We start from the raw sequence: 72,089 nt of genomic DNA, 5'->3' as shown, positions 1-72,089 counted from the left end.
CCGTAAAGACATCACTTCTCAACCATGTAAGACAGAGCAGAGTGGCGCAGTGGAAGCGTGCTGGGCCCATAACCCAGAGGTCCGTGGATCGAAAACACGCTCTGCTAGAACTCATAGTACTTCAATATAACTGTAGATTTGAAGTACGTTTAACACAAGTTTTGAATGAGTTTCCACAATTTTTTTTTCTTTTTTTTTGTGGGCAAAGACTACCTTTTTGAAAATAAAATAAAATAAGATAATCCTAGCAGAGCGTGGTTTCGATCCACGGACCTCTGGGTTATGGGCCCAGCACGCTTCCACTGCGCCACTCTGCTCTGTCTCTCATAGACGAAAAGTAATGTCTTTAGCTGTTGCTGTTTGTGATTTTTTTTATTTTTTTATTATTTTTTTTTTATTGGGGGGAGGGGGGAGAAGCTTTGGTAAATAACTATTATACACATACATATATACATGCATATATATATTTGTAAGTTGTATATATAAATATATATGTTGTGTATATATATGTATATATAAATATATATGTTGTATATATATGTATATATATAGTATACATGTATATGAATATATATGTATATGTATAAATATCTATATATGCATGTATCTATGCATGTACGTATGTTTTGAATCAGCAGAATACATATATGCACGCACGCACGCACACGTACACACATACACACATTTATATATATATATATAAACGTGTATGTATATATAATATGTATATAATTGACATATAAATATATATATAATCTATTCACATATCGTAGTTATTTATTTTCTCTCACACATACATACTCAGATGTTTGTGTGCGTAATTATAATCGTTAACTACCAAACTCCCCCCCCCAAAAAAAAAAAAAAAAAAAAAAAAAAAAATCACATTTCTTCTCAACCATGAAAGACAGCAGAGTGGCGCAGTGGAAGCGTGCTGGGCCCATAACCCAGAGGTCCGTGGATCGAAACCACGCTCTGCTAGAACTAGTATTCCTGTACAGCTGTGATGTACGTTTAACATTTCCCTATTTATCGAGGCACATCCAATACAAAATGTGACGGCTGTAGAAAATAAACACACTAAGTACAAATAAATTAATGATAGTCTAATTTTAATAAATATAGGAATCACAAAGACAGGCACATTAGGCAGGGACACAATAAAGATGATAATAAAAATTAACACCTAGTACTTCCACGCAAGAAAACAGTGAACCAAGGGAACACGTGGTCACAATATCGTATTACATGTTATAAAAGAGATGTCATAAAAAAAAGAATGTATTTTATTTATTTACGTTTTTTTTATTATTATTTTTTTATTTAATTTATTTATTTTGTTTTACCAAACTCGAGAAGGCTTAATCCGCTTAGCAAACTGAGTTATTTAAATGTTTTGTTTCAGTTTGATTAGAAAATACGTTTTTTAAAACATTCTATTCATATTTTCTTTATTCATTTGTTAATTTCCCAAATTTCAAAGAGTAAATACAAATTTGCCGCTTTTCAGGAACATTCCTCGTATTGAAGCAGTATTTCCTTCTCCACATTTACATGAGTTTTGAGTGAGTTTCCACTTAGTAGTCCTGTGGGAAAGGTTGCCTTTTTTAAATGAAAAAAAATATTAATAAAATTTCTAGCAGAGCGTGGTTTCGATCCACGGACCTCTGGGTTATGGGCCCAGCACGCTTCCACTGCGCCACTCTGCTCTGTCTATTATGATGTAATTGAGAAGTAATGTGGTAACCTGTTACTGTTAGGATTTTTTAAGGGGCAGTGATATATTATAATGAAAATTATGGCATAATAATGAAAAAATATCGATGGATTCATAATGACACAAACCTTATTGATAAACAGCTAGGTAAATTAATAACAGCAAACATATATTCTTATCTTTCTTTATCTATAAGAGTTGTGGTAAACAACCATTACAAACACACACACGTGTGTTTGTGTATATATATACATATATTTCACACATGTATTTTTTTATATTTTTTTTTAACAGCCATTCAGTCCATTGCAGGACATAGGCCTCTCTCGTTCACAATTGATATGTTATTTGGCGATTCCAACCTTGCCTGATTGGGTCTGCGTGCTAACGTAACACCTGTGCCACGGCGGCGACTTCCCCTACGACACTTGCGTTTGACCTCAAGGCGATATGTCGTTTTCTCGACGTGAGATCAACCTCGAGCCAGCAGTCGGAGTGCAGGCATTTTACGACTGCTGCGACTGGGAATTGAACTCCCAGTCGCTGGACCATCGCGGCAGTCACACACATGTATATATATATTTGTATATATATAACATATTTATATATGAATATATAGTAATATATATATGTATATATATTACACTTATACATGTATGTGTATATATATATTTATGTATGAATATATTTGTATATATATGATGTTGTATTGATATATATATGTATGTATGTGTAGTTATGTCTGTTATATAATATTCAGTCATGAAACTTGATGAAAATAAAATCAACATATAAAATTACGTTATATCTTAATGAATCAAATATTGTCAATCAAAATGGCGATCATTATATAAGCAATTAATTATCTAACATGTCAAGGTTGATCAATGAATTAGATATTACTCAAAAGAATTACGATTACCAGAGAAGCAAATAGTTGAAGTGAAGTAAACATGCTCAGTGAGTTAAATATTATACTAAAAGAATAATCATAAGAAAAACAAATAGTTAATTATAACAAACCCAAATTAAGTTGTATTTCTATGTGGATAAATGAATCAAACACCAAGCAAGTAAAAGTAATAATCATGATAAAAGCAAATACTTGACGGACAAAAAAATCAGTCTTACGCTCCGTCGAAAAACAACACGACTCATTACTGGTTACACACTTCCGCTGAGCTATCAATCTTAGAAAACCTAAATATCTAATTACACTTATAAACTAACCAATCTGTTTTTATTAACTGCTATGGAAAATATATATCTAACACAATATTGATGTCTAGGACATTTATGTGTTTTAACCATTAACACAATAGTGCCAGAACAATATCACTTTATTTATTGATTTATTTATTTTTTTACTTGCCACCCGAGCTGATTTATTGTTCCCAGACTGATACACTACGATCTTTATTGCGATCGATTAGAACCGCCTGGCGTTTCGCACTCGAGATTTCTTTTCTGCTTCCGTTGGTCCATCACGTGGTGTCAACCTCTGCCACATGATGTCACCACTTTGAGTCATCGTGCGCTTCTGTGTTTTTGTATCAACGTCTTGTCCTGTAGAACATATTATTTTGTATGGAATCCGCTTCGAATCCTCGCGATCTTATTTTGCTTGTTTAGTTCAGCCATTCATATAGCATCCGCTTCGCCCTCGTGTTGTTCGCGTAATGATGACTAAGCCTTCGAGTGTCTACGACACGCCCGCACACATATTTATACATATAAATTTATATATATATACATATATATGTACACATGTATATGTATATATATGTTTATATCTAATCGACATGTATTATACGTATCTCTCAGTTGCTGTGTGTGTGTGTGTGTGTGTGTGTGTGTGTGTGTGTGTGTGTGTGTGTGTGTGTGTGTGTGTGTGTGTGTGTGTTAATTATCAAAACTTCTTCCCCCCCTCCCCCCGAAAAAAATACAGCAACAGGTAAAGACATTTTTTCGCAGTTACTTAATAGACGACAGAGCAGAGTGGCGCAGAGGAAGCGTGCTGGGCCCATAACCCAGAGGTCCGTGGATCGAAACCACGCTCTGCTAGAATTTGACATGCGGTAATCAGATCCCCATTTTTCGAGGCACATTGTGAATTTACACGCTTCGTAAGAGTTATCCTCTTACACTAATCAGGGATGATACAGAATCTGACAGCTCTAGCACATAAACACTATAAGTTAAAAATATGATAATATTCTAATACTGATTAATACAGGTATCATAAAGACAGGTAAATTAGGTAGGGAAACAATAACGGTGATGGTAAATTAAAAAAATCACACTTAGCACTTTCACGCAAGAACACATAGAATCATGGTAAAACACAGGAACTGCGATCGCAATGTACGTATTTTTTTTTATGAAACTCGAGCTTAATGCACTAAGGTAACTAATGTAACAAATTAATAAACAGATAGGTATACATCCGAGCAGGAGACTAGACTAGTTACAGTGTTCTAGCCAAAAGTGTTATGACTAGCCCCCCCCCCCCCTTAAAAAATAAAAATAAAGAATATGAAATAAAAAGATGAATATGGTGGTAAAAAATAATAAGAAAAAACAAGGGCATGCAAAAGGAATATTCCACTGTTCTATGTCTTTCTGAACTATAAATGCCTGTAATTTCAGATTGTAAGATTTACTATTTATTCGAGGTCAGTGATTTTGGTACCATTTGAAGCCAATTCAAAGTTCAATAAATTATTTTCATTAGAAAATATTTTAGCTGTTTTGTCGATAAAATTGTTTCCAAAATAGCCGCTTAGCTTTTCACTTTACCTTATCCAAAAAATATTGTCGGTAAAGATTGCCTCCTTGAAATAAAAATATAATAAAATAAAATTTCTAGCAGAGCGTGCTTTCGATCCACGGACCTCTGGGTTATGGGCCCAGCACGCTTCCACTGCGCCACTCTGCTCAGTCTTGTATAGTTGAGAAGTAATGTCTTTACCTGTTGCTGTTTGTTATTTTATTAATAATATTATTATCATTATTATTATTTTTTTTTTTTTTTTTGGGGGGGGGGGAAACTTCGGTAAATAACGATTACACACACACACCCATATGAATGTGTATATATAGATATATATGTTGTGTACATATGTATATATATAAATATGTATACGTATACATATATATGTATATATGTATATAAGCGTGTATCTGTATGTATTGAATCAGCAGAATACATATATATGCACACACACAAACACACAAACACACGCGCGCGCGCGCGCGTAAACACATGTGTACACACACACACACACGCGCGCGCGTAAACACATGTACACACACACACACACACACACACACACGCGCGCGCGTAAATACATGTACACACACACACATACACACACACACACACACACGTAAAAACACGCGTAAACACATGCACACACACACACACACACACACAAACATGCGTACACACATGCGTACACACATGCGTACACACGTGGGTACACATACACACACGCGCACACACATACACACACACCCATAAACATATATTTATAAATTACGTATACATACAAACATGTATGTATATACACACACACACACTCAAGTACACACACACACACACAAGTACATATACACATGTACACATATACACACGTACACATACACACACGCGTACACATACACACACGCGTACACATACACACACGCGTACACATACACATACGTACACATACACACAAACGTACACATACACGCGCGCGATACATAGACACATTTATACATATGTATTTATATATATATGTACTTAGTCATATATATGATATATATATAATATATAATCGACATGTATCATCTACTTCTCTTTGCTGCTTACCTTCTCCCTCACATTGTGTGTGTATGTAAACGTCAATTACCAAAGCCCCCCCCCCCCCCCCCCCCTAGAAAAAAGCAATACTTCATAATTGCATTATATAAAATAATAAAAGACAGCAGAGTGGCGCAGCGGGAGCGTGCTGGGCCCATAACCCAGAGGTCCATGGATCGAAACCACGCTCTGCTAAAACCTATATTACTCCTGTACATCTGTATAAATTTGAGGACGGTTATCAAATCCCTATTTTTTCGAGGCACATCCTGAATTTATAGGTTTCTTTAAAGTTATCATCGTACACACTGTAACCAGGGATAATATAAAATCTGACCGCTATAGAACATAAGCACACTAATTAAAAGTATAATAATTGTGTAATACTGATCAATTTGGGCATCATAAAAAGACTCAGATTATGTGAGGAAACAAAAAAAGTGATGGTAAATGAAAACACGGGTACTATATCCTCCCATTCTTCCATATGATATAAATGTTCTTTCTGTCCCATCACCTCTACGGTGTTTGTCCAACTACTTGGCGCCATTTTTTTACGTTTTCGAGCTTTGTCCCAGAAGCATCAGTTTGTATGTATAATGAAATTATCAAGGAATGATTTTCTCGGGCTACCTCGAGCATGCTTGCCTTCAATTTTACCACTTAGTCTAAGGTTTTCTAATGTGCCTTTACGGAATGCATGTCCGAGGAATTTGAGTTGTACTCAATTTCAGAAGCTCTCTTCATTGGACACTCAGTCGGTGTAAAGGGTTCACAGCACTTTTCTGCTTCCCTGTCAGCATCAAAAAGATTTTGGAGTTCATTTATAGATGTTATGAGAACTGTATCATTTGCATAAAGAAGGTTTTTGATCATGCAATCATTGATAACGATTCCCTCCTGACGATCTTCAATCTCCTTCAATCTTATCAGAAACTTCGCTTGATGGAGAGCCAGTTAGTTTTTTCCATCGGATAGGCAGACTACTGCAAGTTGATCTTGGCAGACTGATTGAAATCCTTGTCATCTATCCGGATATTTGCGAGGATTTTGAACAATTCTAAGTGCAAGACCTTATCAAAACCTTTTTGATAGTCAATGAAAACCAGGTAGATGTTTTGCTGGTGTTCTATTGGTCTCTCGGCAAACATTTTCATGACAAAGCTAGCATTCCTAGTACCTTTATCCCTCATAAACCCAAACTTGGTCTCTTATTTTGGGTTGTCATCTTTTGACCCGCATTAAATTGATCTTCAGTAAGATTTTAGAAATATACATTACATCAAGTGAGTATTGTGAGCACTCAAGTGCACCCGGGACCCTTGTAGGGCTATGAATACTGATTTCATAATTTTCATAAATCTCATTTAGGATGTTCCAGTTGAGATCAATACCTTTCTCTCTTAAGTTCCTGAGCATTTTGATGTATACACCATTAGGATTTAATTTGCTGTAGAGACCAACGCACTTATAAATTGGATCTTCTGGCTTTGTTTATCGTCAAAAAGTTCTTGAACATACTCTTCCCAGCGAGAATTGACATCCTCGGTCTCGTGGAGAATGTGGCCGTCTGATGCTTTGATGCAATTTTAAAAGAAAAAGGATCGTTGACCAGTGGTCTTTTTTATCCTTTAAAATGTCTCTTTGAGATTACATTTCTCTTAAAGCTACTTTTCTTTGGCTTTCTTATATTTTTGCAAAGATTGTTTACTGTCACGGTGTTTAGTTACGTGTTCAGTGTTTGAGCTCTGGGTGGAACCGGCCTGATGATGGCTTCTTTTAGTCAGGATTGTCTTAGCAGCGTCTTGTCCTGTAGACCGTATTTAGTGTATGGAATCCGCTTCGAATCCTCGCGGTGTTTTATTTTTAGCGTTTTGTCCCAGCTTGTTTCACCCATTCATATAGCATCCGCTTCGCCCTCGTGTTGTTCGTGTAATGATGACTGAGCCTTCGAGTGTCTACGACACATACGCACTCACAAATATATATATACATGTACATATACATTTATATATGTACATACATGTAAATAGATATATATTGCATTTATTTGTATATATATGAATAATCGACATATATATTATCTGCTTATGTATCTATCTTTCAGTTATTTTCTCTCTGTCACAGATACATCCACAGGTGAGTGTGTGTATGTATCATCGTTAATTACCAAAGTTTCCTCCCCCTCCCCCCTTAAAAAAAAAAAAAAAAAAAAAAAATCCTCACAAACAGTAACAACAGAGCAGAGTGGCGCTGTGGAAGCGTGCTGGGCCCATAACCCAGAGGTCCGTGGATCGAAACCACGCTCTGCTAGAACTTATTAGTCCTATACAGCTGTGTAGATTAGAAATACGGATAACAAATTTATATTTTTCGAGGCATATCCTAAACAGATTTCTTTATAGTTATCATCGGACACACTGTAATCAGGGACGATACAAAATCTGACGGGTATAGAACATAAACTCACCAAGTAATATATTAATAATAATCTAATACTAATCAACATAGGTATCATGAAGACAGACAAATTAGGTAGGGAAACAATAAAGATGATGGTAAATGAAGAATTCACTCCTAGCAATAACACAGTGAACCAGGGAAAAACATGATCTCAATATTATTGCATGTCACATTAATAATACATCCCATGTGCTTATCTTTGCTTGAAAATCTCGGAATGTACACTTTTTTAATCAAACTCGAGAAAGCTTAATGCACAAACGTAAGTAATGTAGCAAATAGATAAATAGGTATACATCCTCCCCCATAAAAAAAAATAAAAAAAATATGCCCATGAAGATGAATACGGTAGTAAAAAAAAAAAAGGGGGGGGGGGGAACTGTTCCACTGTCCTGGATCTTTCTGAACTATAAAAGGCCATAACTTCAGATTGCAAGTTTTACTATCTATGCGAGGTCGGTGATTTCGGTGCCATTTTGAAGCCAATTAAATGTTCTGTATGTTTTCTTTGAGTTTCTTATGAAAATATTTTAGGTAATTTGTCTGTTTTCAAAAAAACTTCATCTTGTGGGCAAAGATTGCCTTCTTAAAATAATAAAATAATAAAAGTCCTAGCAGAGCGTGGTTTCGATCCACGGACCTCTGGGTTATGGGCCCAGCACGCTTCCACTGCGCCACTCTGCTCTATCTTCAATCTTCTATGAAGTAAATGATAAGTTATGTCTTTACCTGTTGCTGTTAGTTTTGTTTTTCTATTTTATATGTATGTTTATAAATGTATATATGTGTGGTTATATGTATGTATATGTTATGTAATTATGTATGTATGTGTATGTATGTATGTATGTTTGTTTTGAATCAGCAGAATACATATATGCACACACATACACAGTGACAAACACACGTACGCACGCACGCCCTCGCACACGCACGTACGCACGTCGCACGCCCTCGCACACGCACGTACGCACGCCCTCGCACACGCACGCGCACGTGTAAGCGCACACACTCGAACGCACACGCACACACACTGACATATTTATATATACACAAATGCATATATACATACATATATATATATATTTACATACGTACCTATCCTTCAGTTGCTTTCTCTCTAACCCACAGGTGTAGGTGTGTATGTGTTCGTTATCCCAACTGCCCTGGATTTGTGTTCTGTCCCTTGTATTTTTTTTGTTTATGAGTTTTGTTACAGATTGCTTCAACAAGTGCTCAACCAGCAAGGATTCTATCAGTAGCCTTAGTGACCGATCCTGATTTCCCCATTCCTTAAATTGGCGGGAAAATGTTTTTTTCTTTTTAATACAGTTGACATCGATACAGTTGTTATTGTTATTGATGTTATGATTGTTAAATTGTTATCAAAATCTCGATAACATTTAATCCTATGAAATAATGCAAAGGACCCTTTCCAAAAGTCGAGGAAAAGGGTAAACAGGTGAGATAGGTAAGATTAATAACTGACTCCTTGGTGACTAAGCACTTGGACGAATGAGAGGATATCACAGTGCCCGTGTTTTCCCATGCTTTAATGTGTTATTGCGTGTGAAGTGTGAACTTTTCATACACCACCATCTTTATGATGCCTGTATTGATCAGTATTAGACTATTATTAATATATATTTTATATTTCAAAGAAACCTATAAAATCAGGATAGGGATTTGTTAACCGCACTTCATATCTACACAACTGTATAGGATTAATATGAGTTCTAGCAGAGCGTGGTTTCGCTTCACGCACCTCTGGGTTATGGGGCCAGCACGCTTCCACTGCGCCACTCTGCTCTGTCTTTCAAGATTGAGAAGTAATGTCTTTTCCTGGTGCTGTTTGTGAAGATTTTCTCTCCTTTTTTTATATGTATATATATGTGGTTTATTTGTATGTATATATATACCTTATGTATGTATGTATATGTATGTATTGAATCAACAGAAAACGTATATGCACACAGACATACACGCACGCACAGACACACGCACACTTACGCGCACGCACGCAAAATTACGCACACTCACACTTACGCACGCAAGCGCGAGCACACACACACAATGACATATTTATACGTATTCATTTATATATACATGTAGACATGCGTTTCCATATATACATACATATTTACATATATAGTATATATAATCTAAATATATGTATCTACATACGTACCTATCTCTCAGGTGCTTACTTTCTCTCTTTCTCATACATAGCCACAGGTTTGGGTGTGTGTAACCGCCCCGGATTTTTATTCTGTACCCTGTAGTTTTCTTTGTGAATTTTGTTTCATTTGGCTTCACTTGCTCAGCAAGCAAGGCGACTATCAGTATATATTTTATATTTCAAAGAAACCTGTAAATTCAGGATAGGGATTTATTGTTATTGCTTCCCTACCTAATTTGCCTGTATTGATCAGTATTAGGCTATTATTAATATATATTTTATATTTCAAAGAAACCTGTAAAATAGGAATTTGTTAACCGTACTTGAAATCTACACAGCTGTATAGGATTAATAGGAGTTCTAGCAGAGCGTGGTTTCGATCCACGGACCTCTGGGTTATGGGCCCAGCACGCTTCCACTGCGCCACTCAGCTCTGTCTTCTATAATGTAGATGAGAAGTAATGTCTTTACCTGGTGATGTTTTTGAAAATATATTTTTTTTATGGGGGGGGGGGGGGCGTTGGTAATTAACAATTATACATACACAATGTCTTTACTGGCTGCTGTTTGAGGGTTTATTTCTTTCTTTTTATATGTACATATATATGTGGTTTTACATGTGTATGTATTTGTATATTATGTAATTATGTATGTTTGTATATGCGTATACATTTATATATACACACATGCATATATACATATATAAACATATACATATATATATAGTATATATAATCGAAATATATATATCTACATACGTACCTATATTTCAGTTGCTTGTTTTCTCTCTCACATATATACACCCACAGGTGTGGGTGTGTATGTGTAATCGTTAACCCAACCGCACCGGATTTCTTTTCTGCCCCCTACCGTGTTTTTTTGTGAATTTTGCTACCTATGGATGGGTTCACATGTGCTCAACCAGTAAGGAGTCTATCAGTAGGCTCTAGTGACCGAGCCTGATATCCCAATTCCTTGAATTGGCGAGAAAATGTTTTTCTTTTTAATACAGTTGGCATCAATACTGTTATTATTGTTATTGATGTTATGATTATTAAATAGTTATTAAAATCTCGATAACATTTAAGACAATAAAATAATGCAAAGGACCCTTTCAAAAAAGGCGAGAAAAATGGTAAACAGGTGAGATAGGTAAGACTAATAACTGACTACTTGGTGACTAAGCACTTGGACGAATGAGAGGAGATCACAGTGCCCGTGTTTTCGAATGATTGAATGTGTTATTGCGTGTGAAGTGTGAATTTTTTATATACCATCATCTTGTTTCCCTACCTAATTTACCTTTCTTTATGATGCTTGTATTGATCAGTAATAGACTATTATTAACATATATTTTATATTTCAACGAAAGCTGTAAAATCAGGATAGGGATTTGTTAACCGTACTTGATATCTACACAGCTGTATAGGATTAATATGAGTTCTAGCAGAGCGTGGTTTCGATCCACGGACCTCTGGGTTATGGGCCCAGCACGCTTCCACTGCGCCACTCTGCTGTCTTCTATAATGTAAATGAGAAGTAATGTCTTTTACATACACACAATGTCATTACCCGCTGCTGTTTGAGATAATTTTCTTCCCTTTTTTATATGTTTATATATGTGGTTATATGTATATATATGGTTACATGTATGTATATATATGTGGTTATATGTATGTATATATATATGTGGTTATATGTATGTATATATATGCTATGTAATTATGTTTGCATGTATGTATATGTATGTATTGAATCAACAGAAAACATACCCACACGCACACACACACACACACGGGCACACACACGCACGCACAGACGCACACACACGCGCATACATACACACAATGTCTCTACCCGCTGCTGTTTTAGAGATTTTTCTCCCTTTTTTATATGTATATATGTGGTTATATGTATGTTAATATGTGGTTATATGTATGTATATATATGTGGTTATATGTATGTATATATGTGGTTATATGTATGTATATATATGTGGTTATATATGTATATATGTGGTTATACGTATGTATATATATGTGGTTATATGTATGTATATATATGTTATGCAATTATCTATGTATAAATGTTATGCAATTATGTATGCATGTATGTATATATACGTTATGCAATTATGTATGCATGTATGTATATGTATGTATTGAATCAACAAAAAACATATACACACACGCACGCACAGACGCATACGCACGCACAGACGCACACGCACGCACAGACGTACGCACATGCGCACACACAGACGCACGCATACTTACGCGCACGCACACACGCATGCGCGAGCTCACACACATAATGACATTTATACATATACGTATTACATTTATATATACATGTAGACATGCATATTCATATATATACATACATATACATAGTATATATAACCGAAGTGCTTTCTCCCTTTCTCACATATACCCATAAGTGTGGGTGTGTGTGTAATCGTTAACCCAACCGCCCCTGATTTGTATTCTGTCCCCTGTAGTTTTCTTTGTGAATTTTGTTACATACAGATGGCTTCATATGTGCTCAACCAGCAAGGAGTCTGTCAGCATATATTTTAGATACTATCAGTATATATTCTATATTTCAAAGAAACCTGTAAAATCGGGATAGAGATATGTTAACCGTATTTGAAATCTACACAGCTGTATAGGATTAATATGAGTTCTAGCAGAGCGTGGTTTCGATCCACGGACCTCTGGGTTATGGGCCCAGCACGCTTCCACTGCGCCACTCTGCTCTGTCTTCCATATTGCAGTCTTTACATGGTGCTGTTGTGATTTTTTTTTTTTTTTTTTTTTTAGGGGGGGGGGGGGGTTGTAATTAACAATTATACATACACACGATGTCTTTACATGCTGCTGTTTGAGTTTTTTTTTCTTTCCTTTTTTATATGTACATATATATGTGGTTTTATATATGTATATATTTATATGTTATTTACTTATGTATGTATATATATGTACTTATGTATGTATATATATGTACGTATGTATTTACGTATACATTTATATGTACATATATATAGTATATATAATCGAAATATATATATATATATATATTTACATACGTACCTATCTCTCAGTTGCTTGCTTTCTCTCTCACATATACACACCCACAGGTGTGGGTGTGTATGTGTAATCGTTAACCCAACCGCCCCGGATTTCTGTTCTGTCCCCTGTAGTTGTTGTGAATTTTGTTACATATAGAGGGATTCACATGTGCTCAACCAGCAAGGAGTCTATCAGTATATATTTTATAATTCAAAGAAATCAGGATAGGGGGTGAGGGGTTTGGTAATTAACAATCATACATATAATTAGTGAATTATAATTAAACTTTCCATATGTGGCCATGCTCTCGTTAAGAGAATAACAAAGATAATTAGAGATATTACTCTCCTTTTCCAAGGGCTCGCACCCCCTTTGGTTAAGAACCACTTCTTTAGTGTGTTTATAGCCGTCAGATTTTGTATTGCCCCAGAATACAATGTGTATGAGCATAAATGTAAAGAAACCTGTAAATTTAGGATATGCCTCGAAAAAATAAGAATTTGTTAACAAATTTACACGGCTGGATAGGAGTTTCAGCAGAATGTGGTTGCGATCCACGGAAATAATGTCTGCCTGTTGCTGTTTTTTAGAAATATTTAAGGGGACACACACATATATATATATATATATATATATATATATTTTATATACACATATGTATTCATACCCACATATACATACAAATATCTGTATATTTATATGTGAATATATATATATATATATATATATATATATATGGATATATATGTATATGAATATACATGAATATATATGAATACATCTAATGCATGTAAATATATATGAATGTGTGTATATACATATAAGTATATGTATAGAATATATATGTGTACATAGACAAGTATATGTATAGAACATATATGTTTACATATATAAATGTATGTATAAAATATATGTGTACATATATGTATATGTAATTTAGTAATATCATTTAATATGTTATATTTAATATATATGTGCTTGTATATGTGTGTATATGTATGTATTGAATCTGTAAAATACATATATATGCACACATATACACAAGTACACATATTTATACATATACATTTATATATACAGACATGTATAATATAAATATATATATTATCGACATATGTATTATACTTACGTATGTATCTTTCAGTTGCTTACTTTCTTATACACAAATAGAGCCACAGGTGTATGTGTATGTATAATCGTTAATTACCAAACCTTCCCCCCCAAAAAAAAAAAGAAAAAAAAAAAAAAAAAAAAAATCCTCACAAACATTAACAGGTTAAAGACATAACTACTCTATTACATTATGGAAGTCAGAGCAGAGTGGCGCAGTGGAAGCGTGCTGGGCCCATAACCCAGAGGTCCGTGGATCATATGGAAGTCAGAGCAGAGTGGCGCAGTGGAAGCGTGCTGGGCCCATAACCCAGAGGTCCGTGGATCGAAACCACGCTCTGCTAGAACACATATTATTCCTAAACAGCTGTATATATTACAAATACAGTAATCAAATCCCAAATTTTCGAGGCACATCATCGTACACACTGGAATCAGGGACCATACAAAATCTGACGGCTATAGAACTTAAACAAACTGAATGAAAATTTATTAATACTCTACTACTGATCAAAAAAGGCATCATTAAGACAAGCAAATTAGGTAAGGAAACAATAAAAAATTCACACCTAGCACATTCATGCAATAACACAGTGAATCATGGGAAAACAGGGGCAATATGTTATCCTCTCATTCTTGGCACCTTGCTTTACATTGTCGAGCTTTGTCCCAGATGCATCGAAGTGTTTATATATTGAACTTGTCAAGGAATGTTTTTTTATCGGTCTACCTCAAGCTTGCTTGACTTCACTTTTACCGATTAGGCTAATCCTTTCTACTGTGCCCGTGTTTCCCTATGATTGGACGTGTTATTGCGTGAAGTGTGATTTTTTCATATACCATCATCTTTATTGTTTCCCTACCTAATTCGCCTACGTACCCATCTCTCAGGTACTTACTTTCTCTCTTCCTCACACATACCCACAGGTGTGGGTGTGTTTGTATGTAATCGTTAACCCAACCGCCCCTGATTTGTATTCTGTCCCCTGTAGTTTTCTTTGTGAATTTTGTTACATACAGATGGCTTCATATGTGCTCAACCAGCAAGGAGTCTGTCAGTATATATTTTATATACTATCAGTATATATTCTATATTTCAAAGAAACCTGTAAAATCGGCATAGGGATATGCTAACCGTACTTGAAATCTAGACAGTTGTATAGGATCAATATGAGTTCTAGCAGAGCGTGGTTTCGATTCACGGACCTCTGGGTTATGGGCCCAGAGCCATTGGAAAAGGAGAGTAATATCTTTAACTATCTTTGTTATTCTATTAACGGGAGCATGGTCACATAATGGAAAGTTTAATTATAATGCCACTAATACATACTCATTAAAAAGACTCGCAAAACATACAATTTTCTTACAGATGCAAGAGAGACGTGGAGGGAAGGACAAATTCCTAAAAGGGGGTGTGGTAGTTTAAATAAAAAAATATTAATAGTCTTATCCTTATCACTCTAGGCATCATAAAGACGAAGGTGAAGGTAAATGAAAAATTCACACCTGCACCTGCATACAATAACACAGTGAACCAAGGGAAAAATAGTTGCTATGTCCTACTTGTAGTCCATCCCAAAAAAGGACATACATATGAAGATGGATACAGTAGTAAAAACAATAAAAATAAAAAATAAAAAATAATAATAGCAAAGGACTGCAAATGGGACTTTTCCACTCCCCCGGATCTTGCTTGAATATAAATGCCCATTGCCCAATTACAAGCTTTACTATCCATGCGGGATCAGTGATTTTGATGCCATTTTGAATGAAGCCTGAAAACTAACTGTTTTGTTTCAGTTTTATTAGAAATGATGTTAATAGTTTTCACAGATTAGCATATTTATTCACATTGAGTTTCCACTAAGTAGTTTCGTGGATAAAGATTGCCTTTTTGAAATAAAAATACAATAAGATAAAAGCTCTCGCAGAATGTGATTTCGTTCCATGGATCTCTGGATTATGGGCCCAGCACGCTTCCACTGAGCAACTCTGCTTTGTCTCCTATAATGTAATTGTGAAGTAATGTCTTACCTGTTGCTGAATATTTGGTAAATAACGATTATACACATAAATCATATACACATATGCATATAACCATATATATACAAATATATATGTTTATATATGAATATCTATGTATATATGAATATATGTGTATATATGTAATGTATCTATGTAAGTATATATATGTATATGTATATATGTATATGTATATATGTATATATGTATGTGTATATATTATATATATTATATATATTAGTTGTATAATGAAATATATGTATGTATGTACGGAATCAGCAGAATACATATATATGTACACATACACACACTCGCACGCACACATATTTATACATAGACATTTCTATATATAGATATATACATATATATTGTCTATTTACGTATCTGTCAGTTGCTCACTCTCTTTCTCTCATACACAATTACACCCGAAAGAAAATCCTCACAAACAGCACCAGGTAAAGAAATTACTTCTCAATTATATAATAGAAGACAACAGAGTGGGTCAGTGAAAGCGTGCTGGGCCCATAACCCAGAGGTCCGTGGATCGAAACCACGCTCTGATAGAACTCAGATTAAGCTGTGTAGATTTCAAGCACGGTTAACAAATCCCTATTCTGATTTTACAGGTTTCTTTGAAACATAAGTATATTAATGGTCTAATAATGATCAATACAGGCATCACAAATAAAGGTAAATTAGGTAGGGAAACAATAATGATGGTATATGAAAAATTCACACTTCACGCAATAACACGGGCACTACGATATCCTCTCATTCGTCCAAGTGCTTAATCACCAAGGAGTCAGTTATTAGTCTTACCAATCTCACCTGTTTACCTTTTCCCTCGACTTTTGGAAAGGGTCCTTTGCATAATATCATTGTCTTAAATGTTATCCAGATGTTAATAACAATTAAATAAATCATAACATCAATAACAATAATGCCATCTATATATAACAAAATTAACAAAAAACTTCAGGGGACAGGACAGAAATCCAGGGCGGTTGGGTTAACGATTAAACACATACCCAAAGTTGCGGGTGTGTATGTGTGAGAGAAAGTAAGCAACTGAGAGATAGATATGTATGTAGATATATATTCGACTATATGTACTATATGATATATGTGTATTTGCATGTGTATACATAATTGTATACGTATATGCATGTGTATACATAATTGTATACGTATATGCATACATATTTAATTACATAACATATATACATACATATATAAAACCACACATATATACGTGCATATAAAAAAAAAAAAACAGCAGCAGGTAAAGACACTGTGTATGTATAATTGTTAATTACCCCCCCCCCCCCCCAAGAAAATCTTCACAAACCAGGTAAAGACATTACTTTTCATATACATTATAGAAGACAGAGCAGAGTGGCGCAGTGGAAGCGTGCTGGGCCCATAACCCAGAGGTCCGTGGATCGAAACCACGCTCTGCTAGAACTCATATTAATCCTATACAGCTGTGTAGATATGAAGTGCGGTTAACAAATCCCTATCCTGATTTTACAGGTTTCTTTGAAATATGAAATCTTCAGCGTTCAGTTTTTCACATACCATCATCTTTATTGTTTCCCTACCTAATTTACCTGTCTTTATGATGCCTGTATTGATCAGTATTAGACTATTACTAATATCTGGCCTCTGGGTTATGGGCCCAGCACGCTTCCACTGCGCCACTCTGCTTTGTCTTCTATAACGTATATGAAATGGAGTGTCTTTACCAGGTGCTGTTTGTGAAGATTTTCTTGTGTGTGGGTGTGGTTAGTAATTAACAATCACACACACACACCTCTGGGTGTGTTTGTGTATGAGAGAAAGAGCGTAAGCAACTTACAGATGCGTAAATAGATAATATATATATGTCGTATATATGTATACATATAAATATATATATATATATATATATATATAAATATGTGTGTACATACATATATTCTGCTGATTCAGTACATACATATTAAATTATACAACCAATATATATACATATATACATATATACACATTTATATATATACATATATATACATATATAGTTAGATACATTACATATACACATATTCATATATACATAGATATTCGTAAATAAATTCCTCCACGCCTGTCTTGCATCTGTAAAGAAAATACCCTCCCAGATTTTAAAGAACATTGTATGTTTTGTTGTCTTTTTCATGAGTATGTATTAGTGGCATTATAATTAAACTTTCCATTATGTGATATTTCTCTCCTTATCCAATGGCTCGTGCCCCCATTGGTTAGGAACCACTGCTTTAGTGTGTTTATGTTCTATAGCCGTCAGATTTTGTATTGCCCCAGAATACAGTGTGTATGATCATAAAAGTAAAGAAACCTTTAAATTTAGGATTTGTCTCGAAAAATTGGAAGTTGTTAACAAATATACACGGCTACATATGAGTTTTAGCAGAACGTGGTTTCGATCCACGGAAATAATGTCTTTCTGTTGCCGTTTGTGAGAAATATTTAAGGGGACACACACATATATTATATATACGCATATATGTATTCATACCCATATATATATACAAATATCTGGATATATGTATCTATATATATGTATATGAATATACATGATTATATATGAATATATATGTATATGAATATACATGAATATATATGTATACATCTAATGCATGTAAATATATATGAATGTGTATATATAAGTATATGTATAGAACATATATGTGTACATATATAAATATGTGTGTACATATGTATATATGTATATTAGTTATATTTGATATATATGTGCTTGTATATGTGTATATTTATGTATTGAATCAGCAAAATACACATATATAAATGCACAAACATACACAAGTACTAATAAACATATACATTTATATGTTATTTGTATATGTATATGTATATATATTATCGACATATATATTATACTTACGTATGTATCTTTCAGTTGTTTACTTTCTTATACACAAACACACCCACAGTTGTATATGTATGTATAATCATTAATCACCAAACCTCCCCCCCCCCCCCCCCCCCCCCCGAAAAAATCCTCACAAAATTAGGAGGTAAAGTCATAACCACTCTATTACATTATAGAAGACAGAGCAGAGTGGCGCAGTGGAAGCGTGCTGGGCCCATAACCCAGAGGTCCGTGGATCGAAACCACGCTCTGCTAGAACTCATATTATTCCTAAACAGCTGTATAGATTTCAAATACAGTAATCAAATCCCAAATTTTCGAGGCACATCATCGTACACACTGGAATCAGGGACGATACAAAATCTGACGGCTATAGAACAAACTGAATGAGATTATATTCATAATACTCTACTATTGATCAATATAGGTATCATAAAGACAAGCAAATTAGGTAAGGAAACAATAAAAAAAATATACACCTAGCACATTCTTGCAATAACACAGTGAATCATGGGAAAACACGGGCACTATGATATCCTCTAATTCTTGCATATGATAAAAGAGATATTCTTTACATTGTCGAGCTTTGCCCCAGAGGCATCGAAGTGTTTATATATTGAACTTGACAAGGAATGTTTTTTTCGGTCTACCTCAAGCTTGCTTGCCTTCACTTTTACCGCTCAGGCTAATGCTTTATAATGTGCCCGTGTTCCTCCATGATTGAACGTGTTATTGCGGAAAGTGTGATTTTTTTTATATACCATCATCTTTATTATTTCCCTACCTAATTTGCCTGTATTGATCAGCAATAGACTATTATTACTATATATTTTATATTTCTAAAAAAAAAATGTAAAATCAGGATGGGTTTGTTAGCCGTACTTGAAATCTATACAGCTGTATAGGATTAATATGAATTCTAGCAGAGCGTGGTTTCGATCCACGGACCTCTGGGTTATGGGCCCAGCACGCTTCCGCTGCGCCACTCTGTTATGTCTTCTATAACGTATATGAAAAGTACTTGGTGCTGTTTGTGAGATTTTTTTTTTTGGGTGGGGAGGGTTGGTAATTAACAATTATACATACACACAATGTCCTTACTTGCTGCTGTTTGAGTTTTTTTCTTTCCTTTTTTATATATTCATAAATATGTGGTATTATATATGTATGTATATATATGTTATGTAATTAAGTTTGTATATACGTATACATTTATATATACACATGCATATATACATATATATACATATATAGTACATATAATCGAAATATATATATATATCTACATACGTACCTATCTCTCAGTTGCTTGCTTTCTCTCTCACATATTCCCACAGGTGTGGATGTGTATGTGTAATCGTTAACCCAACCGCCCCGGATTTCTGTTCTGTCCCTTGTAGTTGTGAATTTTGTTACATATAGATGGCTTCACATGTGCTCAACCAGTAAGGAGTCTATCAGTAGGCCCTAGTGACCGATCCTGATTTCCCAATTCCTTGAATTGGCGAGAATTGTTTGTTATTTCTAATATGGTTGACATCAATACTGTTAATATTGATGTTACTGTTATGATTGTTAAATTGTTATTGAAATCTCGATAATATTTAAGACAATGAAATAATGCAGATGACCCTTTCCAAAAGTCGAGGAAAAGGGTAAACAGGTGAGATAGGTAAGACTAATAACTGACCCCTTGGTGATTAAGCACTTGGACGAATGAGAGGAGATCACAGTGACCGTGTTTTCGAATGATTGAATGTGTTATTGCGTGTGAAGTGTGAATTTTTCATATACCTCATCTTTATTGTTTCCCTACCTAATTTACCTGTATCTATGATGACTGTATTGATCAGTATTATACTATTATTAATACATTTTATATTTCAACGAAACCTGTAAAATCAGGATAAGGATTTGTTAACCGTACTTGAAATCTACACAGCTGTATAGGATTAATATGAGTTCTAGCAGAGCGTGGTTTCTATCCACGGACCTCTGGGTTATGGGCCCAGCACGCTTCCACTGCGCCACTCTGCTCTGTCTTATATAATGTAAATGAGAAGTCATTTCTTTACCTGTTGCTGTTTGTGAGGATTTTTTGGGGGGTGGGGGGTTTGGTAATTAACAATCATACATACACACATCTCTGTGTGTATTTGTGTATGAGAGAAAGAACGTGAGCAACTGACAGATGCGTAAATAGGTAATTTATATATGTCGTATATATCTATATATATATATATAAATATATGTATAAATGTATGTACATATATATATATATATATATATATATATATATTCTGCTGATTGAGTACATACATACATATTTAATTATACAACTAATATATATGATATATATACATATATACATTTACACAAATTTATTTATATACATATATATACATATATAGTTAGATACATTACATATATACACATTATTCACATAGATATTCATAAATAAATTCCCTCCACGCCTATCTTGCATCTGTAAATAAAATTCCCTCCCAGATTTTAAAGAACATTGTATATTTTGTTAGTCTTTTTAGTGAGTCTGAATTAGTGTATTGTAATTAAAATTTCCATGGGCCCAGCAGTGGAAGCGTGCTGGGCCCATAATCCAGAGATCCATGGATCGAAATCACATTCTTCGAGAGCATTTATCTTATTGTATTTTTATTTCAAAAAGGCAATCTTTATCAACAAAACTACTTAGTGGAAACGCAATATGAGGAACGTTCCTATAAATATGGTAATGTTTATTTACTCTTTGAAAACTATTAACATAATAATAAATCTGAAACAAAACATAGTATTTAGGCTTCAAAAAGGCACCAAAATCACTGATCCCGCATGGATAGTAAAACTTGTATTTGGGCAATGGGCATTTACATTCTAGGAAAATCCGGGAAATCCTTTGCTATGTGTATATCCTTTTTTGGATGGGCTACAAATAGTACATAGCAACTATGTTTTTCATTGGTTCACTGTGTTATTGCATGCAGGTGCAAGTGTGAATTTTTCATTTACCTTCATCTTTATTGTTTCCCTACCTAATTTGTTTGTCTTTCTGATGCCTAGAGTGATAAGGATAAGACTATTAATATATTTTTATTTTAACTACCACACACCCTTTTAGGAATTTGTCCTTCCCTCCACGCCTCTCTTGCATCTGTAAATAAAATTCCCTTCCAGATTTTAAAGAAAATTGTATGTTTTGCTAGTCTTTTTAATGAATATGTATTAGTGGCATTATAATTAAACTTTCCATTATGTGACCATGCTCTCGTTAAGAGAATAACAAAGATAATTAGAGATATTACTCTCCTTTTCTAATGGCTCGTGCCCCCTTTGGTTAGGAACCACTGCTTTAGTGTGTTTATGTTCTATAGCCGTCAGATTTTGTATTGCCCCTGATGCAGTGTATATGAGCATAAATGTAAAGAAACCTGTAAACGTTTGCATAGGAGTTTTAGCAGAACGTGGTTTCGATCCACGGAAATAATGTCTATCTGTTGCAATTTGTGAGAATAATTTAAGGGACACAGACACAGATATATATATATACACGTATATATATTCATACCCATATACATACACATATCTGGATATATATGTATATGAATATACATGAATATATGTATATATCTAATGCATGTAAATATATATGAATGTGTATATATATAAGTATATGTATAGAACATATATATGTACATATATGAATATATGTATAGAATACATGTGTACATATGTATAAAATTATATTAGTTTTATTATTTAATATATATTAGTATTATTTAATATATATATGCTTGTTTATGTGTGTATATGTATGTATGTGTATATATACATACACATATACAGAAGTACACATATACATATACATTTATATATACAGACATATATGTATAATATAAATATATATATTCAGTTGCTTATTTTCTTAAACACAAACACAACCATAGGTGTATGTGTATGTATAATCGTTAATTACCAAACATTTTCTCTCCCCCCCCCCCCACCCCGAAACAATCCTCACAAACATTAACAGGTAAAGACATTACTACTCTATTACATTATAGAAGTCAGAGCAGAGTGGCGCAGTGGAAGCGTGCTGGGCCCATAACCCAGAGGTCCGTGGATCGAAACCACGCTCTGCTAGAACTCATATTATTCCTAAACAGCTGTATATATTTCAAATACAGTAATCGGATCCCAAATTTTCGAGGCACATCATCGTACACACTGGAATCAGGGACGATACAAAATCTGACGGCTATAGAACTTAAACAAACTGAATGAGAATATATTAATAATACTCTACTACTGATCAATATAGGCATCATAAAGATTAGCAAATAAGGTAAGAAAACAATAAAAAAATTCACACGTAGCACATACATGCAATAACACAGTGAATCATAGGAAAACACGGGCACTATGATATCCTCTCATTCTTGCATATGATAAAAGATATGTTCTTTCTGTGCCATCACCTATGCGGTGTTTGTGGAACTATCTGATACTTTAACATTGTCGAGCTTTGTCATAGAGGCATCGAAGTGTTTATATATTGAACTTGTCAAGGAATGTTTTTTTCTCGGTCTACCTCAAGCTTGCTTGCCTTCACTTTTACCGCTCAGGCTAATGTTTTCTTATGTGCCCGTGTTTCCCCATGATTGAACGTGTTATTGCGTGAAGTGTGAATTTTTCATAAACCATCATCTTTATTATTTTTCTACCTAATTTGCCTGTATTGATCAGTATTAGACTACCATTACTATATATTTTACATTTCAAAGATTTGTTAACTATACTTGAAATCTATACAGCTGTATAGGATTAATATGAATTCTAGCAGAGCGTGGTTTCGACCCACGGACCTCTGGGTTATGGGCCCAGCACGCTTCCACTGAGCCACTCGGCTCTGTCTTCTATAACGTAGATGAGAAGTAATGTCTTTACTTTGCTACTTGTGAAAATTTTCTTCGAGGTGTGTGTGGGGGGGTGGAGGGGAGGTTTGGTAATTAACAATTATACATACACACAATGTCTTTACCTGCTGCTGTTTGATTTTTTTTTCCTTTTTTATATGTACATATATATGTATTTATATGTATATATATACGTATACATTTATGTACTCACATGCATATATACATATATATATATAGTATATATAATCGAAATATATATATATCTACATACGTACCTATCTCTCACTTGCTTACTTTATCTCTCACACTTACACACCCACAACTGTGGGTGTGTATGTGTGTAATCGTTAACCCAACCGCCTCGGATTTCTGTTCTGTCCCCTGTAGTTTTTTTGTGAATTTTGTTACATATAGATGGCTTCACATGTGCTCAACCAGTAAGGAGTCTATCAGTAGGCTGTAGTGACCGATCCTGATTTCCCAATTCCTTGAATTGGCGAGAAAATGTTTTTCTTTTTAATACAGTTGACATCAATACTGTTATTGTTATTGATGTTATGATTAATATTTTTTTATTGAAATGATAACATTTAAGACAATTAAATAATTCAAAGGACCCTTTTCAAAAGTCGATGAAAAGGGTAAACAGGTGAGATAGGTAAGACTAATAACTGCCTCCTTGGTGATTAAGCACTTGGACGAAAGAGAGGATATCACAGTGCCCGTGTTTTCCAATGATTGGATGTGTTATTGCGTGTGAAGTGTGATTTTTCATATACCATCATCTACATTGTTTCCCTACCCAATTTACCTGTCTTTATGTTGAATGTATTGATCAGTATTAGACATATTTTGTTTTACATTTCAACGAAACCTATAAAATCAGGATATGGATTTGTTAACTGTACTTGAAATCTACACAGCTGTATAGGATTAATATGAGTTCTAGCAGAGCGTGGTTTCGATCCACGGACCTCTGTGTCATGGGCCCAGCACACACAATGTCTTTACCCGCTGCTGTTTGAGAGATTTTTCTCTCCTTTTTTATATGTATATATATGTGGTTATATGTATGTATACGTATACATTTATATATACATGTTGACATGCATATCCATATATATACTTAAATATATACATATATATAATATATATAATCGAAGTATATATATCTCCATACATACCTTTGTCTCAGGTGCTTACATTCTTTCTCACATATACCCACAGGTGTGGGTGTGTAGGTGTGTAATCGTTAACCCAATCGCCCCGGATTTGTATTTTGTCCCCTGTAGTTTTCTTTGTGAATTTTGTTACATTTGGCTTCACATGTGCTCAACCAGCCAGGAGTGTATCAGTATATATTTTATATACTATCAGTATATATTTTATATTTCAAAGAAACCTGTAAAATCAGGATAGGGATATGTTAACCGTACTTGAAATCTACACAGCTGTATATGATTACTATGAGTTCTAGCAGAGCGTGGTTTCGATCCACGGACCTCTGGGTTATGGGTCCAATACGCTTCCACTGCGCCACTCTGCTCTGTCTTATATTATGTAAATAAGAAGTTATTTCTTTACCTGTTGCTGAAAATGAGGACTTTTTTGGGGGGTGGGGGGGGTTTGGTAATTAACAATCATACATGTTTCTGTATGAGAGAAAGAGCGTGAGCAACTGACAGATGCGTAAATAGATAATATATATGTCGTATATATGTATGTATATATCTATATATATAAATATATGTATAAATATGTATACATATATATTCTGCTGATTCAGTGCACATACATATTTAATTATACAACTAATATATATAAAATATATACATATATATATATATATATTTACACACATTTATAAATATATAGTTAGATACATTACATATATACACATATATTCATATATACAGATATTCATAAATAAATTCCCTCCACGCCTATCTTACATCTGTAAATAAATTCCCTCTCAGATTTTAAAGAACATTGTAAGTATGTTTTGTTAGTCTTTTTAATGAGTATGAATTAGTGCATTATAATTAAACTTTCCATTATGTGACCATGCTCTCGTTAAGAGAATAACAAAAATAATTAGAAATATTTTTCTCCTTTTCCAATGGCTCGTGCCTCCTTTGGTTAGGAACCACTGCTTTAGTGTGTTTATGTTCTATAGCCGTCAGATTTTGTATTGCCCCAGAATACAGTGTGTATGATCATAATAGTAAAGAAACCTTTAAATTTAGGATTTGCCTCGAAAAATAGGAATTTGTTAACAAATCTACACGGCTACATAGGAGTTTTAACAGAACGTTGTTTCGATCCACGGAAATAATGTATATCTGTTGCCGTTTGTGAGAAATATTTAAGGGGACACAGACACACACACATATATATATATATTATATATACGCATATATATATTCATACCCATATATATACACAAATATCTGGATATATATGGATATATATGTATATGAATATACATGAATATATATGTATACATATAATGCATGTAAATATATATGAATGTGTATATATATAGGTATATGTATAGAACATATATGTGAACATATATAAATATATGTATATAATACATATGTGTGCACATACGTATATATGTATTAGTTATATTTGATATATATATATACTTGTATATGTATGTATATGTATGTATTGAATCAGAAAAATACATATATATATGCACACTCATATACACAAGTACACATATAAAAATACATTCATATACGCAGACATATATGTATATGTATATATATATTATCGACATGTATATTATACTTACGTATGCATTTTTCAATTGCTTATTTTCTTATACACAAACACACCCACAGTTGTATGTGTATGTATAATCGTTAATTACCAAACCTCCCCCCCCCCCGAAAAAAAATCCTCACCAACATTAACAGGTAAAGACATTACTACTTTATTACATTATAGAAGACAGCAGAGTGGCGCAGTTGAAGCGTGCTGGGCCCATAACCCAGAGGTCCGTGGATCGAAACCACGCTCTGCTAGAACTCATATTATTCCTAAACAGCTGTATAGATTTCAAATACAGTAATCAAATCCCAAATTTTCGAGGCACATCATCTTACACACTGGAATCAGGGACGATACAAAATCTGACGGCTATAGAACTTAAACTGAATGAGAATATAGTAATAATATTTTACTACTGATCTTTATAGGCATCATAAAGACAAGCAAATTAGGTAGGGAAACAATAAAAAATTCACACCTAGCACATTCATACAATAACACAGTGAATCATTGGAAAACACGGTCACTATGATATCCTCCCATTCTTGCATATGATGAAAGAGATGTTCTTTCTGTGCCATCACCTATGCGGTGTTTGTCGAACTACTTGGCACCTTTACATTGCCGAGCTTTGTCCCCGAGGCTTGCTTGCCTTCACTTTTACCGCTGAGGCTGTTTTCTAATGTGCCCGTGTTTCCGCATGATTGAACGTGTTATTGCGGGAAGTGTGATTTTTTCATATACTATCATCTTTATTGTTTCCCTCCCTAATTTGGCTGTATTGATCAGTATTAAACTATTATTACTATATATTTTACATTTCAAAGAAACCTGTAAAATCAGGATAGGGATTTGTTAACCGTACTTGAAATCTACACAGCTGTATAGGATTAATATGAATTCTAGCAGAGCGTGGTTTCGATCCACGGACCTCTGGGTTATGGGCCCAGCACGCTTCCGCTGCGCCAATCTGCTCTGTCTTCTATAACATATTTGAGAAGTAATGTCTTTACTTGGTGCTGTTTTTTTTTTTTTTTTTTTTTTTTTTTTTTTTTTTTTTTTTTAGAAGGTGAGGTTTTTAAATTACTAATTATACATACACAATGTCTTTACTTGCTGCTGTTTGAATTTTTTTCTTTCCTTTTTTTCTTTCCTTTTTTATATGTACATATATATGTGGTTTTATATATGTATGTATATATGCAATGTAATTATGTATGTATGTATGTATATACGTATACATTTATATATACACATGCATATATACATATATAGTACATATATATCACATATAATCGAAATATATATATCTACATACGTACCTATCTCTCAGTTGTTTGTTTTCTCACATATACACACCGACAGGTGTGGAAGTGTATGTGTAATCATTAACCCGGATTTCTGTTCTGTCCCCTGTAGTTTTTGTGAATTTTGTTACATATATTTGGCTTCACATGTGCTCAATCAGTAGGCCCTAGTAACCGATCCTGATTTCCCAATTCCTTGAATCGGCGAGGTTTTTTATTTTTAATATGGTTGACATCAATAGTTATTATTGTTATTGATGTTATGATTGTTAATTGTCATTGGAATCTCAATAATATTTAAGACAATGAAATAATGCAGATGACCCTTTCCAAAAGTCGAGGAAAAGGGTAAACAGGTGAGATAGATAATAACTGACTACTTGGTGATTAAGCCCTTGGACGAATGAGAGGAGATCACAGCGCCCGTGTTTTCGAATGATTGAACGTGTTATTGCGTTTGAAGTGTGAATTTTTCATATACCATCATCTTTATTGTTTCCCAACCTAATTTACTTGTCTTTATGATGCCTGTATTGATCAGTATTAGACATATTTTGTTTTACGTTTCAACGAAACCTGTAAACCCGGATAAGGATTTGTTAACCGTACTTGAAGTCTACACAACTGTATAGGATTAATATGAGTTCTAGCAGAGCGTGGTTTCGATCCACGGACCTCTGGGTTATGGGCCCAGCACGCTTCCACTGCGCCACTCTGCTCTGTCTTTTATTATGTAAATGAGAAGTAATGTCTTTACCTGTTGCTGTTTATGAAGATTTTCGGGGGGGGGGGGGGGGCTGAGGCCTAGTAATTAACTATTAAACACACATAATGTCTTTACCCCCTGCTGCTTTTGAGATTTTTCTCCTTTTTTTATATGTATATATGTGGTTATATGTATGTATATATATTTGTTATGGAATTATGTATGCATGTATGTATTTGTACGTATTGAATCAACAGAAAACATATGCACACACACACACACACACACACACACACACACACACACACACACACACACACACACACACACACACGCGCATGCACTGACGCACACGCACCTTTAGACGCACACTCACGCTCAGACGCACACGCACGCAGAGACTTACGCACACTTACGCGCATGCACAGACGCACACGAACGCAGAGACGTACGCACACTTACGCACGCATGCACGAGCACACACATACACACACAATGTCATATATCTATACATATACGTATACATTTATATATACGTGTAGACATGCATATCCATATATATACATACATATGTACATATATATATAATATATATATATATATATATATATATATATATATATATATATATATATATATATATATATATATATATATATATATATATATATATATATATATATATATATATATATATATATATATATATATATATATATATATATATATATATATATATATATATATATATATATATATATATATATATATATATATATATATATATATATATATATATATATATATATATATATATATATATATATATATATATATATATATATATATATATATATATATATATATATATATATATATATATATATATATATATATATATATATATATATATATATATATATATATATATATATATATATATATATATATATATATATATATATATATATATATATATATATATATATATATATATATATATATATATATATATATATATATATATATATATATATATATATATATATATATATATATATATATATATATATATATATATATATATATATATATATATATATATATATATATATATATATATATATATATATATATATATATATATATATATATATATATATATATATATATATATATATATATATATATATATATATATATATATATATATATATATATATATATATATATATATATATATATATATATATATATATATATATATATATATATATATATATATATATATATATATATATATATATATATATATATATATATATATATATATATATATATATATATATATATATATATATATATATATATATATATATATATATATATATATATATATATATATATATATATATATATATATATATATATATATATATATATATATATATATATATATATATATATATATATATATATATATATATATATATATATATATATATATATATATATATATATATATATATATATATATATATATATATATATATATATATATATATATATATATATATATATATATATATATATATATATATATATATATATATATATATATATATATATATATATATATATATATATATATATATATATATATCGTATATATGTATTTATTTTTATATTTTTATTTTTACCACTGCATCCATCTTCATGTGTATATCCTTTTTTGGATGGGCTACAAATAGTACATAGCTACTATGTTTTCCATTGGTTCACTGTGTTATTGTATGCAAGTGCAGGTGTGAATTTTTAATTTACCTTCATATTTATTGTTTCCCTACCTAATTTGTTTGTCTTTCTGATGCCTAGAGTGATAAGGATAAGACTATTAATATATTTCTATTTTTACTACCACACACCCTTTTAGGAATTTGTCCTTCCCTCCAAGCCTCTCTTGCATCTGTAAATAAAATTTCCTTCCAGATTTTAAAGAAAATTGTCAGTATGTTTTGCTAGTCTTTTTAATGAGTATGAATTAGTGCATTATAATTAAAATTTTCATTATGTGACCAAATACGTTATAGACCATGAGATATTACTCTCCTTTTCCAATGGCTCGTGCCCCCTTTGGTTAGGAACCACTGCTTTAGTGTGTTTATGTTATATAGCCGTCCGATTATGTATTGGCCCTGACAACAGTGTGTATGAGCATAAATGTAAAGAAACCTTTAAATTTAGGATGTGACTCGAAAAATAGGAATTTGTTAATAAATCTACACGGCTGCATAGGAGTTTTAGCAGTTTCGATCCACGGAAATAATGTCTCTCTGTTGCCGTTTGTGAGAATTATTTAAGGGGACAGACAGACATATATATTATATATACGCAAATATATATATATTCATACCCATATATATACAAATATCTGGATATATATGGATATATAGGTATATGAATATACATGAATATATATGTATACATGTAATTCATGTAAATATATATGAATGTGTATATATATATAAGTATATGTATAGAACATATATGTGTACATATATAAATATATGTATAGAATATGTATGTGTGTTCATATGTATGTATGTATATTAGTTATATAATTTAATATATACTAGTTATATTTAATATATATATATGTGCTTTTATATGTGTTTATATGTATGTATTGAATCAGCAAAATACACACACATATATATGCACACACACATACACAAGTACACATACATATACATATACTTTTATATATACAGACATATATGTATAATATAAATATATAGATATTATCGACATATATATTATACTTAGGTATGTATCTTTCAGTTGCTTACTTTCTTATACACAAACACAGTCAGTGGTGTATGTGTATGAATAATCGTTGATTACCAAACTCCCCCCCCCCCCGAAAAAAATCCTCACAAACATTAACAGGTAAAGACATCACTACTTTATTACATTAGAGAAGACAGAGCAGAGTGGCGCAGTGGAAGCGTGCTGGGCCCATAACCCAGAGGTCCGTGGATCGAAACCACGCTCTGCTAGAACTCATATTATTCCTAATCAGCTGTATAGATTTCAAATACAGTATTGATCAGTATTAGACTATTATTAATATATATTTTATATTTCAAAGAAACATGTAAAATCAGGATTGGGATTTGTTAACCGCAATTCATATCTACACAGCTGTATAGGATTAATGAGTTCTAGCAGAGCTTGGTTTCGATCCACGGACCTCTAGGTTATGGGCCCAGCACGCTTCCACTGCGCCACTCTGCTCTGTATTCTATAATGTAGATGGGAAGTAATGACTTTACCTGCTGCTGTTTGAGTGTTTTCATTCCTTGTTTTATATGTATATATATATGTGATTTTATATATGTATGTATATATGTATACATTTATTTTTTAACATGTACATATGCATATATAGTACATTTAATCGAAATATGTATATAAATGTACCTATTTCTCAGTTGCTTACTTTCTCTCACATACACACCCACAGGTGTGGCTGTGTATGTGTGTAATCGTTAACCCAACCGCCCCAGATTTATGTTCTGTAGTTGTTTTTTTTAGAATTTTGTTACATGTAGATGGCTTCACATGTGCTCAACCAGTAAGGAGTCTATCAGTAGGCCCTAGTGACCGATCCTGATTTCCCCCATTCCTTGAATAGACGGGAAACGTTTTTCTTTTTAATACAGATGACATCGATACAGTTATTGTTGTTATTGATGTTATGATTATACAATTGTTATTAAAATCTCGATAACATTTAAGACGATAAAATAATAATAAGGACCCTTTCCAAACGTCAAGGAAAAAGGTAAACAGGTGAGATAGGTAGGACTAATAACTGACTCCTTGGTGATTAAGCACTTGGACGAGTGAGTGGATATCACAGTGCCCTTGTTTTCCCATGATTGAACGTGTTATTGCGTGTGAAGTGTGAATTTTTCATATACCATCATCTTTATTGTTTCCCTACCTAATTTACCTGTCTTTGTGATGCCTGTATTGATCAGTATTAAACTATTATTAATATATATTTTATATTTCAAAGAAAGCTATAAAATCAGAATAGGGATTTGTTAACCGTACTTTAAATCTACACAGCTGTTTAGGATTAATATGAGTTCTAGCAGAGCGTGGTTTCGATTTCGGACCTCTGGGTTATGGGGCCAGCACGCTTCCACTGCGCCACTCTGCTCTGTCTTCTATAATGCAGATGAGAAGTAATGTCTTTACCTGGTACTGTTTGTGAACATTTTCTTGGGGGGGGGGGGTAGTAATTAACAATAATACACAATGTCATTATCTGCTGCTGTTTGAGAGATTATCTCTCCTTTTTTATATGTATATATGTGGTTATATGTATATATATATGGATATGCATGTCTACATGTATATATAAATATATACGTATAAATATGTCATTGTGTGTTTGTGTATGTGTGCTCACGCATGTGTGTAAGTTTGCGTGCGTCTGTGCGTGCGTGCGCGTAAGTGTGCGTGTGGATGCGTGTGCTTGTGTGTGTGTCTTTGTGTGCATATACGTTTTCTGTTGGTTCAATACATACATATACATATATGCATACATAATTGCATAACATATATACACATACATATAACCACATATATAAATTTTAAAAAGGAGAGAAAAAATTTTCCCAAAAAGCCGCCGGTAAAGGGGCCCCTGTGTAAGTTTTTATTGTTAAATTTCCTCCCCCCCTCCCCCCCCAAAAAAGGAAAAAAAAAAAGTTCACAAACCCGCACCAGGTAAAGACAAATTTTTCTTACTTTCATTATATAAGACAGAGCAGAAAATGGCGCAGGGAAAGGCCGGGGCTGGGGCCCCTAACCCCCGAGGTCCCCTGGATCGAAAAACCCCCTCTGCTTTGAACTCAATTTTTTAAAATCCTAAAACAGCTGTGTAATTTCAATTTTAAAATATGGATATCAAGTCTACATGTAAAAATATAAATTTATAAAAGTATAGTATAAAAATATGCCATTGGGGTGTGGTTTTATGTTTGTGCCGCGGGGATGCGTACGTAAGTGTGCGTGTTCGTAGGGGGTGGGGGGGTGGCGTGGGGTGCGGGCGTGTGTCATGCGCCGGGGTTTCGTGTGCGTGGTGGGAAGGGGCGTGTGTCTGTGGATGCGCGCAAGTGTGCGTGTGTCTGTGGATGCGCGCAAGTGTGCGTGTGTCTGTGGATGCGCGCAAGTGTGCGTGTGTCTGTGGATGCGCGCAAGTGTGCGTGTGTCTGTGGATGCGCGCAAGTGTGCGTGTGTCTGTGGATGCGCGCAAGTGTGCGTGTGTCTGTGGATGCGCGCAAGTGTGCGTGTGTCTGTGGATGCGCGCAAGTGTGCGTGTGTCTGTGGATGCGCGCAAGTGTGCGTGTGTCTGTGGATGCGCGCAAGTGTGCGTGTGTCTGTGGATGCGCGCAAGTGTGCGTGTGTCTGTGGATGCGCGCAAGTGTGCGTGTGTCTGTGGATGCGCGCAAGTGTGCGTGTGTCTGTGGATGCGCGCAAGTGTGCGTGTGTCTGTGGATGCGCGCAAGTGTGCGTGTGTCTGTGGATGCGCGCAAGTGTGCGTGTGTCTGTGGATGCGCGCAAGTGTGCGTGTGTCTGTGGATGCGCGCAAGTGTGCGTGTGTCTGTGGATGCGCGCAAGTGTGCGTGTGTCTGTGGATGCGCGCAAGTGTGCGTGTGTCTGTGGATGCGCGCAAGTGTGCGTGTGTCTGTGGATGCGCGCAAGTGTGCGTGTGTCTGTGGATGCGCGCAAGTGTGCGTGTGTCTGTGGATGCGCGCAAGTGTGCGTGTGTCTGTGGATGCGCGCAAGTGTGCGTGTGTCTGTGGATGCGCGCAAGTGTGCGTGTGTCTGTGGATGCGCGCAAGTGTGCGTGTGTCTGTGGATGCGCGCAAGTGTGCGTGTGTCTGTGGATGCGCGCAAGTGTGCGTGTGTCTGTGGATGCGCGCAAGTGTGCGTGTGTCTGTGGATGCGCGCAAGTGTGCGTGTGTCTGTGGATGCGCGCAAGTGTGCGTGTGTCTGTGGATGCGCGCAAGTGTGCGTGTGTCTGTGGATGCGCGCAAGTGTGCGTGTGTCTGTGGATGCGCGCAAGTGTGCGTGTGTCTGTGGATGCGCGCAAGTGTGCGTGTGTCTGTGGATGCGCGCAAGTGTGCGTGTGTCTGTGGATGCGCGCAAGTGTGCGTGTGTCTGTGGATGCGCGCAAGTGTGCGTGTGTCTGTGGATGCGCGCAAGTGTGCGTGTGTCTGTGGATGCGCGCAAGTGTGCGTGTGTCTGTGGATGCGCGCAAGTGTGCGTGTGTCTGTGGATGCGCGCAAGTGTGCGTGTGTCTGTGGATGCGCGCAAGTGTGCGTGTGTCTGTGGATGCGCGCAAGTGTGCGTGTGTCTGTGGATGCGCGCAAGTGTGCGTGTGTCTGTGGATGCGCGCAAGTGTGCGTGTGTCTGTGGATGCGCGCAAGTGTGCGTGTGTCTGTGGATGCGCGCAAGTGTGCGTGTGTCTGTGGATGCGCGCAAGTGTGCGTGTGTCTGTGGATGCGCGCAAGTGTGCGTGTGTCTGTGGATGCGCGCAAGTGTGCGTGTGTCTGTGGATGCGCGCAAGTGTGCGTGTGTCTGTGGATGCGCGCAAGTGTGCGTGTGTCTGTGGATGCGCGCAAGTGTGCGTGTGTCTGTGGATGCGCGCAAGTGTGCGTGTGTCTGTGGATGCGCGCAAGTGTGCGTGTGTCTGTGGATGCGCGCAAGTGTGCGTGTGTCTGTGGATGCGCGCAAGTGTGCGTGTGTCTGTGGATGCGCGCAAGTGTGCGTGTGTCTGTGGATGCGCGCAAGTGTGCGTGTGTCTGTGGATGCGCGCAAGTGTGCGTGTGTCTGTGGATGCGCGCAAGTGTGCGTGTGTCTGTGGATGCGCGCAAGTGTGCGTGTGTCTGTGGATGCGCGCAAGTGTGCGTGTGTCTGTGGATGCGCGCAAGTGTGCGTGTGTCTGTGGATGCGCGCAAGTGTGCGTGTGTCTGTGGATGCGCGCAAGTGTGCGTGTGTCTGTGGATGCGCGCAAGTGTGCGTGTGTCTGTGGATGCGCGCAAGTGTGCGTGTGTCTGTGGATGCGCGCAAGTGTGCGTGTGTCTGTGGATGCGCGCAAGTGTGCGTGTGTCTGTGGATGCGCGCAAGTGTGCGTGTGTCTGTGGATGCGCGCAAGTGTGCGTGTGTCTGTGGATGCGCGCAAGTGTGCGTGTGTCTGTGGATGCGCGCAAGTGTGCGTGTGTCTGTGGATGCGCGCAAGTGTGCGTGTGTCTGTGGATGCGCGCAAGTGTGCGTGTGTCTGTGGATGCGCGCAAGTGTGCGTGTGTCTGTGGATGCGCGCAAGTGTGCGTGTGTCTGTGGATGCGCGCAAGTGTGCGTGTGTCTGTGGATGCGCGCAAGTGTGCGTGTGTCTGTGGATGCGCGCAAGTGTGCGTGTGTCTGTGGATGCGCGCAAGTGTGCGTGTGTCTGTGGATGCGCGCAAGTGTGCGTGTGTCTGTGGATGCGCGCAAGTGTGCGTGTGTCTGTGGATGCGCGCAAGTGTGCGTGTGTCTGTGGATGCGCGCAAGTGTGCGTGTGTCTGTGGATGCGCGCAAGTGTGCGTGTGTCTGTGGATGCGCGCAAGTGTGCGTGTGTCTGTGGATGCGCGCAAGTGTGCGTGTGTCTGTGGATGCGCGCAAGTGTGCGTGTGTCTGTGGATGCGCGCAAGTGTGCGTGTGTCTGTGGATGCGCGCAAGTGTGCGTGTGTCTGTGGATGCGCGCAAGTGTGCGTGTGTCTGTGGATGCGCGCAAGTGTGCGTGTGTCTGTGGATGCGCGCAAGTGTGCGTGTGTCTGTGGATGCGCGCAAGTGTGCGTGTGTCTGTGGATGCGCGCAAGTGTGCGTGTGTCTGTGGATGCGCGCAAGTGTGCGTGTGTCTGTGGATGCGCGCAAGTGTGCGTGTGTCTGTGGATGCGCGCAAGTGTGCGTGTGTCTGTGGATGCGCGCAAGTGTGCGTGTGTCTGTGGATGCGCGCAAGTGTGCGTGTGTCTGTGGATGCGCGCAAGTGTGCGTGTGTCTGTGGATGCGCGCAAGTGTGCGTGTGTCTGTGGATGCGCGCAAGTGTGCGTGTGTCTGTGGATGCGCGCAAGTGTGCGTGTGTCTGTGGATGCGCGCAAGTGTGCGTGTGTCTGTGGATGCGCGCAAGTGTGCGTGTGTCTGTGGATGCGCGCAAGTGTGCGTGTGTCTGTGGATGCGCGCAAGTGTGCGTGTGTCTGTGGATGCGCGCAAGTGTGCGTGTGTCTGTGGATGCGCGCAAGTGTGCGTGTGTCTGTGGATGCGCGCAAGTGTGCGTGTGTCTGTGGATGCGCGCAAGTGTGCGTGTGTCTGTGGATGCGCGCAAGTGTGCGTGTGTCTGTGGATGCGCGCAAGTGTGCGTGTGTCTGTGGATGCGCGCAAGTGTGCGTGTGTCTGTGGATGCGCGCAAGTGTGCGTGTGTCTGTGGATGCGCGCAAGTGTGCGTGTGTCTGTGGATGCGCGCAAGTGTGCGTGTGTCTGTGGATGCGCGCAAGTGTGCGTGTGTCTGTGGATGCGCGCAAGTGTGCGTGTGTCTGTGGATGCGCGCAAGTGTGCGTGTGTCTGTGGATGCGCGCAAGTGTGCGTGTGTCTGTGGATGCGCGCAAGTGTGCGTGTGTCTGTGGATGCGCGCAAGTGTGCGTGTGTCTGTGGATGCGCGCAAGTGTGCGTGTGTCTGTGGATGCGATACATATATATATGCACACACATACACAAGTACACATATACATATACATTTATATATACAGACATATATGTATAATATAAATATATATATTATCGACATATATTATACTTACGTATGTATCTTTCAGTTGCTTACTTTCTTATATACAAACACAGCCATAGGTGTATGTGTATGTATAATCGTTAAATTACCAACCCTCCACCCCCCCCCCCCCATGAAAAAATCCTCACAAACATTAACAGGTTAAAGACATTACTACTCTATTACATTATAGAAGACAGCAGAGTGGCGCAGTGGAAGCGTGCTGGGCCCATAACCCAGAGGTCCGTGGATCGAAACCACACTCTGCTAGAACTCATATTATTCCTAAACAGCTGTATATATTTCAAATACAGTAATCCGATCCCAAATTTTCGAGGCACACCATCGTACACACTGGAATCAGGGACGATACAAAATCTGACGGCTATAGAACTTAAACAAACTGAATGAGAATATATTAATAATACTCTACTACTGATTAATAGAGGCATCATAAAGACAAGCAAATTAGGTAAAAGAGCGGGAGCCCAGAGGGGTCAGCCTAGCTAAAAAGGTTACCAATTCTAACCCACGTAGCAATGGTCCTTGTGCTTGCCCATGTATGAAAATCAAAGTCTGCCGGGCCTGCAGTGGTGGACAAGGTCGTGAGGTCATGTCAAAGTTGTAGCCCCATAGCATTTATTAAGGCCCAGACTTTGGGTCTGATCTGAACATCACAGCAGAGATGACATGATGGTCGGAAATGATTTCAATGGACAAGACAAACAACTTATATTCCGACAACATTTGGCTATTGTTAACGGTTTGGTCTGTAAAAATGGTTAAAGTTATACTCATTGCCATAAAAAGATGTCATTCACAGCATATTTCTCAACTAAAACAGTTTTTACAGACCAAACCGTTAACATTAGCCAAATGTTGTCGGAATATAAGTTGTTTGTCTTGTCAATCGGAGTCATGTGCGACCATCCTGTCATCTCTGCTGTGATGTTCAGATCAGACCCAAAGTGTGGGCCTTTATAAATGCTATGGGGCTACAACTTTGACATGACCTCACGACCTTGTCCACCACTGCAGGCCCGGCAGACTTTTATTTTCATACATGGGCAAGCACAAGGACCATTGCTATGTGGGTTAGAATTGGTAACCTTTTTAGCTAGGCTGACCCCTCTGGGCTCCCGGTGTATAAGGAAACAATACAAAATTCACACCTAGCACATTCATGCAATAACAGTTAATCATGGGAAAACACGGGCACTATGATATCTTCTCATTCTTGCATATGATAAAAGAGAAGTTCTTTCTGTGCCATCACCTATGCGGTGTTTGTCGAACTACTTGGCACCTTGCTTTATATTGTCGAGCTCTGTCCCAAAGGCATCGAAGTGTTTATGTATTTAACTTGTCAAAGAATGTTTTTTCTCGGTCTACCTCAAGCTTGCTTGCCTTCACTTTTACCGCTCAGGCTAATGTTTTCTAATGTGCCCGTGTTTCCCCATGATTGAACGTGTTATTGCGGGAAGTGTGATTTTTTCATATACTATCATCTTTATTGTTTCCCTACCTAATTTGCCGGTGTTGATCAGTATTAGCCTATTATTAATATATATTTTATTTTTCAAAGAAAATTGTAAAATCAGGATAGGGATTTGTTAACCGTACCTGAAATTTATACAGCTGTATAGGATTAATATGAGTTCTAGCAGAGCGTGGTTTCGATCCACGGACCTCTGGGTTATGGGCCCAGCACGCTTCCACTGCGCCACTCTGCTCTGTCTTCTATTATGTAAAGAATTCATTTCTTTACCTATTGCTGTTTATGAGGACTGTTTTGGGGGTGGGGGGTTTGGTAATTAACAATCATATATGTATGTCTATGTATGTATATACGTATACATTTATATATACACATGCATATATACATATATATAGTATAGATAATCGAAATATATATATCTACATAAGTACCTATTTCTCAGTTGCTTGCTTTCTCTCTTACATATACACATCCACAGGTGTGGGTGTGTATGCGTAATAGTTAACCCGACCGACCCGGATTTCTGTTCTGTCCCCTGTAGTGTTTTGTGATTTTTGTTACATATAGATGGCTTCACATGTGCTCAACCAGTAAGGAGTCTATCAGTAGGCCCTAGTGACCGATCCTGATTTCCCAATTCCTTGAATTGGCGAGAAAACGTTTTCTTTTTAATACACTTATGAATACTGTTATTGTTATTGATGTAGGAATTATTAAATTGTTATTAAAATTTAGATAACATTTAAGACAATGAAATAATGCAAAGGACCCTTTCCAAAAGTCGAGGGAAAGGGTAAACAGGTGAGATAGGTAAGACTAATAACTGACTCTTTGGTGATTAAGCACGTGGACGAAAGAGAGGATATCACAGTGCCCGTGTTTTCGAATGATTAAATGTGTTATTGCGTGTGGTGTGAATTTTTCATATACTATCATCTTTATTGTTTCCCTATCTAATTTACCTGTCTTTATGATGCCTGTATTGATGAGTATTAGACTATTATTAATATATATACCTTTTTGATTTCATCGAAACCTGTAAAATTAGGATAGGGATTTGTTAACCGTACTTGAAATCTACACAGCTGTATAGGATTAATATGAGTTCTAGCAGAGCGTGGTTTCGATCCACGGACCTCTGGGTTATGGGCCCAGCACGCTTCCACTGCGCCACTCTGCTCTGTCTTCTATACTGTAAATGAGAAGTAATGTTTTTACCTGGTGCTGTGTATGAAGTTCTTTTTTTTTTTTTTTTTTTTGGGGGGGGGAGGTTTTGTAACTAATAATTATACATATACACAGTATCTTTACCCGCTGCTGTTTGATATATATGTGGTTATGTATATATATGTTATGCAATTATGTATGCATGTAGGTTTATGTATGTATTGAATCAACAGAAAACATAAATGCACGCAAATACGCACGCACACTTACGCGCACGCACACTTAAGCACGCATGCGCGAGCATACACATCCGCACACACACAATGGCATATATTTATACATATACGTATACATTTATATATACATGTAGACATGCATATCCATATATATACACATACATATATATATATAATATATATAATCGAAGTATATATATCTACAAACGTACCTATCTCTCAGGGGCTTACGTATCTTACACATACCCATAAGTGTGGGTGTGTATGTGTGTAATCGTTAACTCAACTGCCCCGGGTTTGTATTCCGTCCCCTGTAGTTTTCTTTGTGAATTTTGTTACATACGGATGGCTTCACATGTGCTCAACCAGCAAGGAGTCTATCAGTATATGATTTATATACTATCAGTATATATTTTTATTTCAAAGAAACCTATAAAATCAGGATAGGGATATGTTAACTGTACTTGAAATTTACACACCTGTATAGGATTAATTTGAGTTCTAGCAGAGCGTGGTTTCGATCCACGGACCTCTGGGTTATGGGCCCAGCACGCTTCCACTGCGCCACTCTGCTCTGTCTTTCATGGTTGAGAAGTAATGTCTTTACCGGTTGCTGTTTGTGAGGATTGATTTTTTTTTTTTTTTTTTTTTTTTTTTTGGGGGGGGGGGGGGGAGAAGCTTGTGTGTGTATCTATAATATGTAATTAAAAAACCTCTCCCCCCCAAAAAAAAAAAAAAAAAAAAAAATCTCGCAATGAGCAACAGGTACAGACATTACTTCTCAGCCACAAACACACCTCTGGGTGTGTTTGTGTATGAGAGAAAGACCGTGAGCAACTGACAGATGCGTAAATAGATAATATGTATATGTCGTATATATGTATGTATATATCTATATATATATATAAATATATGTATAAATATGTGTACACATATATATTCTGCTGATTCAGTACATTTAATTATACAACTAATATATATGATATATATACATTTACACACATTTATGATTATACATATATAGTTAGATACATTACATATATATACATATATTCATATATAAATAGATATTCATAAATAAATTTCCTCCACGCCTGTCTTTCATCTGTAAATAAATTCCCTCCAAGATTTTGAAGAAAATTGTAAGTATGTTCTGCTAGTTTTTTTTAAGGAATATGTATTAGTGGCATTATAATTAAACTTTCCATTATGTGACCATGCTCTCGTTAAGAGAATAACAAAGATAATTAGAGATATTTCTCTCCTTTTCCAATGGCTCGTGGCCCCTTTGGTTAGGAACCACTGCTTTAGCCGTCTGATTTTGTATTGCCCCAGAATACAGTGTGTGTGATCATATAAGTAAAGAAACCTTTAAATTTAGGATTTGCCTCGAAAAATAGGAATTTGTTAACAAATATACACGGCTACAAATGAGTTTTAGCAGAACGTGGTTTCAATCCACGGAAATAATGTCTATCTGTTGCCGTTTGTGAGAAATATTTAAGGGGACACAGACACACACTCATATATATATATTATATATACGCATGTATGTATTCATACCCATATGTATACAAATATCTGGATATATATGTATATATATGCATATGAATATACATGAATATATGTATATATATATATATATATGTATATGAATATACATGAATATATATGTATACATCTAATGCATGTAAATATATATGAATGTGTATATATAAGTATATGTATAGAACATATATGTGTACATATATAAATATATGTATAGAATATATGTGTGTGTACTTATGTATATATGTATTTTAGTTATATTTGATATATATGTGCGTGTATGTGTGTATAAGTATGTAATGAATCAGCAAAATACATATATATATATATATATGCACACACATACACAAGTACAAATAAACATATACATTTATATACAGACATATATGTATATGTATATATATTATCGATATATATATTATACTTACTTATGTATCTTTTAGTTGCTTACTTTCTTATACACAAACACACCAGCAGGTGTATGTGTATGTATAATCGTTAATTACCAAACCTTCTCCCCCCCCCCCCCCGAAACAATCCTCACAAAATTAAGAGGTAAAGACATAACCACTCTATCACATTATAGAAGACAGAGCAGAGTGGCGCAGTGGAAGCGTGCTGGGCCCATAACCCAGAGGTCCGTGGATCGATACCACGCTCTGCTAGAATTCATATTATTCCTAAACAGCTGTATAGATTTCAAATACAGTAATCAAATCCCAAATTTCCGAGGCACATCATCGTACACACTGGAATCAGGGACGATACAAAATCTGACGGCTATAGAACAAACTGAATGAAATTATATTAATAATACTCTACTACTGATCAATATAGGTATCATAAAGACAAGCAAGTTAGGTAAGGAAACAATACAAAATTTACACCTAGCACATACATGCAATAACAGTGAATCATGGGAAAACACGGGCACTATGATATCCTCTAATTCTTGCATATTATAAAAGAGATGTTCTTTCTGTGCCATCACCTATGCGGTGTTTGTCGAACTACTTGGCACCTTAACATTGTCGAGGTTCGTCCCAGAGGCATCGAAGTGTTTATATACTGAACTTGTCAAGGAATGTTTTTTATCGGTCTACCTCAAGCTTGCTTGCCTTCACTTTTACCGCTCAGGCTAATGTTTTCTAATGTACCCGTGTTTCTCCATGATTGGACGTGTTATTGCGGGAAGTGTGATTTTTTCATATACCATCATCTTTATTATTTCCCTACCTAATTAACCTGTATTGATCAGAATTAGACTATTATTACTATATATTTTATATTTCAAAAAAAAAAAAAAAAAAAAAAACCTGTAAAATCAGGATAGGGATTTGTTAACCGTTCTTGAAATCTAGACAGCTGTATAGGATTAATATGAATTCTAGCAGAGCGTGGTTTCGATCCACGGACCTCTGGGTTATGGGCCCAGCACGCTTCCGCTGTGCCACTCTGCTATGTCTTCTATAACGTATATGAGAAGTACTTGGTGCTGTTTGTGAGATTTTTTTTTTTTTTTTTTTTTTGGGGGGGGGATGGGAGGGTTGGTAATTAACAATTATACATACACATAATGTCCTTACTTGCTGCTGTTTGAGTTTTTTTCTTTCCTTTTTTATATGTACATAAATATGTGGTTTTATATATGTATGTATATATATGTTATGTAATTATGTTTGTATATAAGTATACATTTATAAATACACATGCATATATACATATATATAGTATATATATCGAAATATATATATCTACATACGTACCTATCTATCAGTTGCTTGCTTTGTCTTTCGCATATACACACCCACAGGTGTGGATGTGTATGTGTAATTGTTAACCCAATCGCCCCGGATTTCTGTTCTGTCCCCTCTAGTTTTTTTGTGAATTTTGTTACATATAGATGGCTTCACATGTGCTCAACCAGTAAGGAGTCTATCAGTAGGCCCTAGTGACCGATCCTGATTTCCCAATTCCTTGAATTGGCGAGAATTGTTTTATATTTTTAATATGATTGACATCAATACTGTTAATATTTATATTAATGTTATGATTGTTAAATTGTTATTGAAATCTCGATAATATTTAAGACAGTGAAATAATGCAGATGACCCTTTCTAAAAGTTGAGGAAAAGGGTAAACAGGTGAGATAGGTAAGACTAATAACTGACCCCTTGGACGAATGAGAGGAGATCACAGTGCCCGTGTTTTCGAATGATTGAATGTGTTATTGCGTCTGAAGTGTAAATTTTTCATATACCTCCTCTTTATTGTTTTCCTACCTAATTTACCTGTATTTATGATGACTGTATTGATCAGTATTATACTATTATTAATACATATTTTATATTTCAACGAAACCTGTAAAATCAGGATAAGGATTTGTTAACCGTACTTGATATCTACACAGCTGTATAGGATTAATATAAGTTCTAGCAGAGCGTGGTTTCTATCCACGGACCTCTGGGTTATGGGCCCAGCACGCTTCCACTGCGCCACTCTGCTCTGTCTTCTATAATGTAAATGAGAAGTCATTTCTTTACCTGTTGCTGTTTGTGAGGATTTTTTGGGGGGTGGGGGGTTTGGTAATTAACAATCATACATACACACATCTCTGTGTGTATTTGTGTATGAGAGAAAGAGCGTGAGCAACTGACACATGCGTAAATAGGTAATTTATATATGTCGTATATATCTATATATATATATATATAAATATATGTATAAATGTATGTACATATATATATATATTCTGCTGATTGAGTACATACATACATATTTAATTATACAACTAATATATATGATATATATACATATATACATTTACACAAATTTACATATATACATATATATACATATATAGTTAGATACATTACATATATACACATTATTCACATAGATATTCATAAATAAATTCCCTCCACGCCTATCTTGCATCTGTAAATAAAATTCCCTCCCAGATTTTAAAGAACATTGTATATTTTGTTAGTCTTTTTAGTGAGTCTGAATTAGTGTATTATAATTAAAATTTCCATGGGCCCAGCAGTGGAAACTTGCTGGGCCCATAATCCAGAGATCCATGGATCGAAATCACATTCTTTGAGAGCATTTATCTTATCTTAATCAACAAAACTACTTAGTGGAAACGCAATATGAGGAACGTTCCTATAAATATGGTAATGTTTATTTACTCTTTGAAAACTATTAACATAATAAAGCTGAAACAGAACATAGTATTTAAGCTTAAAAAAGGCACCAAAATCACTGATCCCGCATGGATAGTAAAACTTGCATTTGGGCAATGGGCATTTACATTCTAGGAAAATCCGGGAGAGTGGAATAGTCTCTTTTGCAGTCCTTTGCTATTATTTTTATATTTTTATTTTTACCACTGTATCCATCTTCATGTGTATATCCTTTTTTGGATGGGCTATACATAGTACATAGCAACTATGTTTTCCATTGGTTCACAGTGTTATTGCATGCAGGTGCAAGTGTGAATTTTTAATTTACCTTCATCTTTATTGTTTCCCTACCTAATTTGTTTGTCATTCTGATGCCTAGAGTGATACGGATAAGACTATTAATATATTTTCATTTTAACTACCACACACCCTTTTAGGAATTTGTCCTTCCCTCCACGCATCTCTTGCATCTGTAAATAGAATTCCCTCCCAAATTTTAAAGAAAATTCTATGTTTTGCTAGTCTTTTTAATGAGTATGAATTAGTGCATTATAACTAAAATTTCCATTATGTGACCATGCATAATTAGAGATATTACTCTCCTTTTCCAATGGCTCGTGCCCCCTTTGGTTAGGAACCACTGCTTTAGTATGTTTATGTTCTATAGCCGTCAGATTTTGTATTGCCCCAGAATACAGTGTGTATGAACATAAATGTAAATTAACCTGTAAATGTGCCTCGGAAAATAATTTACCTTCATCTTTATTGTTTCCCTAATTTGTTTGTCATTCTGATGCCTAGAGTGATACGGATAAGACTATTAATATATTTTCATTTTAACTACCACACACCATTTTAGGAATTTGTCCTTCCCTCCACGCATATCTTGCATCTGTAAATGAAATTCCCTTCCAGATTTTAAAGAAAATTGTAAGTATGTTATGCTAGTCTTTTTAAGGAATATGTATTAGTGACATTATAATTAAACTTTCCATTATGTGACCATGCTCTCGTTAAGAGAATAACAAAGATAATTAGAGATATTATTCTCCTTTTCCAATGGCTCGTGCCTCCTTTGGTTAGGAACCACTGCTTTAGTGTGTTTATGTTCTATAGCCGTCGGATTTTGTATATGCAGTGTATATGAGCATAAATGTAAAGAAACCTGTAAACGGCTGCATAGGAGTTTGAGCAGAACGTGGGTTCGATCCACGGAAATAATGTCTATCTGTTGCCGTTTGTGAGAATAATTTAAGGGGACACAGACACACAGATATATATACATTATATATACGTATATATATTCATACCCATATACATACAAATATCTGGATATATATGTATATGAATATACATGAATATATGTATATATCTAATGCATGTAAATATATATGAATGTGTATATATATATAAGTATATTTATAGATCATATATATGTACATATATAAATATATGTATATAATATATATGTATAGATATGTATAAAATTATATTAGTTTTATTATTTAATATATATTAATTTTATTTAATATATATATGCTTGTATGTGTGTATATGTATGTATGTGTATATATACATACACATACACAAGTACACATATACACATACATATACATTTATATATACAGACATATATGTATAATATAAATATATATATATTCAGTTGCTTACTTTCTTAAACACAAACACAGCCACAGGTGTATGTGTATGTATAATCGTTCATTGCCAAACATTCTCCCCCCCCCCCCTACCGAAAGAATTCTCACAAACATAAACAGGTAAAGACATTTAATTCTATTCTATTCTATTAGATTATAGAAGTCAGAGCAGAGTGGCGCAGTGGAAGCGTGCTGGGCCCATAACCCAGAGGTCCGTGGATCGAAACCACGCTCTGCTAGAACTCATACAGCTGCTAAACAACTGTATAGATTTCAAATACAGTAATCAAATCCCAAATTTTCGAGGCACATCATCGTACACACTGGAATCAGGGACGATACAAAATCTGACGGCTATAGAACAAACAAACTGAATGAGATCATTTTAATAAAACTCTACTATTGATAAATATAGGTATCATAAAGACAAGCAAATTAGGTAAGGAAACAATAAAAAATTCACACCTAGCACATACATGCAATAACACAGTGAATCATGGGAAAACACGGGCACTATGATATCCTCTCATTCTTGCATATGATAAAAGAGATGTTCTATCTGTGCCATCACCTATGCGGTGTTTGTCGAACTACTTGATACTTTTACATTGTCGAGCTTCGTCACAGAGGCATCGAAGTGTTTATGTATTGAACTTGTCAAGGAATGTTTTTTTTCTCGGTCTACCTCAAGCTTACTTGCCTTCACTTTTACCGCTCAGGCTAATGTTTTCTAATTTGCCCGTGTTTCCCCATGATTGAACGTGTTATTGCGTGAAGTGTGAATTTTTCATATGCCATCATCTTTATTTTTTCCCTACCTAATTTGCCTGTATTGATCAGTATATATGATGGTATATGAATTTTTTCATATACCATCATCTTTATTGTTTCCCTACCTAATTTGACTGTATTCATCAGTATTAAGATAGGTAAGATTAATAACTGACTCCTTGGTGATTAAGCACTTGGATGAAAGAGAGGATATCACAGTGCCCGTGTTTTCGAATGATTGAATGTGTTATTGCGTGTGAAGTGTGATTTTTCATATACCATCATCTACATTGTTTCCCTACCCAATTTACCTGTCTTTATGTTGACTGTATTGATCAGTATTAGACTATTATATATATATTTTTTATATTTCAACGAAACCTATAAAATCAGGATAGGGATTTGTTAACTGTACTTGAAATCTACACAGCTGTATATGATTGATATGAGTTCTAGCAGAGCGTGGTTTCGATCCACGGACCTCTGGGTTATGGGCCCAGCACGCTTCCACTGCGCCACTCTGTTTACTTCTATAATGTAAATGAGAAGTAATGTCTTTACCTGTTGCTGTTTATGAAGATTTCCTTGAGGGGGGGGGGGGGCAGGTTTAGTAATTAACAATTATACATACAATGTCTTTACCCGCTGCTGTTTGAGAGATTTGTCTCTCCTTTTCTATATGTATATATATGTGGTTATATGTATGTATATATGTTATGCAATTATGTATACAAGTATGTATATGTATGTATTGAATCAACAGAAAACCTATGCACACACATACGCACGCACAGGCGCACGCACACTTACGCACGCATGCGCGAGCATACACACACACACAATGGCATATAATTATACATATACGTATACATTTATATATACATGTTGACATGCATATCCATATATATACTTAAATATATATATATAATATATATAATATATATAATATATATAATATATATAATATATATATTATATATAATATATATAATATATATAATCAAAGTATATATATCTTTATACATACCTATCTCTCAGGTGCTTACTTTCTCTCTTTCTCACATATACCCACAGGTGCGGGTGTGTATGTGTGTAATCGTTAACCCAATCGCCCCGGATTTGTATTCTGTCCCCTGTAGTTTTCTTTGTGAATTTTGTTACATTTGGCTTCACATGTGCTCAACCAGCCAGGAGTGTATCAGTTTATATTTTATATACTATCAGTATATATTTCATATTTCAAAATAACCTGTAAAATCAAGATAGGGATATGTTAACCGTACTTGAAATCTACACACCTGTATAGGATTAATATGAGTTCTAGCAGAGCGTAGTTTCGATCCACGGATCTCTGGGTTATGGGTCCAGCACGCTTCCACTGCGCCACTCTGCTCTGTCTTCTATTATGTAAATAAGAAGTCATTTCTTTACCTGATGCTGTTTATGAGGACTTTTTTAGGGGGTGGTGGGTTTGGTAATTAACAATCATACATATACATACATCTGGGTGTGTTTCTGTATGAGAGAAAGAGCGTGAGCAACTGACAGATGCGTAAATAGATATATATGTCGTATATATGTATGTACATATCTATATATATATATATATATATATATAAATATATGTATAAATATGTATACATATATTTTGCTGAGTCAGTGCACATACATATTTAATTATACAACTAATATATATATAAAATATATATATATATATATATTTACACACATTTATAACTATATAGTTAGATACATTACATATACATATGTTCATATATACAGATATTCATAAATAAATTCCCTCCACGCCTATCTTACATCTGGAAATAAATTCCCTCCCAGATTTTAAAGAACATTGTAAGTATGTTTTGTTAGTCTTTTTAATGAGTATGAATTAGTGCATTATAATTAAACTTTCCATAATGTGACCATGCTCTCGTTAAGAGAATAACAAAAATATTTTGAAATATTTATCTCTTTTTCCAATGGCTCGTGCGACCTTTGGTTAGGAACCACTGCTTTAGCGTGTTTATGTTCTATAGCCGTCAGATTTTGTATTTCCCTTGAATACAGTGTGTGTGATTATAAAAGTAAAGAAACCTGTAAATTTAGGATTTGCCTCGAAAAATAGGAATTTGTTAACAAATCTACACGGCTACATATGAGTTTTAGCAGAACGTGGTTTCGATCCACGGAAATAATGTCTATCTGTTGCCGTTTGTGAGAAATATTTAAGGGGACACAGACACACACATATATATATTATATATAATATATATAATATATATAATATATATAATATATATAATATATATAATATATATAATATATATAATATATATAATATATATAATATATATAATATATATAATATATATAATATATATAATATATATAATATATATAATATATATAATATATATAATATATATAATATATATAATATATATAATATATATATATATATATATATATATATATATATATATATATATATATATATATATATATATATATATATATATATATATATATATATATATATATACATATATATAATATATATAATATATATAATATATATAATATATATAATATATATAATATATATATATATATATATATATATATATATATATATATATATATATATATATATATATATATATATATATATATATATATATATATATATATATATATATATATATATATATATATATATATATAATATATATAATATATATAATATATATAATATATATAATATATATAATATATATAATATATATAATATATATAATATATATAATATATATAATATATATAATATATATAATATATATAATATATATAATATATATAATATATATAATATATATAATATATATAATATATATAATATATTTTATATTTCAAAGAAACCTGTAAAATCAGGGTAGGGATCTGTTAACCGTACTTAAAATCTACACAGCTGTATAGGATTAATATGAGTTCTAGCAGAGCGTGGTTTCGATCCACGGACCTCTGGGTTATGGGCCCAGCACGCTTCCACTGCGCCACTCTGTTTACTTCTATAATGTAAATGAGAAGTAATGTCTTTACCTGTTGCTGTTTATGGAAGATTTCCTTGAGGGGGGGGGGGGGGCAGGTTTAGTAATTAACAATTATACATACAATGTCTTTACCCGCTGCTGTTTGAGAGATTTGTCTCTCCTTTTCTATATGTATATATATGTATATATATGTATATGAATATACATGAATATATGTATATATATGTATATATATGTATATATATGTATATGAATATACATGAATATATGTATATATATGTATATGAATATACATGAATATATGTATATATATGTATATGAATATACATGAATATATGTATATATATGTATATGAATATACATGAATATATTTTATATTTCAAAGAAACCTGTAAAATCAGGGTAGGGATCTGTTAACCGTACTTAAAATCTACACAGCTGTATAGGATTAATATGAATTCTAGCAGAGCGTGGTTTCGATCCACGGACCTCTGGGTTATGGGCCCAGCACGCTTCCACTGCGCCACTCTGCTCTGTCTTCTGTAATGTAGATGAGAATATCTTTACTTGGTGCTGTTTGTGAAGATTAATAATTATACATACTCACAATGTCTTTACTTTCTGCTGTATATGAGATAGATTTGAAGAGAGCAGTGTGCTTTTTAAAGGATGTACAGTGTATATGTGGGTAAGGATATATATGTATGTATATATGTTATGTAATTATGTATGTATATACATACACATTTATATATACACATGCATATATACATATATAGTACATATAATCGAAATATATATATCTACATACGTACCTATCTCTCAGTTGTTTGCTTTCTCTCTCACATATACACACCCACAGGTGTGTGTGTGTATGTGTAATCGTTAACCCAATCGCCCCGGAATTCTGTTCTGTCCCCTGCAGTTTTTGTGAATTTTGTTACATATAGATGGCTTCACATGTGCTCCACCAGTAAGGAGTCTGTCAGTAGGCCCTAGTGACCGATCCTGATTTCCCAGTTCCTTGAATTGGCGAGAATTGTTTTTTTTTATTTTTAATATGGTTGACATCAAGTTATTATTGTTATTGATGTTATGATTGTTAAATTGTTATTGGAATCTCGATAATATTTAAAACAATGAAATAATGCAGATGACACTTTCCAAAAGACCCTTTCCAAAAGACAGGTGAGATAGATAACACTAATAACTGACGCCTTGGTGATTAAGCACTTGGACGAATGAGAGGATATCACAGTGCCCGTGTTTCCCATGCTTTAATGTGTTATTGCGTGTGAAGTGTGATTTTTTCATATATCATCATCTTTATTGTTTCCCAACCTATTTTACCTTTCTTTATGATGCCTGTATTGATCAGTATGAGACATGTTTTTTTTTTTTTTTACATTTCAACGAAACCTGTAAACCAGGATAGGGATTTGTTAACCGTAATTGAAATCTACACAGCTGTATAGGATTAATATGAGTTCTAGCAGAGCGTGGTTTCGATCCACGGACCTCTGGGTTATGGGCCCAGCACGCTCCCACTGCGCCACTCTGCTCTGTCTTTTATAATGTAAATGAGAAATAATGTCTTTACCTGTTGCTGTTTATGAAGATTTTCGGGGGGGGGGGGGGCTAGTAATTAACAATTATACACACATGTCTTTATTTCCCTGCTGCTTTTGAGATTTTTCTCCTTTTTTATATGTATATTTGTGGTTATATGTATGTATATATATTTGTTATGCAATTATGTATGCATGTATGTATTTGTACGTATTAAATCAACAGAAAACATATGCAAACACACACACACACACGCACGCACGCTTAGACGCACACGCACGCTCAGACGCACACGCACGCACAGACGCCCACGCACGCACAGACGCTCACGCATGCACAGACGCACACGCACGCACAGACACACACGCACGCACAGACGCACACGCACGCACAGACACACGCACGCACAGACGTACACGCACGCACAGACGTACGCACACTTACGCGCACGCACACTTACGCACGCATATTTATATATTTATACATAAACGTATACATTTGCATATACGTGTAGACATGCATATCCATACATATACATACATATGTACATAAATATAATAAATATAATCGAAGTATCTAAATACATACCTATCTCTCAGGTGCTTACTTTCTCTCTTTCTCACACATACCCACACCTGTGGGTATGTGTGTAATCGGTATCCCAACCGCCCTAGATTTATATTCTGTTACATACGGATGGCTTCACATGTGCTCAACCAGTAAGGAGTCTATCAGTATATATTTTATATACTATCAGTATATATTTTATATTTCAAAGAAACCTGTAAAATCAGGATAAGGATTTGTTAACCGTACTTGAAATCTACACAGCTGTATAGGAATAATATGAGTTCTAGCAGAGCGTGGTTTCGATCCACGGACCTCTGGGTTATGGGCCCAGCACGCTTCCACTGCGCCACTCTGCTCTGTCTTCTATTATGTAAATAAGAAGTAATTTCTTTACCTGTTGCTGTTTGTGAGGATTTTTTGGGGGGTGGGGGGTTTGGTAATCAACAATCATACACACATCTCTGGGTGTGTTTGTGTATGAGAGAAAGAGCGTGAGCAACTGACAGATGTGTAAATAGGTAATATATATATGTCGTATATATGTATGTACATATCTATATATATATATATAAATATATGTATAATATACATATATATACATATATAGTTAGATACATTACATATATACACATATATTCACATAGATATTCATAAATAAATTCCCTCCACGCCTATCTTGCATCTGTAAATAAAATTCCCTCCCAAATTTTAAAGAAAATTGTAAGTATGTTTTGTTAGTCTTTTTAAGGAAAATGTATTAGTGGCATTATAATTAAACTTTCCATTATGTGACCATGCTCTCTTTAAGAGAATAACAAAGATAATTAGAGATATTACTCTCCTTTTTCAATGGCTCCTGCCCCTTTTTGGTTAGGAACCACTGCTTTAGTGTGTTTATGTTCTATAGCCGTCAGATTTTGTATTGCCCCTGATGCAGTGTATATGAGCATAAATGTAAAGAAACCTGTAAACGGCTGCATAGGAGTTTTAGCAGAACGTGGTTTCGATCCACGGAAATAATGTCTATCTGTTGCCGTTTGTGAGAATAATTTAAGGGGACACAGACACTCAGATATATATATTGTATATAGGTATATATATTCATACCCATATACATACAAATATCTGGATATATATGTTTATGAATATACATGAATATATGTATATATCTAATGCATGTAAGTATATATGAATGTGTATATATATAAGTATATGTATAGAACATATATATGTACATATATAAATATATGCATAGAATATATATGTGTACATATGTATAAATGTATATATATTATATTATTCAATATATATTAGTTTTATTTAATATATATGCTTGTATATGTGTGTATATGTATGTATGTGTATGTATACATACACATATACACGAGTACACATATACATATACATTTATATATACAGACATATATGTGTAATATAAATATATATATTATTGACATATATATTATACTTACGTATGTATCTTTCAGTTGCTTACTTTCTTATACACAAACACACCAGCAGTTGTATGTGTATGTATAATCGTTAACGACCAAACATCCCCCCCCGCCCCCGAAAAAATCCTCACAAACATTAACAGGTAAAGACATTACTACTCTATTACATTATAGAAGTCAGAGCAGAGTGGCGCAGTGGAAGCGTGCTGGGCCCATAACCCAGAGGTCCGTGGATCGAAACCACGCTCTGCTAGAACTCATATTATTCCTAAACAGCTGTATAGATTTCAAATACAGTAATCAAATCCCAAATTTTCGAGGCACATCATCGTACACACTGGAATCAGGGACGATACAAAATCTGACGGCTATAGAACTTAAACAAACTGAATGAGAATATATTAATACTCTACTACTGATCAATAAAGGCATCATAAAAACAAGAAAATTAGGTAAGGAAACAATTAAAAAATCACACCTAGCACATTCATGTAATAACACAGTGAATCATTGGAAAACACGGTCTCTATGATATCCTCTCATTCTTGCATATGATAAAAGAGATGTTCTTTCTGTGCCATCACCTATGCGGTGTTTGTCGAACTACTTGGCACCTTGCTTTATATTGTCGAGCTTCGTCCCAGAGACATCGAAGTGTTTATATATTGAACTTGTCAAGGAATGTTTTTTCTCGGTCTACCTCAAGCTTGCTTGCCTTCACTTTTACCGCTCAGGCTAATGTTTTCTAATGTGCCCGTGTTTCCCCATGATTGAACGTGTTATTGCGGGAAGTGTGATTTTTTCATATACTATCATCTTTATTGTTTCCCTACCTAATTTGCCGGTGTTGATCAGTATTAGACTATTATTACTATATATTTTATATTGCAAAGAAACCTATAAAATCAGAATAGGGATTTGTTAACCGTACTTGAAATCTACACAGCTGTATAGGATTAATATGAGTTCTAGCAGAGCGTGGTTTCGATCCACGGACCTCTGGGTTATGGGCCCAGCACGCTTCCACTGCGCCACTCTGCTCTGACTTCTATAATGTAATAGAGTAGTAATGTCTTTACCTGTTAATGTTTGTGAGGATTTTTTCGGGGTGGGGGGGGGGGGTAATTAACAATTATACATACACACAATGTCCTTACTTGCTGCTGTTTGAGTTTTTATTCTTTCCTTTTTTTAATATGTACATACATATGTGGTTTTATATATGTATGTATATATATGTTATGTAATTATGTATGTTTGTATATACATATACATTTATATATACATCTATACATATATATAGTACATATAATCGAAATGTATATATCTACATATGTACCTATCTCTCAGTTGCTTGCTTTCTCTCTCACATATACCCACAGGTGTGGATGGGTATGTGTAATCGTTAACCCAATCGCTCCGGATTTCTGTTCTGTCCCCTTTAGTTTGTGTGAATTTTGTTACATATAGATGGTTTCACATGTGCTCAACCAGTAAGGAGTCTATCAGTAGGCCCTAGTGACCGATCCTGATTTCCCAATTCCTTGAATTGGCGAGAATTTTTTTTACTTTTAATATGGTTGACATCAATATTATTGTTACTGATGTTATGATTGTTAAATTATTATTGAAATCTCGATAATATTTAAGACAATGAAATAATGCAGATGACCCTTTCCAAAAGTCGAGGAAAAGAGTAAACAGGTGAGATAGGTAAGACTAATAACTGACTCCTTGGTGACTAAGCACTTGGACGAATGAGAGGATATCACATTGCCCTTGTTTTCCCATGATTGAATGTTTCCCTGCCTAATTTACCTGTGTTTATGATGCTTGTATTGATCAGTATTTGACTATTATTAATGTATATTATATATTTCAACGAAACCCATAAAATAAGGATAGGGATTTGTTAACCGTACTTGAAATCTACACAGCTGTATAGGATTAATATGAGTTCTAGCAGAGCGTGGTTCCGATCCACGGACCTCTGGGTTATGGGCCCAGCACGCTTCCACTGCGCCACTCTGCTCTGTCTTCTATAATGTAGATGGGAATTAATGTCTTTTCCTTGTGCTGTTTGTGAAGATTAATAATCACACATATACAGTGTCTTTACCTGCTGCTGTTTTAATTTTTTTCTTTCCTTTTTTATATGTACATATATATATATATATGGTTTTATATATTTATGTATTTGTTATGTAATTATGTATGTATGTAAATACTCATACATTTATTTATATATGTATATATATGCATATATACATATATAGTGCATATATATATATCTACATACGTACCTACTCTCAGTTGCTGACTTTCTCTCTCACATATACACACCCACAACTGTGGGTGTGTATGTGTGGAATCGTTACCCCAACCGCCCCGGATTTGTGTCCTGTCCCCTGAAGTTTTTTGTGAATTTTGTTACTTATACATGGCTTCATATGTGCTCAGCCAGTTAGGAGTTTATCAGGAGTCCCTAATGACCGATCCTAATTTCCCCCATACCTTGAATAGGCGGGAAATGTTTTTCTTTTCAATACAGTTGACATCGATACTGTTATTATTTTCATTGATGTTATAAAAACATTTAATCCTATGAAATAATGCAAAGGACCTTTCCAAAAGTCGAGGAAAAGGGTAAACAGGTGAGATTGGTAAGACTAATAACTGACTCCTTGGTGACTAAGCACTTGGACGAATGAGAGGATATTGTAGTGCCCGTGTTTTTCCATGATTGAACTTGTTATTGCGTGAAGTGTGAATTTTTCATATATTATTGTTTCCCTACCTAATTTACCTTTATTTATGATGCTTGTATTGATCAGTATTAGACTATTATTAATATATTTATGTTTCAAAGAAACCTGTAAAATCAGAATAGGGATTTGTTAACCGTACTTGAAATCTACACAGCTGTATAGGATTAATATGAGTTCTAGCAGAGCGTAATTTCGATCCACGGACCTCTAGGTTATGGGCCCAGCACGCTTCCACTGCGCCACTCTGCTCTGTCTTCTATTATATAATTGAGAAGTAATTTCTTTACCTGGTGCTGTTTGTGAGGATTTTCTTTCGGGTGTGTTTGTGTATGAGAGAGAGTGAGCAACTGACAGATAGATGTGTAAATAGACAATATATATATGTCGTATATATGTATGTGTATATATCTATCTATATATATATCTGTATATGTATAAATATATGTGTGTGTGCTTGAGTATGTGTGTGTACATATATATATGGATTCTGCTGATCCCATACATACATACATATATATTTAATTATACAACTTATATATATAATATATACATATATACATGTACATATATATACTTACATAGATACATATATACACACACATATTCATATATACATGGATATTCATATATAAACATCAACTGGTAAAAGACATTACTTCACAATTACATTATAGGAGACAAAGCAGAGTTGCTCAGTGGAAGCGTGCTGGGCCCATAATCCAGAAATCCATGGATCGAAATCACATTGTGCGAGAGCTTTTATCTTATTGTAATTTTATTTTAAAAAGGCAATCTTTATTCATAAAACTACTTAGTGGAAACTTAATATGAGGAACGTTCCTATAAATATTCAAATCTTTATTTACTCTCTTTGAAAACTATTAACATAATTTCTAATAAAACTGAAACAAAACATAGTACTTAGGCTTCAAAATGGCACAAAAAGCACTGATCTCGCATGGATAGTAAAACTTGTAATTTGAAGTTAATGGCATTTTTATTCTAGGAAAATCCGGGAGAGTGGAATAATCCCTTTTGCAGTCCTTTGCTATTATTTATTTTGGAAAATATATATATATATATATATAAATATGTATTTCGGAATAGCAAAAAATGGTTAGTAATAGCATGAAGAGCAAAACAATACGATTATATAAATGTAAGTAAAACAGAGCGATCACCTCTGGTTACGGAAATATCGAAGGTAGAAAATACTATTTTTTTTTTTTTTTTTTTTTTTTTTTTTAATTTAACTCCACAACTATCAACAACAACAGCACGTGCATTCGTATGTGCGTGTGGAAACATTAGTATATTGTCTGTATATATTCATCAATGATACACTATTCATATGTCAAACCTATGTACGTTAAACATTTTTATTTTATACATTTTATCCATATAATGTTATGTTTCCTATTGCAACGTTTAACATTTTCTGTAACTACATGGCGTAATTTAATTTCCGCACACGTCACATTTACAAGGGGGCGTGGCGTTCGGCCCGGCGGTCTATTTGACACTTCGGTGAAACATGGCCTCGGTGAAAGGCGAAGAAAGCTGTCCAAAAAAATTGTGTGTAGATTGTGACACTTGGATTATCAATTACTCTAACAAAGTAATAGGAAATCGCGATTTTTGTTTTGATTATCTGGTGTGTCACGGTGTACTGAATGATACGTTACAGTGTAAAACGTATAGTGAACCGTGCCGGCTTTACCGTGACTTAAGGATTTTTAAGTGTCAGAAACTCGTTTTAGTGAACAAAAAGAAACCGAAAAGGTGTAATTTTCAATAATCGGTTTATAAAAACAAGTGGTTACACAATAGCCACTTAGATATAGAAACAAATTTGTTATTTGTAAATATATATCTACGTGAATGTTTTACCTATCAGTTTGTAAATGACGAAATAATAGGTATTAGTGACAAAACTATCTGCGACTGGTCTTCCTTTTGCAGAAATGCATTAATATTTTGGTGTCAAACCAGTGGAAAAGATAAAATTGGTGGACCCGGGAAAACGGTCGAGATAGATAAATCAAAATTTGGAAAAAGAAAATATAACAAAGGGAGGATAATAGATGGTCAGTGGGTATTTGGCAGCTTGTGTCGTGAAACAAAATAATATTTTGCAGTACAGGTAGAGAAACGTGACTCGCAAACATTACTGCAAATAATAAAAGAAAAAGTACAAGAACAGTCTGTAATCATTAGTGATTGCTGGAAGGCTTATGATTGCCTACAACACGAAGGTTATAAACATTTGAAGGTAAATCTTAAATATAACTTTGTTGACCCCGACACCGGTGCCCACACAAATACAGTTTAACGAAACTGGAGGACCTTGAAGGAAAAGGTGCCACAGTGCGGGAGGAGGTCATATTTTGAGGGCTACCTGGCCAAAGCGGCCTTCCAGCTGCAGTATCCGGAGGCCAGCAAACGGATGCACCCTTTTCTCCTGGCTGTGGCTCAGCTCTTTTCTCCAGACAAATAAAGGTAAAGTCTTAGGGTCCAGGGGGCTAATCGTAAATATATTGTGCAATAGGTAAATCTTCAAATGAGGGTCCGGGGGCGGAGCTCCCGATAGGAGGTTAGGTAAAGTTGCTTGGTTACAACGTTTTGTGTAAAAACGTGGCATCACAGCTTGAAAATGATGTGCATTTCCGTAGATTTTAATGAACACGGGCAGGTTTTCCCGTAGTTTTTTGAAACGTGGCGTATCGGGCCGTAGACGTTCTATGTTTGTGGGCGTTTCCGTAGTTTCTTGAGCTGATTTTAACGACTTTCTTTTGCTGTTTCATGCATTATTGCATTATATTCATTGTATTTAAGCCTGTTTTACCCCATAATTTCCGATATACTTCATGCCCTCCCCTACTATCGGGTCTTAACAAATCAAGCTTGTTGGCTGAATATAGATTTCCACCAACCAAAAATGGTATTCAACTATAGTATACCTATAATCGTCGCCGATTATCGTCAAATAAACACGCGAACGCGAAATATTTTTGGAAAGAATTACCTTTTTTTTTTTTTTTTTTTTTTTCAACCACCGTATCCATCTTCATGTATATATCCTCTTTTGGAATGGATTATAAATAAGACATAGCAACTACGTTTTTCCTTGGTTCACTGTGTTATTGCATGCAGGTGTGATTTTTTCATTTACCTCCATCTATTGTTTCTATACCTAATTTGCTCGTCTTTATGATGCCTAGAGTGATCAGTATTAGATTATTAATATATTTTTATTTAGTGCAGTGGTACTTATTTGTTTAACTACCACACCCCCTTTAGGAATTTGTCCATCCCTTCACGCCTCTCTTGCATCTGTAAATAAAATTCCCTTCCAGATTTTAAAGAAAATTACAAGTATGTTTTGCTAGTCTTTTTAATGAGTATGAATTGGTGGCATTATAATTAAACTTTCCATTATGTGACCATGCTCTCGTTGAAAGAATAACAAAGATAATTAGAGAAATTACTGCCTTTTTCCAAGGGCTCGCATCCCCTTTGGTTAAGAACCACTGCATTAGTGTGTTTATGTAAATTTAGGATGTGCCTAGAAAAAAAAAAGGAATTTGTTAACAAATCTACATGGCTGCATAGGAGCTTTAGCAGAGCGTGGTTTCGATCCACGGACCTCTGGGTTATGGGCCCAGCACGCTTCCACTGCGCCACTCTGCTCTATTATAATGAGGTTCGTGGATCGAAACCACGCTCTGCTAAAACTCATTACTTCTAAACAACTGTATAGATTTGAAATAAAGTTATCAAATCCTTAATTTACGAGGCACATCATCATACACACTGGAATCAAGGACGATACAAAGTCTGACGGCTACAGAACATAACTAAACTGAATGAGAATATATTAATAATACTCTAATATTGATACTAAAAGTTTAATGAGTCTGATTTTTATTTGCATTGAGAGCTTGCGGTCTGTTAGTGTGTTCTGGAGTTTGGATAATGCATCTACTAGATAATTGAAGAAGACCTGTTGGATTTCTAATTATCCATGTTTCAATGGACAAGTTGGTGGGACCTCTAAGTTAGATCCACCATGCATTTTGTGTTTTTTGCTATTGATAAGGAGGCCAAGATGTTCGCTGGCTTCCACAACAGCAAAATGTTTTTGAGAACTGTATCATCTGCATGTCGAAGGATGATCTTGCAACCTATGATAACAATTCCCTCGCTAGATGGGGATCCAGTTAGTTGTTCCATTGGATAGGCAGACTATTGCAAGTTGATCTCGGTAGACTGATTGAATCAGTCTCATATTTGTCATCTCTCTGGATATTTGTGAGGATTTTGATCAATGCCAAGTGCCGGACTTTATCAAAAGCTTGTTGATAGTCAGTGAAAACCAGGTAGATGTTTTCTGGTGTTGGATGTCTCTCTTGGCAAGTAGTCTCATGACAAAGATAGCATTCCATGAACCTTTACCCTTCATAAACCAATCTGGGTCTTTAGTATTTTGGATAGGAGTTATCTTTTGATCCTCTGTAGAACGATTTTCTGTGATTTTGTGAGGACTCAAGTGTTCCTGGGACATTTGGAGAATGCGGCCATGTGCTGTTTTGATGCAATTTGAAGAGGAAAAGGATTGTTGAACAGTGTTCTCTCTTCTCCTTTAGAACGTCTCTCTGGATTACAAATGAGATTCTTAACTTCATTACATTTCTCCTGCATTCACTTTGGCTTTATATTCCTTTTTATACAGATTGTTTACTCATTGTTTATGTATTGCACCATTTCCGAAGGTCTATTAGCTCTTGGTGGAACCAGCTTGATGAGGGCTTCTTCTTTTCTAGTGTTGGGATTAACTTGGTAGCTGCTGCTTGGATATTCTCAATAAAGGCACCAAAAACAATGGTCAATGCCTCAATTAGATTTCCTAAAAAATCCTGTTAATTTTTTTTCTTGCACCTCTTGATTGGTCTGTAATGTAACGAGTTCAAAATTGGGGCCAATCTTCGCTTTCTTCAACTTTTTGAGGGACAATCCAAATTTGATTATCACTGGATTGTGATCTAAATTTGCGTCTGTACCCAAATATGTTTTACTATTTAAGTGAGGTCAGTGGTTTTGGTGCCATTTTAAGGCCAATTAAAAGTTCTATTACTGCTTTGCTTCAGTTTCATTAGAAAATATTCTAGTATGTACTTTGCCGATAGTAGTGTTTTCAAAGAGCCACTTATCTTTTCACGTTGCCTTATGCGGTTTTAATATTATGTTCACATTTTTCATTTATTAATTCATTTATCCATTTCTCAGCTTCCAATGAGTAAATAAAAATTCGTATCTTTATAAGAATATGGCTCATATTGAAGTAGTATCATCTACCTCATGTTTATATGAGTTTTTGAGTGAGTTTCCACTAAGTTTTGTGGGCCAATATTGCCTTTTTAAAATAAAAGTAAAATAAAAGTCCTAGCAGAGCGTGGTTTCGATCCACGGACCTCTGGGTTATGGGCCCAGCACGCTTCCACTGCGCCACTCTGCTCAGTCAAGCATGTTGTAATTGAGAAGTAATGTCTGTACCTGTTGCTATTTGTGAGGATTTTTTTTCGTGGGGGGTGGGGGGGGACTTTTGTAAATAATATTTACACACACCTATAGTATATATACATATATGTATTAAATGTGTATATATATATATTTAGATGTATGTATATATGTATATATATTAAGTTGTATAATTAAATGTGTATGTTACATAATTGAATTATATATACACATGTTATATATATAATTTATATATTATGCATTTTATGTATTTTGTATGTAATATATATTATATATGTTATATTAATTATATATATGTTAAATCATTAAATATATATGTATGTATGTATGTGTATGTATGTTTTAAATAAGCAGAATACATATACACACGCACCTACACATACACACAAACGCACACATACACGCATAACGCATACACGTGCACACACGCACATATACATGTACATTTATACATATGCATGTGTATATATATAGTATCTACTTATGTATCTATCTCTTGAGTTGATTATTCTCTCTTTCTCACCTATACGCACCCACGGCCGTGTATGTGTATGATCATTAAGTACCCCCCCCCCCAAAAAAAAAAAAAAATAATAATAATAATAAAAAAAAAAATAATAATAATAAGGAAAAAATAAAAATCCAAACAAACAGGAACAGGTAATGATATTACTTCTCAATTACATATAGAATACAGAGCAGAGTGGCGCAGTGGAAGCGTGCTGGGCCCATAACCCAGAGGTCCGTGGATCGAAACCACGCTCTGCTAGAATTCATATTACTCTTGCACTGTTATGTAGATTTTAATTACTGTTGTCAAATCCCTATTTTTGAAGTCATAGTCTGAATTTACAAGTTTCTTTCAAGTTAACATATGGGACAATACAAAATCTGACGGCTATAGAACGTTTAATAATATATTAATACTGATCAATATAAGCATCATAAAGACAGGCAAATTAGGTAAGGAAACAATAAAGGTGATGGTCAATGAAAATTCACACCAAGCATCTTCAGAATCATCTCATTCTTCCATGTGGTAAAAGAGATGTTATATAGTTATAATCCATCCCATGTGATTATTATTGTGTATAAAACTCGGAATGTACGCTAGAAAAAGCTTTATGCACAAAGGTAATTAATGGAACAAATAAATATACAGATTGGTATACATCCGAGCACTAGACTGTTTCTCAAGGGACATTCGATGAAACAAAAGACTGTAGAAATGCTACAATGTTCTAGCCAAAAGTGTCATGACTCTCTCCCCCCTCCTTCAAAAAAGAAAACAAGAATGAATAAAATAAATAGATAAAAAAAAGAGGATACACATAAAGATACATACATAAAGATAAAAGCCCATAACTTCATATTTCAAATTTTACTATCTATGCGAGGTCAGTGATATTAATGCCATTTTGAAGCCGATAGAAGTTCTATAAATGTTTTGTTTCAGTTTAATTAGAAAATATTTTAGGTATATTGTCGATAGCATTGATTTAAAAATGTCTGGGGTATACATTAAACCAGGCATTTGTGATCATATTTTTCTCCTTACAGCAATCTATAAGTATATCTCCACATTCAGTCTGTTCTCCCGGTCCGTGCAGTCCGGCAGTCTTCCCATCTCTTTCTGACCTAACTTTAGCATTAATCAGTCATGATTTCATTTGATTTATATGATAATAATTCGTCAAGACAGCTGTAGAAGCTGTTCATTTGCTGGTCTTCAGTATTAACAGTAGAAGGGTATTCTACTAAGATTTTTACATTTACAGAACTAGCTTTGATCTTAAATTGAAGCAAGTTGTCGTGTTTGGACCAGACCGGATTTGCATATATTGGTCAAATCAAACCTATGCGAGGTTAGTTCTAGGAACTATTCCACTCTCTTGGATCTTTGTGAACTATATAAGGCCATAAATTCAGATTGCAAGTTTTACTATCTAAGCGAGGTCATTTTGAAACCAATTAAAAGTTTTATTATTTTTTTGTTTCAGCTTCATTAGAAAATATTTTAGCACGTACTTTGTCTTTGGTATTGTTTTCAAAATAGCCGCTTAGCTTTTCACGTTGCCTTATACGTTTTCAATACTCTATTCACATTTTATTTATTAATTCATTTATTTATTTCCAAGTTTTCAGAGTTAATAAAAAATTGCATCTTTATAGGAATATGGCTCATATTGAAGTAGTATTATCTACCTCATGTTTATATGAGTTTTGAGTGAGTTTCAACTAAGTTTTGTGGGACAATATTGCCTTTTTTAAATAAAAGTAAAATAAAAGTCCTAGCAGAGCGTGGTTTCGATCCACGGACCTCTGGGTTATGGGCCCAGCACGCTTCCACTGCGCCACTCTGCTCTGTCTTCTATAATGTAAATGAGAAGTTATGTCTTTAACTGTTACGGTTTGTGAGGATTTTTTTCGGGGGGAGGGAAGCTTTGGTAAATAATGATTATACACATATATTATATATATATATACACACACACACACGCATATATATATATATATATATATAAGTTGTATAATTAAATGTATATGTTACATAATTAAATGTATGTTACATAATTAAATGTATATGATACATAATTAAATGTATGTTACATAATTAAATGTATGTTACATATTTAAATGTATATGTTACATAATTAAATGTATGTTACATAATTAAATGTATATGTTACATACGTAAATGTATGTTACATAATTAAATGTATGTTACATAAGTAAATGTATGTTACATAATCAAATGTATATGTTACATAAGTAAATGTATGTTACATAATTAAACGTATATGTTACATAATTAAATCATATATATATGCATGTCATATATATTATATATATATTATGTAATATATATATTATATATGTTATATATATTGCATATATGTTAAATCATGAAATATATATGTATGTATGTCTTAAATCAGCAAAATACATATATACAAATACACACAAAAACACACATAACACATAACGCATACACGTGTACACGTACACATGTATTTTTATACATATACATATATATAGTATCTACTTATGTATCCATCTCTGAGTTAATTGTTTTCTCTCTCTCCCCCATACACACCCACAGTCGTGTATGTATGATCGTTAATTAGCACCCCCCCCCAAAAAAAAAAAAAAAAAAAAAAATCCTCGCCAACAGGAACAGATAATATTACTTCTCAGTTACATCATAGAAAACAAAGCAGAGTGGCGCAGTGGAAGCGTGCTGGGCCCATAACCCAGAGGTCCGTGGATCGAAACCACGCTCTGCTAGAATTCATATTACTCTTGCACAGTTATGTATACTTTAAGTACGGTTTTCAAATCCCTATTTTTCGAGGCACATCCTGAATTTACAGGTTTCTTTTTAGTTATCATATGGGGCAATACAAAATCTGACGGCTATAGAACATATATATATATATATATTAATAATACTGATCAATATAAGCATCATAAAGACAGGCAAATTAGGTAAGGAAATAATAAAGGTGATAGTAAATGAAAATTCACATCAAGCACATTCAGAATCATCTCATTCTTCCATGTTGTAGATGTTACTGAGATGTTACATAGTTATAATCCATCCCATGTCATTATCAATGTGTATAAAACTCGGAATGTACACAAGAAAAAGCTTTTTGTACAAAGGTAATTAATGGAGCAAATAAATATACAGATTGGTATAGATCCGAGCACGAGACTGTTTCTCAAGTGACATTCGATGATACAAAAGACTAGAAAAGCTACAATGTTCTAGCCAAAAGTGTCATGACTCTCTCCCACCCTCCTTCAAAAACGAAAACAAAGAAGAATAAAATAAATAAATAAAGAGGATACACATAAAGATACATACATAAAGAAAATGCCCATAACTTCAGATTGCAAATTTTACTATCTATGCGAGGTCAGTGATATTAATGCCATTTTGAAGCCGATTAAAGTTATATAAATGTTTTGTTTCAGTTTAATTAGAAAATAATTTAGATATATTGTCGATAGCATTGTTTTACAAATGTCTGGGGTGTACATTAGACCAGGCAAGTTTTACTATCTAAGTGAGGTCATTTTGAAACCAATTAAAAGTTTTATCATTGTTTTGTTTCAGTTTCATCAGAAAATATTTTAGTACGTACTTTGTCTATGGTATTGTTTTAAAAATAGCCGCTTAGCTTTTCACGTTGCCTTATACGTTTTTATTAATTAATTAATTTATTTATTTCCCAGTTTTCAAAGAGTAAATAAAAATTAGCATTTTTAAAAGAATATGCCTCATATTGAAGTAGTATTATCTACTTCATGATTATACGAGCTTCGAGCGAGTTTCCACTAAGTAGTATTGTGGGCCAATATTGCCTTTTTAAATAGAAATAAAATAAAAGTCCTAGCAGAGCGTGGTTTCGATCCACGGACCTCTGGGTTATGGGCCCAGCACGCTTCCACTGCGCCACTCTGCTCAGCATGTTACAAGTGAGAAGTAATGTCCTTAACTGTTACGGTTTGTGAGGATTTTTTTTTACGGGGGAGGGGGGAAGCTTTGGTAAAAAACAATTACACACATACATATATACACACATATATATTAAATGTAAATGGTAAATAACAATTACACACATATTATATACACACATATGAAACGTGTATAAATATATATTTATATATATGATATTATATATATATTAAGTTATATAATTAAATGTATGTGACATCATTAAATCATATATATATATATATATTATTTATATATTATGTAATATATATATGTAATATATATATTATATGTTATATATAATATCTATATGTTAAATCATTAAATGTATGTATGTTTTAAATTAGCAGAATAAATATATACACACACGCAAACACACGCTTAACACATGACGCATAACGAATACACGTGTACACGTACACATACACACACATGTATATTTATACATATACATATATATAGTATCTACTTACGTATCTATCTCTAAGTTGATTATTTTCTTTCTCTCACCCATGCACACCCACAGTCGTATATGCGTATATGATCGTTAATTAGCAACCCCACCCCCCAAAAAAAAGAAAAAAAAAAAAAAAATCCTCGCAGACAGGAACAAGTAATATTACTTCTCAGTTACATAATAGAAGACAGAGCAGAGTGGCGCAGTGGAAGCGTGCTGGGCCCATAACCCAGAGGTCCTTGGATCGAAACCATGCTCTGCTAGATCTCATATTACTCTTACTCTTACTCTTATTACACAGTTATGTAGATTTTAAGTACGGTTATGAAATCCCTATTTTTCGAGGCACATCCTGAATTTACAGGTTTCTTTCAAGTTATCATATGGGACAATACAAAATCTAACGGCTATAGAACGTATATTAATATATATTAATAATATTGATCAATATAGGCATCATAAAGACAGGCAAATTAGGTAAGGAAAATGAAAATTCACACCGAGCACCTTCAGAATCCTCTCATTCGTCCATGTGGTAAAAGAGATGTTATATAGTTATAATCCATCCCATGTGATTATTATTGTGTATAAAACTCGAAATGTACACTAGAAAAAGCTTTATGTACAAAGGTAATTAATGGAGCAAATAAATATACAGATTGGTATACATCCGAGCACTAGACTGTTTCTCAAGTGACATTTGATGAAACAAAATACTGTAGAAATGCTACAATGTTCTAGCCAAAAGTGTCATGACTCTCTCCCCCCTCCTTCAAAAAAGAAAACAAGAATGAATAAAATAAATAGATAAATAGGATACACATAAAGATACACACATAAAGATAAAAGCCCATAACTTCATATTGCAAATTTTACTATTTATGCGAGGTCAGTGATATTAGTGCCATTTAGAAGCCGATTGAAGTTAGAAAATATTTTAGGTATATTGTTGAGAGCATTGATTTAAAAATGTCTGGGGTGTACTTAATATTAAACCAGGCATTTGTGATCAGATTTTTCTCCTTACATCAATCTATAAGTATATCTCCACATTCAGTCTGTTCTCCCGGTCCGTGCAGTCCGGCAGTCTTCCCATCTCTTTCTGACCTAACTTTAGCATTAATCAGTCATGATATTTGATTTATATGATAATAATTCATCAAGATAGATGTAGAATCTGTTCATTTGTTGGTCTTGAGCATTAACAGTGGAAGGATATTCTACTAAGATTTTTACATTTACAGAACTAGCTTTGATCTTAAGTTGAAGCAAGTGGTCGTTTTTGGGCCAGAACGGATTTGCATATATTGGGTAAATCAAACCTATGCGAGGTCAGTTCTAGGACCTATTCTACTTTCCTGGATCTTTGTGAACTATATAAGGCCATAAATTCAGATTGCAAGTTTTACTATCTAAGCGAGGTCATTTTCAAACCAATTAAAAGTTTTATCATTGTTTTGTTTCAGGTTCATTAGAAATTATTCTAGTCCGTACTTTGTCTATGGTATTGTTTTCAAAATAGCCGCTTAACTTTTCACGTTGCCTTATACGATTTTAATACTCTATTCACATTTTATTTATTAATTCATTTATTTATTTGCTAGTTTTCAGAGTAAAAAAATTGCATCTTTTTAAGAATATGTCTCAAGTTGAAGTAGTATCATCTACTTAATGTTTATATGAGTTTTGAGTGAGTTTCCACTAAGTTGTGGGCCAATTTTGCTATTTTTAAATATAAATAAAATAAAAGTCCTAGCAGAGCGTGGTTTCGATCCACGGACCTCTGGGTTATGGGCCCAGCACGCTTCCACTGCGCCACTCTGCTCAGCATGTTACAAATGAGAAGTAATGTCGTTAACTGTTACGGTCCGGAGGATTCTTTTTACGGGGGGAGGGGGAAGCTTTGGTAAATAACTATTATACACATATATATTATACACACACACACATATATATATATTAAATGTGTATAAGTATATATATTAAGCTATATAATTAAATGTATGTTACATAATTAAATTTATATGTTACATAATTAAATTTATATGTTACATAATTAAATGTATGTTACATAATTAAATGTATGTTACATAATTAAGTGTGTATGTTACATAATTAAATCATATATGCGTGTTATATATATTATATATATTATGTAATATATATTATATATGTTATATATATTGTATATGTGTTAAATCATTAAATATATATGTATGTATGTTTTAATTCAGCAGAATACATATATACACATACACACAAACACACACACGTATGTATATTTATACATATACATATGTATAGTATCTACTTATGTATCCATCTCTGAGTTAATTATTTTCTCTCTCTCACCTATACACACCCACAGTCGTGTATGTGTGTATGATCATTAATTAGCACCCCCCCCCCCCCAAAAAAAAAAAAAAAAAAAAAAAAAAAAATCCTCGCAAACAGGAACAGGTAATATTACTTCTCAGTTACATCATAGAAAACAGAGCAGAGTGGCGCAGTGGAAGCGTGCTGGGCCCATAACCCAGAGGTCCGTGGATCGAAACCACGCTCTGCTAGAATTCATATTACTCTTGCACAGTTATGTACATTTTATGTACGGTTATCAAATCCCTATCTTTCGAGGCACATCCTGAATTTACAGGTTTCTTTTTAGTTATCATATGGGGCAATACAAAATCTGACGGCTATAGAACATATATTAATATATATTAATAATACTGATCAATATAAGCATCATAAGGACAGGCAAATTAGGTAAAGAAATAATAAAGGTGATGGTAAAGGAAAATTCACATCAAGCACCTTCAGAATCATCTCATTCTTCCATGTGGTAGATGTTACAGAGATGTTACATAGTTATAATCCATCCCATGTTATTATCAATGTGTATAAAACTCGGAATGTACACAAGAAAAAGCTTTATGTACACAGGTAATTAATGGAGCAAATAAATATACAGATTGGTATAGATCCGAGCACGCGATTGTCAAGTGAATTCCGATGAAACAAAAGACTAGAAAAGCTACAATGTTCTAGCCAAAAGTGTCATGACTCTCTCCCACCCTCCTTCAAAAACGAAAACAAAGAAGAATAAAATAAATACAGAGGATACACATAAAGATACATACATCAAGAAAATCCTCATAACTTCAGATTGCAAATTTTACTATCTATGCGAGGTCTGGGATATTAGTGCCATTTTGAAGCCGAGTAAAGTTCTATAAATGTTTTGTTTCAGTTTAATTAGAAAATATTTTAGCAGGTATATTGTCGATAGCATTTTTTTTTTCAAAACATACGCGTTTTCCCTTAACTTATTTATTAAAAAAAAAAAATATTCACATATTTATTAATTTCCCAATTTTCAAAAAGTAAAAATTGAGATCTTTAAATATTGCTTGATAGTAGTATTTTGTTTTGCATATTTTGAGTTTTGGACGATTGCTGATACTTAAGTGTACTGTGTGGAGGGAGGTATTCGATGGTTTTTCCCTCACTCGCCATATGACTGGCAGTGCATTCTCCAGCCAATCAGCATCTATGAGGATTAATGACGTTCAGTCTAAGTCCAGCGCATTGGAGTTTGTACTGTACCAAAGATGGCTTAAGCTACAACTGCTCCAGGGCTCTCATACAGGTTTGAAACCGGATATAGTACAGTTTATTTCCTGAATACTTAGTTAACATAAATCTTTATTTGACTATAACATTCCTTTTCCATTTTTAATACCAGGGAATTTTAATTGTCTAGTATTTTCTTTGTTTTCCATTCTTTATCGTTATCTAAAATCTAATATAAGTTGAATGTAAATTGAATTGACAGACAACAAACACTTTGGTGGCTGCTTATCTTCATGGCCGAGCATTGTAGCGTGAAAGACATTATTATTGGGAACCCTTAGTCTCTGTCCATGAAAAGGATAAGCATTTATTGCAATATCAGATTTCTTAGATTAATTTACTATAACCTTTGTTGATGCAAAATATCTAACAAAACAATGTTTTCTAGAATTATTATTCCAATGATCTGTGACTTCCGCATGTATGTTTACTTTCACATGAAACTATATTTTTTGACATGATTCTTCTGAAAGAAATGTATATAACAATAAGTCAAATGTGAAACTTCATAAACACAATGTTAGAAATATAGAAATGAT

General features: G+C 34.5%; 11 non-coding genes across 11 annotated transcripts; all 11 read left to right on the top strand.

Annotated features, from left to right (window-relative positions):
- Window positions 1-909: 909 nt before the first annotated feature.
- Window positions 910-981, top strand: Trnam-cau. The gene has a single exon. It is a non-coding gene; the product is annotated as a tRNA-Met (tRNA).
- Window positions 982-14,656: 13,675 nt separating this feature from the next.
- Window positions 14,657-14,728, top strand: Trnam-cau. The gene has a single exon. It is a non-coding gene; the product is annotated as a tRNA-Met (tRNA).
- A 3,067-nt stretch (window positions 14,729-17,795) lies between these two features.
- Trnam-cau lies at window positions 17,796-17,867 on the top strand. The gene has a single exon. It is a non-coding gene; the product is annotated as a tRNA-Met (tRNA).
- Window positions 17,868-19,515: 1,648 nt separating this feature from the next.
- Window positions 19,516-19,587, top strand: Trnam-cau. The gene has a single exon. It is a non-coding gene; the product is annotated as a tRNA-Met (tRNA).
- Window positions 19,588-23,418: 3,831 nt separating this feature from the next.
- On the top strand, window positions 23,419-23,490 carry Trnam-cau. Its single transcript has one exon. It is a non-coding gene; the product is annotated as a tRNA-Met (tRNA).
- Window positions 23,491-32,047: 8,557 nt separating this feature from the next.
- Window positions 32,048-32,119, top strand: Trnam-cau. Its single transcript has one exon. It is a non-coding gene; the product is annotated as a tRNA-Met (tRNA).
- Window positions 32,120-47,397: 15,278 nt separating this feature from the next.
- Window positions 47,398-47,469, top strand: Trnam-cau. The gene has a single exon. It is a non-coding gene; the product is annotated as a tRNA-Met (tRNA).
- Window positions 47,470-54,831: 7,362 nt separating this feature from the next.
- Trnam-cau lies at window positions 54,832-54,903 on the top strand. The gene has a single exon. It is a non-coding gene; the product is annotated as a tRNA-Met (tRNA).
- An 8,750-nt stretch (window positions 54,904-63,653) lies between these two features.
- Window positions 63,654-63,725, top strand: Trnam-cau. The gene has a single exon. It is a non-coding gene; the product is annotated as a tRNA-Met (tRNA).
- A 2,447-nt stretch (window positions 63,726-66,172) lies between these two features.
- On the top strand, window positions 66,173-66,244 carry Trnam-cau. Its single transcript has one exon. It is a non-coding gene; the product is annotated as a tRNA-Met (tRNA).
- Window positions 66,245-70,412: 4,168 nt separating this feature from the next.
- Window positions 70,413-70,484, top strand: Trnam-cau. Its single transcript has one exon. It is a non-coding gene; the product is annotated as a tRNA-Met (tRNA).
- Window positions 70,485-72,089: the final 1,605 nt, after the last annotated feature.

Source organism: Penaeus chinensis, chromosome 6 (genome assembly GCF_019202785.1).
Source record: "Penaeus chinensis breed Huanghai No. 1 chromosome 6, ASM1920278v2, whole genome shotgun sequence".
Lineage (NCBI taxonomy): Eukaryota > Metazoa > Arthropoda > Malacostraca > Decapoda > Penaeidae > Penaeus > Penaeus chinensis.
This window is presented reverse-complemented; position numbering and strand designations above follow the sequence as displayed.